A 72089-nucleotide genomic window follows, 5' to 3' on the forward strand; every position below is an offset into this window, starting at 1 on the left:
ACGAGTATTGGCTTATTTAGTAAAAAATCATTCAAAAGTAAAGCACAATCATGTATAAACAGAAATTATTTAGATCGGAACAAGTAATCTTTCCTACATAAATCGATACTTTTTCAAAATATTATTATGGCTTGCACAAACACACATACGAATATCCAGTAGTCGTCTTTCTAATAACTTTACTACGCCTTTATACTATTATAAATAGCGAAATTACTTTGTTTTTTATGATAAAATATTCGACAATCTTTAGAACGCTATCTTAAATATTTTTTAAACGTTAAATAGAAATAGGTAATTTATAAAATAACAATTCAAAATTTGTATATACATGAAAGATAACGTGATAATTTAATAACTTATTTTAAAACGAATTGATGTTTAAATACTTATAAATTATATGAAATTATATAAAATTATATTAAAATAATATTGAATGTTATCTTGTGTAAATAAATCCGGTACCATTCTGTATTTGTTGAAATCCTATGTGTATATGCGTGTGTGTGTGTGTGTGTGTATATATATATGTATATATATAGTTTTAGAAATGCATTATAATAAATATGTTATATAATATAATTAAGAATTCAGTTGGAATAATTTTCATCATTCATACATTTATATAATTTATGATAAATATATTTTTAAATAAAATACTTAAATAGAAAACGGAATAAAACTTATGGTTTTATTCATTTTTAAATACAATTAGTAATTAAATAAAAATTAGAAAACAAATGTTATAAAAATCAATTTCATAATTCAATTCACATAATATTAATATTACACCTATTGTGTAAAATATGTACTACTTTCACATAAATTATCGATTTAAAATTATTGAATTTCAATTGAAATTTCAAACATTTTTTATGACATTAATGACGTTTTCACGTAATCATAATTCCTTAATTTCCAAAATAACATATCCGCTATATTTAGTTTATTATCCAAACATTTGTTTTATTGCTTTCCATATTCAAAAGATATTCTATAAAAAAGAAAAAAACATGAGAGAGAGAGAGAGAGAGAGAGAGAAAAGGAAATGTTCAATTACGTAAATTACGAGTACGACATGGGAATATTTAAAAAAAATGAAAAATCAGAAGAGGAAGAAGCCATGAATGAAGTCTGGTCCATTAGCCGATATGATATACGCAGCACTGTTTTATCAAAGCCCTTCAAATCTATAGATCTAAAAAAAGAAATTCTCAACGTATGTAAATACACCTCTGTCTAAAACTATATACTTGTTAGTATTATTATTATATATTTGTCGTAGATAAACTATGCATTTGTCTGTGTATATATTAATTAAATGCATCATTACCCTCAAATGTACCAATAATAAAAATGAGCCAGAATGATCTACGAGTCAGGAAAGCAAATTCAGCGCCCCTTAGCGATTGAAGGTTATAATCCTTCTAACAATAATCAAAACGAAAATACAAAAAAATAACAAAGAATTATAAATAGTCATGCCACTGTCGACAACTTGTGAGTGAAGACTTTTACAATTATTGAACAGCATATTAATGGTAATTAATTTGGAATTCTTGTTTTTAAAAATAATAAAAGAGTTAACGCGATAGATTTTCATGTATGGTGTGATTATTATAAAGATATCGGTTGTATTCTGTTATCAGTTAATACAGAAAGAAAGAGTAAGACATAATTCCGAAAGTCATGCGTCAACTAATTGTACTTTATAAAATGAAATACTCAGGAGAGATTAATAAATCCAACCAATGGATATCTTTAACCGCTTGTCATATTTATCAATGTTCACTATTTTACTCATCCACTTCGCAAACTAAGCGTCCGTTGTTTAATTTTGATAATAGCAAGTAAATATAATTTAAAGTTATAATTAAAAGATAATAATGAAACTTTAATACAATTATCGTATTGTATTTCCATTAAATTTTAATAACAGTTATCAAGATTTTTAGAATTTTTATTTTAACCGGCTTATTCGTGTAATTTAAAACTTTATTATAATTAAGAATTTCTTATACACTTTATGGTTATTATATCTTCAATATTTTTTTAGGCCCTTTTTAAAAAGAGAATAGTCGCTTCAGTTTATTATAATTTATCAATTTCATAAATGAAACATATTAGAATTTTTAAATAAATACATTTCTTTATTTTGATAATCAAATTACCTCCGTTTAATCGATTGAAAATATTTTGACGTAGAACAATTTTATATTTATTATGGATAGACAGAATATATTTCATTAATTTATTTTTTCAACAAGTTATTCAAGATTTAGCACATAAATATTAATACGTACATTTGTTAAAATATGCAATATATTATGCTTATATTTTGTAATTGTACTTCTCAATATATAGGATGTCAGATTTTTGTATTTATTTTTTTTTATTACACTATCATTATCTTGCCAAGCTATTTCATAAACTTATAAAACACATTTTGATATATTTAAGCACTTGTTATTCTATACACGTATATTCGTTCTATTTTTGATACATTTATTGTTAAATGTAATTTTCTTTTGTAGCCAGTAGAAAATGTATTTATTGATTCAATTTAAATAATTAAAATGAATTGATAAAGAACAAATTAAATTGGCATATAAATTTATCAAATATTAGAGTAAAATATAATTCATTATTACTATAATTTATCACCAATACTTTACTTTTGTGCCATAAACATTTTTCTTGCTGATCTCTATACAGCGACAATGATATTATTTTTCTTTCATTCAACATTCAATATACTTAAAAGCTATTAATTTCATAAAACTGATTTTTACGTCCTTTTATATATAATTGTCTTATTTTTATTTTTATGAAGAACACAGAAAAAAGACAGAATACAGTTTTGATAAAATTCATTAATTTTAAAACCTAGCTTTAAAAATTATCTTTAATAATCTGCTTACATATTTTCAAGAAATTTACAAAAGTAGATTTAATAGAAACCGTTTTTATATATGAATCAAAAGTGATATATCCATAAATAATATTTTTAAACAAACAAAAGTAGCTTTATATACACACGCACACGCGCATATTTAATCAATCGATAATTATCCCAGCAGATTGGAAAATCTATGACGTTTTAAAGTGTACAACTATAAAATTTAAAGTTAAATAAATTAACTGCCAATATATGCCTATTTACGTACAGCATTCATAATATATTGCGATTCTTATTCTTTTTCTTATATTCAATATTATATATACATTTTTTATGAAATAAAAAAAATTACACTTTTTTCATTATTTCTTATCTTCATAAATTTCAAAAACTTTTTAGCTCACAATTTCATTATTTTTAAATTGACTTCAATAAATATTTTATTCTAAATATCTAATTTCTAATATTTTGGTATCATGTTAATAAATACTAAAACTAAATTATCGTTTAATGTTGATAGAATTCTGCCAAATACAAATATTAAAAACGTAATTTCCTTTTTAATTATAATAATATGTTCTCAGTTTCAAATAGCAAATATTTTTTAATTCATTATCTATATAGGATTATTTTTTCTTTGTAGAAACTAAAAAAATTTACGATTCATACAATGACGGAAATTTGAAAACAAGTAGAATTGTAAAATATTAGGAATTATTGTAAGTATATCATCGATATATTACATGAATATATATAAATTAAACAATAAAATTGATTTAAGATATATTAGTTAAAAATAATGCATTAAAATAATTTAGTTTCATGCACTAGTAAAAAAGATAATAATTTTATTCAGATATTCGATACTCGTAATAGAATCCTTATTGATTTTCTGTATCTAATTCTACCGCCATCCTTTTTCATTTTCAGTACTTACAATTCTGTTCATACTCATAGTGCTCTATTTAATAATAACTTACGTTATTTTTACATTCAATCTAATTTAATTCACAAAATTTAAATAAATATACAATTTTCTTAATGTATTCAAGAACTACTCCATTAAAATGTTTTATAATGTTTAATTTTTTCTTTTAACCAGTTTCTTTTTGGAAGACAATTAGCTTCATTTATTAATAACTTTATCCCTAAAGCCCAATAATGCTTATCTCTTATTTAATTTCTTAAATTCATATATATATTTTTGAAAATAAACTATTTTTCCAAAAAGTTTCAATTACTTACCAACCTTCTTTTATTTATTATTCGTTTCTTTATTTGTACTACTTCCTTATCCACAAAGTAGCTTTATTTTGAATAATTTAATTTTTCTTTTAAATTCACACTTTTTTAGATTTAACTAGAACTATTAATCCAAAAATATATTATTATAATCATGTTTTACCTTTAATTTCACCTCTACACACACACCCACACACACACACACACACACAAATTTCCTCATAGCCTACAACCATAAATAGAAATAAACAGTAGACTTGGAAATATACATATTTAACTACTATTAACACAAATATTTTTTGTTTACTTTGCAAATGTTCATTACAAATTGTCAATTATATAATACAGAATATTATTTATTATTTTAGGAAAATATTCTATACATATTTTCCATATCATTTCATTGTATTTAAAAATATAACTTCCCTAGAATGATATTACAACTTTATAATATTAACGAATATAAATTACTACACTTCTTTAAATATTAGCAATAGAATTTCTTTATTGATGCAAACAAGGATATTAAATACTTACCTTATGACAGAAATTTAATAAAAATCGATTCATCTATGATTTGGCAGAGTATACTACAAGTTGTTGCTTGCTTCAAATAACTATTATATTATATATAAAGATATATAATACATATATACGTAAGTTAAAAATTATTACATTACTTATTAATTTACTGAAAAAAAATTTTAATTTTACAATTTTTTAAATAATTTGAAATTATATGTTCAACTAGATTTATTGGGTACGATAAATGTATCTTACTGAAATTTAATTATTTAGTGTACTTATTTATTAAATCAAAATTTTATATCTGTATTATTGTATGATTATGAAACATATTATTTGTATTTGATATAAAGTATAATGTGATACTGACATGGACTAGTTAATCGAATTATTCTTTTTTTTTTTTTTATTTTTTTTTTTTATTTTTATTTTTATTTCAAGGACAACGATGAATATTGGATATAAAACTATACAATTATTTTATTAAAGCTAAATGTTCAATGTATTCAGTCAATATAAAATACTTATTTTACATTGTCAAATATACACTGGATTGTAAGACTAAGTTTTCAATGAAAAATTTATTTATTTTCAACGAAAAAATGATTATAAAAAGTGACGAACGAATAAAATATTTTAATTGTGCATATATAAAGAAATAAAAGAAATTTATTAAAATACTATTAATACAAAATTTACATTTCAAATTGAATTATAATAATCATAAAATTATTATCAAACAGAATTGTAAGTTCGTAACATTTTTTCATTATTATAAGACTATTTGTTTATGGTAAACAGTAAGAGAACAAAGCAAATGAGCATGTACCATACTTACCAAGAGTATATAATTCTCGATTCTTCCACAGATGGCGCTTTGGGTTTTGTTTGAAAAATAGGAATGTATATCAGAGAAAAGTAGAGGATTACAATCAAATCTATTTGTTGCTTCGCTAACAAAGTTGTACAGACGAACGGGACGTTTAAGGAAAACTGTGGGTGATACGTTTTACAGTGACGCTATGGTACATATTATTACATGTTTTAATAAAATATTTTGTAGCAATTGTACAATTGTTAATGCTTATTTTAAGCGGGTGAATAAATGAATAAGAATAAGCATTTATTAAGATGGCATCGACTTATAGTTCTAATGTTTTATATTTCATTACATGATTAAATAATTTTCAAATTAAAATGTAGTTTATTAGATAGGTTTGTTAAATGTTGAAATAAGGTTGGCGAATATCATACTTATATCTGTGAATTTATTTTTAATAAAATATTTTTAAAAATAAATTAAAAAATTGATAATATTAATAATATTGATCGCTATTATATATTTGTTCTCGATTAAGTTGGTAATTCCAGTCCTACAATATTTAATTTATAGTTTTTTTTGTTTTTGAAAAGTTAAAATAGTTTAAATTTATTTGCATTAATTTAAAAGTTTGATACATGGCGGTATAAACGTATTATTAAAATTTAAAAAATTACATCAAATTCAAAATTAAACTTTTAGACAATTAAATTAATAGTAATAATCTCAAGTCTTTCACGCTGATACATGACGAATTTTATTAAAAACTATGAGCATTAAACAATTTTAATTTTATTATACATTCTCTTAAAATTATATTTAAAAATTTATTACATACAATATTAATTGGAATAATAAAGTAATTATATTATGCCAGCTCACAAGGTATATAAGATAATCAAGATGCCATTTCAACTTTTTTAAGTGACAACAACGCGTTTGTTATAAGATATTAGGATTCTTTTCTTATCAATATTTCAAATATATACCAACGTTTCAACAAATTTCTTTGAAAATACATATAAATTTTTCATTAATATACTCGACTAATGAGCAGCTACACGTTTGTCTTTATATGCTATGAATATCACTAGAAAATCGAAATAAATTATTGATAGTTTTAAGTCTTGCAAATATATTAGACATATATTTTACTAGGTTTATATACGTTATATCGTTCTATTGTTTGCATTATAAATGTGATATACCTACGTAGCTACCACTTATGCACAACCAGTCTTCTACTAGTAGGTATGTGTAGGTACACGTGTACGACATCACGTATAATGTACTGAATACATTATCTTAATTACATTTCCCATATACATTGTTGAATTTTGTAGTTACCAGTAATTTTAATAAATTAATAGAATATGAATAACATCATATAACAAAAAAATAATATTACATTATTAATAGTTTTATAAAGTTTTATATTGCACATTATAATCTAAATTAAAATGAAATTTGCGTAGACACGGATGAAATGCATTTCATCGAAGTAAATTCATAAGATATAAAGTTATACAAATTCATTGATAATACTTTATGATAATACAGTATTTAAAATACTGGAAAATATTAATATTTATAATACAAATTGTTAATAGAATATTTATTTAAAAATAAATATGATTTTTCGACTTTTTAAGCACAAGTTAGTTGTCAATGTTTCAAACATTTAAAATAATTATGAATTTTCCGTAATTTATTATTATAAATTAAGTATTAAATTGCAGTTGAGCTTATTACAGAATTTATCTTTTAAATGTTATCGATAATTTTTAAACTAACCTTGATACCAATGCTTTGTTGATATTAATATGACTAATAAATTATACATATTATACTGAACAAATAGGTAATTCATTATTAGTTATTCACTCGCTGTGACATTTCGTAAAAAAAAAAAACAACAGCCTTACAGAAGAATTGAAATTTAAAATCTTTTTAGAATAATTTATAAAATACAATTTGTAGGTCGGATTTTGCTATGAAAATTAAAAATAAATCTGTAATTACAACTAATTTAATTTGTCGATTATAACGTATTTTCCATTAGTGATACGGAAAAAGGAAAAATAATAAATTAAAACTCATTTTAATATAAGAAAAATTTTTTCTTTTTAATTTATAGACGTGACTCACTGACCGCCAATGGCATCAATAGAGAACACGTTGTTTAAAAATATGCAAATCATTCAAAAAATGTCCTAGACGATATTGGAAACAATAGTTATTCACGCGACTGTTAATAAAATGCATAAGTTCTGATTTTCCGTAGTTACATGGTAAACATCAATTTACTCGGTTCCATATTAAATCAACATGTGATCGAAAACAGCATTTGCCAATGATTTACATCTAATGAACTTTAAGTTGGCTATTTTTAAATTTGAAGTATGATTATTTTTGTATTTTATAAAAATCTTAATCAAAGTTATGGCTTTGCTGGAATAAATAAAGAATGTTGCATTTATTTAATGGCTATGGACTGAGAATGACATGATAATTTATATTAACCAATGGAAGATCAACAGCACATAGTGGTACAGATTTGAAAATTTTATTTGAAACTTTTGCATTAAGATGTATTGACTTTACCGAGCGCACTCCCACATATCTAGCCAATAAGATTGCATTGCTATGTATGTATGTATGTATGGGCGTTAGCGCTATCTGTCGTGACTTATATCAATTAAGAGATTACTCACGCACGTACACGTACGCAGTTATATATATGCCTGATCACTCGTTTTCAAAAAGTCTTGCATGATCCAAATGCGATTTTCTAAAACTTATTAATTTATGCTAATAAAAATGGCTTACCTTGACATATAAATGTCACCGATTATAATAGAACGTCGTCTATTTTCAATTAATAATAACGCTATTGCTGCACAAAATTTGTCAATACAAAAAAAATCGAGTATTTCATAATTTCGTATTGCTTGTCCACAACTCAAATGAATTGATCAAATATACATTTGGACGCGTGTAATTAGCCTTCAATTTGGTTTTATTAAATGGATAAATCGAAAAAAAAAAAAAAGAAGAACCATGCACGTAAAATAATATTTATTTTAATTTTCATTAGCCTTGAAGAAGTTAATTTACGCATAGGATCCTTGTTAGAAGTAGGCCAAACATAAATTTTTGCTCATACTCTGATCAGTATTGAAATTAATTTATTAAAAATTTTAAATATCACTTAACATTGAATATCGACCATCAGAATCAATATTTTTGCAAAACAATCGTTCGTTCGAATAAAACGCTGAACGTATTAATTCGGTATACCTTAAAAATGAATCGATTAATTTTATATTAAACCTATTCTAGAATGAATGTAATATAGAGGCACAATCAAAATGAAATATACCAAAGTATAAAGGCATATATTTTAGAAAATGTTAATTTTCTTATTACACTATTTTAATACCAAATAATAATTAACTCTTTACCAATAATATAAGAAGATTTAATTATTTTTATAATAATCACAAATATAAATATAATTTTCTATATAAATATTAATAATCTTCATAAGATTGTTTGCATACATTTAACAAAGATATTTTCTGTAAAAGTAGAACGCTTTTTTATCATAATACTAGACTAGCACACTCATTTCAATTATATATCTATATCTAAAAACCGCTCGTACCAGTAAAAGAGAGAGAGAGAGTGAGAAAGAGAGAGAGAGCGCGGGGTGGTTGCGCGGCGCGGCGCGGCGCGGGGGGGGGGGGGGGGGGAGGGAGAACGCTTTCACTATACAAACATAACTAACTATACGAAAGAAGCCGTTGGACAAAATTAGATTCTTTTACTTTTATGTATATGAATGTAAATGAAGGTCTTGTTCTAAAAGAAATATATTAATGTGTTGCTTGATTACAAATCAATTTAAAAAAAAAATGGTTTTAATAAAAACAGAAAATTAAAAATATAATGTTAGAATGCTAAATTATCGAATTATAATGTTAAATGAACAGCTAAAGTAAGTATTATATTGATGATAAAAAAAAAAAAAAACCATTTAAAAATTTATTTAAAATGTATGTTATTTTATTTATTTATGTTATTATATTTATTTATGTAAAATGTATGTTATTTAAAAATTTTAAAAAATTAATAGGTATCAGGATAATTGTTTAAAAAGAAATTGTTTCGATACATTTACGATATAGTGTAGTTCGTTGTTACACTGTAAAAATGTATTATTATTATAAACTTATTGTTTCGTTGCTCGAAACACGAAAAAATATAGCATCTTGTAAGTAAATCGTCAAAAAGGATTTCTTTCAATTTTCACGTGAAAATGGATAGCATTCCAACTATGAAGTGCGCTCCGTAAATTTTTGCAATCGCAGATTCTTATCTCTTTCCTCATAAGTATTTTATATTAAAAAATTTTATTTAAGTTATCTTTTCATATTAACATTTTATAATTGCATGAGAGAACAACCCTCTCTTTTTAATGTAAAAAAATTTTTTTCCCTTTTGGATTAATAATAGGTAACATTTTTGGCGCATTAAAGAAATATATTATCTAAATGTAGTATTTGAGCATTATAATATTATGTGTGGAAATAACTTTTTAAAATAGTTTAACGACTTTGATATTCTATTAGATATTTTTAATATTTACATTAAAAACTTTTGTTGCAAATTGATAATGACATATTCTACTCGAATGGAAAATGTGTATTAATAATAAGCTAGTAGTAGAAAAATTATATCTCGATTAATAACGTTTCATTATTCTGATATGCTTAATAATTTAGCATATAATTAATGAAAATGTACGAGGAAAAGTACAGTCATATAATATATTTATATTACCTATTTTATTACATATGGTTAAGTGAGTATGTGAAAAAAATTGTCGTTCATTTAAATTCCATTGGGATTCATAAAACTTGATGTCCAACGAGATTATGTATCATTCAATTTAGAAAAATAAGGCAAAAAAAGGTGCATTATCGGCTATAAACTAAATTAATCCAAAATACAGAAGAGGAAGAGTCATTGTAAGAAATCATCGATTGGCTTATTAAAAATCATTATCTGAGCAATTTCGAAGTAGCACTTGACAATAAAATAGAGACGCGTATGTGTCATAGAGAGAGGTTTGGTTTAGCCTCGCGCATAGACGAGATTCGACTTTGTGCGTGCGTGCGTGCGTGAATGCGTGAATGCGTGAATGCGTGAATGCGTGAATGCGTGAATGCGTGAATGCGCAAGTGACGGATATCGAATGAAAAAAGTTCGAGCTGCCGCTCGTCTCACTTGCACCCGCGCACCGCACCGACTCGCGAACTGCATCACAGCAGTAAGTTATGTGTGCGCGCGCGCATAGGTGACGTTTCCCCCGTCGAGCGGCGGCACAATCCTAACCTAACCTCGCGAGCGGCGCCGCCGTCACTGAGCGGCCGTCTCTCGGATCCCTTCGCCGTCCCTCGGCCCGGCTCGGCTCACGGCTCCCCATGGTGGGGGCCAGCCTCGCGCACTGTATCCCCCGTGACGTCACATAATTAGAGTAAATACAAAGTAGTCTTGATGGGACAGCGGCGTGCGTCGCACCGCTCTGAGAGTCGAGCTGCGTCTCCGCGCGCTCCTCACGCTCCTCCTGCTGCCGCTCCTCCTGTTACCGTCGTTGACGCCGTTGACGTTGCTGCTCTTGCTGCTGCCGCTGCCTCAGCCTCAGCCTCAGCCTCCGCCTTCGCCTCCGCCTCCGTCGGCGCCGCCGCCGCCGCCGCCGCCGCCGCCGCCACCGCCACCGCCACCGCCACCGCCGCCGCCACCGCAGCCGCAGCCGCAGCCGCCGTCGTCGTCGTTGTTGTTACTACTCCCGCGTTGTGCGCTCGCTCTATGTACGCGCGGACATAGATCTTCTCTCTATCTCTCTCACACTCTATCACTCTCTCTATTCTCTCTCTTTCTTTGTTCTCTCTGTGTCCGCCTGTGTGTGCCCGCGTGTGTGTTTACACACAAATATACGTACATGTACGTGTAGTAGGCATGTGTGATATTATTTATATTGATGCATAAATACGTACATAGCATACATACATAAATACATAAGTACGTGGATACGTATGACATGTATTATTGCCACTGTCCTTCGCCCGCACGACGTCGCCGCCTCCTCGTACAGCATATTTGCCAATAATACAAGTGTAATCGGTAAACACGCACGCACGCGCACCCACACATGTAAGCCAATGCGCACGTGCTAACGGTAACCAAATAGTTATGTACGCGAGCACATATATGCATGTGCGTGCCGGTGTGTCGTTTATTAATAATATTGTGCGTGTGTTATTATTATCATCATCAGTGTGTATACGTTCGCCGGCGTACCTGTGTGTTTGTTGTTGTTGTTGCAACGGTGCGCGAGTGTAAGCACGGGGATGATTGCCGCTGGCCAACGCGATCGTTGAGTTTTTTCGAAAAACGCGCGCACGCGCGCGCACCACATCGACGGCGACGACGACAACGACTACGAGATGACGAGGGCGGCGATTCGAATTTAAACACCAAGCCGCCGGCCGCGCAGCTCTCACATACTTGAGTCGCCGACCAAATGGATACGAGATAATGCAACGTCCCAAGTGCCACGGCGCGTCCCCCCGAATTCTAGGAAGATATTGAGGAACCGCGACATCAGTGTTTGTTTCTTTTTCTAAATTCCCTGATATTCTTTATCTTAACGTTCGTTCGTTCGTTCGTTCGTTCGTTCGTTCGTTCGTTCGGTTATTGTTGTGGTGGTGCTCTTTTCTCTCTTCCGCTCTACCTCTCCTTCTCATTCCTCCCCCTGTCGTTCGTTCGTTCGTTCGTTCGTTCGTTCGTTCGTTCGTTCTGTTATTGTTGTCTATTTATTGTTATTGTTGTGGTGGTGCTCTTTTCTCTCTTCCGCTCTACCTCTCCTTCTCATTCCTCCCCCTCCCCTCGCTATTTAACTCTGTCTTATCTATCTGTCTATATCTATTTCTATCTCGGTCACTATCACTATCTCTACCTCTATCTCTATATATCTCTCAGTGGTGGCTGTGCGTGTGACCGAGGATATCTCCTAGATGAACGTGGCAGCATCGTCAGTGCGTGACAATCGGACGCCGAGAAATGGATAAGATCGAGGTAAGCCAACGCACACTCGCGATGCACGCGCACACACATATACACATACACGTACATCACTACACTTGGCGCTTTCCTTTGCCAATGTATGTATAACCCTAACTCGCGCGCGGCGACACGATATTCTGTGCGGCCAGTCCTCCTCCTCCTCCCTCTCATCCCAACCCACTCCCTTCCCATTTCCCTTTACACTCCGTAGCCGTCCAGAGCATCGCGCGCCTCGTCCCCTCGGCCTCCACCCCGCATCACTACCACCGCCTCCCGGTGTCCCGTCGGCAGCAGTGCCGCTGCCGATTCCCCCACCCCGAACCTCCTCATCTCATTCTACCCCACTGCAACCATCGCCGACGAGAAGCAGCCGCGCTCTCGCGTCTTCCCCCACTCACAGACCTTTTGCTCCCACTACGCGGCCTCGACGTCGAACTTGTGTATATGTTGCCACTATAAGCTAGTTTGCCTTCCTCCACGAATTTTTTTCTTCCCGCTCACTCTTTCGCTGCTTCCTTTTTTTATTACCTCGCTTATAATACCGACGTATTTATTTGTTGTTTTATCTACTTCTTCTTCTTCTTCTCTTTCTTCTTCTCCATCTTCTTCTCTATTTTCTTCTTCATCTTCATCTTCTTCTTCATCTTCTTCTTCATCATCATCTTCTTCTTCTTCTTCTTCTTCTTCTTCTTCATCTTCTTCTTCATCATCTTCTTCTTCATCATCATCATCATCATCATCATCATCATCATCATCATCATCATCATCATCATCATCATCATCATCATCATCATCATCATCATCATCATCATCATCTTCTTCTTCTTCTTCTTCTTCTTCTTCTTCTTCTTCTTCTTCTTCTTCTTCTTCTTCTAGTCTTCATCTCCTTTTCATTTTCTAATTTTCCTCTTTTAAACGTTATTGGGGCGACAAATTTTTTACCGAGTTTCCATATTACATCTAGATATTTGGGGAAAGACATTTCAAAGGCTTCAATAGCACCGGAGATCATATCGCACACTATGGACTTTTCGTTTTTAAAAGCGCGTTTGGAATTTTCCAATTAGTTTGTACATTTGCTCCGACTACAGCTCGAATTTCCAATGATTGAGCGAAAAGTATATTTCGATAACGAGTGTTTCGAAACATTTATATGAATGTACTGTAATTTTCCAATGTCATGGAAATAAATTTTAATAACCGAAATTCCTTATTTTTATCTTTGAAGTGTAGCCTTTCCAACCCTCCATAACTTGTCAATGCTTTTTTTTTTTAATCTCAAATTTTTATACATCAAGTATAAATCATCAATAAAATAAATTTCTTTAACTCACTTTTATAAATTGCAATGTTTAACTATAGTAGAATATCTAATTTTATAAAATTTATGTTAAGTATAATATAAACTTATTCAAGTATTGAGGAACGAACTATTTTTATTTCTCCTTCCACGAATATTAAAATTATTTACGGAATATAAAATCTACGGCGGTAACTCTTCCATTTCTATTTATATTATAGTTTACCTTTTAAATTATTTTCCATATTTTCTTTTCATGTAATTACTCTACTTAAAGAAAAATAATAGTAACATTTATAAATATCAAAAATACGTAAAATTATTATTTCACTAAATGTAATGTGAAGTCATAACTGTTTAAAGAGCACCAAACATTGTCTTTTCGCAACTATTTTACGAAAATAAAAATGGCTTATCGGTTTGAAGCAATGTAGTCATTTTTAATTTGAATGAAATGTTTTCGTTCTTTAATAAAAAAAATAGCCTTTAATTAAATCGCGTAATGATTTTGATTGAAATAATTCAAAAATATAATAAAATTGAATTTATGAATCAATTTTAAATGTATTAATTATTGATTTATTTCTCATTCTATCGAATTTTATTTTAATGTATTTTAAAATAGAATAATAGTTTCTCGTTTGGGCTCATAAATTTTTCATTCGTTAATTAAATTAATTGAAGTTAATTTGTTTTAAACTTTTTTGAAATTTGTACGCCAATAAAGACGTAAATGATAATAGTTTATCAATTTTTAATATCTCTCTTTACTCTTTTTTATTTATTAGGATTTTCTTTGACAAGAAGATATTTGGCTTAGAATAATCATTAAATATTCAAATCTTTCGATTAAAATTTTCAACGTTTAATTCTCCATTAAATACAATTAAAATTTGTTGAATAATTTGGAATTTGAAACAATCAAATTTAATATTAGAATTTCCATTCTTCTAGGGCTTATGCTCTTATTAAGTAAATTTTTATAAAAGTAGCGGACCTTATACCATTATCACGTTAAGTATTAGCCAAATCTCTTATTAAACTATTTGCCATTATGGTGGTAAAATAAAAATTCAAATATTAATATTAACGATATAACATATATATTTGTGTGAATCAATACTCTTTATATTCAATGAAATATAATCCTTTGTCTTCGTTATTGACGTTACTAATTATTTCACTATTACGTTTATATTTAATTAGACATCGACCCACGTCTTCCTATATTAGATAGATTTTCACAATATTAGGAATACCAAATTGTCTATTAAAGATAGCTCGAAAAAAATAAACGAAATAAATTATTTAATTAAAATAAAGGAAAAATGAAAGAAAGAAACGAGCATATGCGAGAATATAATCGCGCTAATATTCTAATTCTAAAATAAATTACGAGTCAAAACGGAAAAGGAACGAAAAGCTCGGAAAGAAAATAATATACTTTCATGATTAAATCAAGCCCGAACTGTGTATGTAGTGCGCTAGTATCACTGTCTTTGTTTTGCCAATGGCATCGGTCTCTGACTCTCTTACTCCTCGTATTTCCCCTTCCCCGCATGGCCACCGTTCGCCCCGCCGTCCCGCCACTACCCCCGAGCCCCGCCACACCTCGCCCCATCCCACCACACCAAGCCTCTCTCGGCGCGCGTTCGTGTATATCTGGAATTACATTGGAAAGGATATATACGTGCTTTTCTTTATTGCCGTAATATTTTCGCAAACATTATCTGTTTTATACAAATATACACACGCGTCTGCAATTATACATTTTAAGAGAATGATACCATACAACATATTTATTATTTTTTTCCTTTGCATTTATTTATCTATCTATTTACTTATTTATTTATTTATTTATTTATTTATTTATTTATTCGTTTATTTATTTAGGAGACGTGATGTAATTGCATAAATAGATAAGATTACATTTCTACCTAAATTTTAGCTTTTTGACAATAAGAAATTTCTGTTATTATTTCTAAAAATAGAAATTATTCAATTCAATTATCATACAGGTCTGTTTAGTTTCTGGGAAACTAGACAGAAGCGAATAGCAAAAAACTTTATTTACTACAATACTGCAATACTGCAATACTTGTATAAACTATTAATTTTCCTTAGATTTTACGATAAACAAAAATTATTATATTATTATATTTTAATGCTGATTCTTATCCTTGTTTTTATTAGTTTCTTTATTATTAATAATATTATTATTGAATATATGTCGAATACTCGAGTGTATTTATAAATATATTTTGTTAAACCAAATTTATCGCTAATTCCGGCTGTTTTAAATAAAAAACATTTATCGATTCTCGAAAGAAATAAAATGAATAAGAATTACTGTTTCAATGTTTGTACAAGTGTCTGTATAATATCTCGACCTCTTCTACCTAAACATTTGATAATTTAAATTGTTGAATTATATTATAATATACCATTTTACAATTTTTTCTTGTCTCTTTCTTTTGTGAAAATGAATAGATAATAAAAAAAAATTTCTATAGATATTTGACATTAATTTATTTTTAATTGTTTGTAATATATAACTCACATATATTTCATAATATTCTTATATTTGAACAGCTCACGATACTGCAGTTAGAAATATAAATCATCGATTTTTTTTTTTTTTTTTTTTTTTTTTTTTTTTTTTTTAATAAGCTTTTAAGGTACAACAATTTTCCTCTTGCCGTTTAAACCGGACATTGTACAAAGTATTCAATAAATGTATTATTATAATGACTAACAAATTACGGTATAACTCTCAAAATTTTATATAATTATTTCTTCAGTGACTGTTTTTTTTTTTATTTTATTTTATCTATTAAATGCAAATTAAGTACAAACAATTGTATTAGATTACGATTATATTATTAATATATTAATAATAAATAATATCTACGAATTGCAATAGTATGAACTTCCTCAACTTATTATATAAATGAAATTTAGAATTCATTATAAAATAAGGATACTCGAGGCTCCAAAATTTTTGTAAAAATCAGTGCTACGTTACTTTGATAATTGAAAATGGTTTTCATAAGCCTGCATTTAAATATTAAATAATTATAATAAATAATTATAAATTTATTATAAACTGGATCCAATATAATTATGATAAAGATAGTTGGGACGATTTTCGTGTTCCATGAAAGTCGAACATTCTCTTCGATTCTTAAAAGAAAATTCAAAATGCTCAAACGTCCGTCGGTCTCTTATCTTTTGCGTGTACGTCAAATACGCATCATTATCTACAATATGTACTTGCATTCTCGTTGAAAATGAAAGTTAAAAATAAAGAAAAGAAGAAAATATCAAAACAAAGATAAAAAGTAAGTGGAAGTACTCTTTTGTTTCTCAGAAAATGGGAGAATTTAATCAGTGCGCTTTTCTGCTTCTTCTCTCTTCCTTGTTTTGCCTCCTCTACACTACTCATGCCCCCGCTGCCCCTTACATTTAACTCCCGCGACGCTCGCTGCTTGCTTCTCCCCCCTCCTCCTCCCCTCCCCCTCCCCCTCCCACCACCATCGCTCTAAGAAAGCGTTCACGTACACCGTCTCCTTGAGCTCGCCGCAAATACAAAAGTGACAGCGTGTGGTAAAGGATTGTGAGGTGATGAAGACTCCGGGAGTGGGAGAAATTCGGCGCGCGGAGTAGGGAACCGCGGCTGCGGGTGGGAACGCGAGTTTCATGGACAGGGGGTTGGTGGGATGTGACGGCGAAGAGGGAAGGGGTGTACGATCGCGCAGTCAAGCATCTGGCTACGAAAGAGCGAATGTGTGCTTGTATATACACGTTAATCTCTCTCTCTCTCTCTCTCTCTCTCTCTCTCTCTAACACGCACACACAATATGGTGTGCGTGCTCTCGCGCGCTCGTGTGTGGGTGTGTGTATATGCGGATGCGCGCGCGCATGTGTTTGTACATGTGAACGAGTGTATTCGAGACAAGCAATGCCATTAAATACTGGCGGTAGTATTTTATCGATATCTGTCTTAAGCTTCGTCTGTCTCTGTTTTTCTATTTAATTCAATTATATCGCTTTGATTGCATGGATTTTCTTCGTGTTTTTTTCTGCGTTAAGCAAATCATTTTCAATATTCAGCCAAGAATATTGTTATGTTTATCAATTATGTTCTACTTCTCGTTCTTTAACACATTTTTCATACAAAACCGATTAATAATTATGTATCTTTCATTTCTATTCGGGGCTATTATTTTAACCTATTTAAACAGTATTCGTGGACAATTTCAAGGATTCTAAAATTAGCATTTTTAATATGATCGAATATGAATCTTACGATTTTGCATTATTTTAAATTTAAATAATAATAATAACAATTGTAATATGAACATATTGTTTTTAACCTGCTTTATTGGATATAATACAATGGCAGTGGCAGTGCATAGAGAAAATAATTGCTTGGTACATTATATTATTTTGAAAATAATTAAATAGTAAATACAATTATCGAAATTTATTTTATTAAAAATAATAATAAAAAATCATAATAACGTAATGTGTATAATTGTAACGATTAGTAAGCAGTTAATAATAAATATGGATTATCTTTTTTTATATTATTAGTGGTTTTATATAATTTTCTCATTATTTCACATGTTTCTGAAATATTAATATTATATTTTCGAGATATTTTAATACAAATATTCTTAATACTAACTATTACTCACTCATCTGATGCATACATTTAAAATTACTCGTTCGATTATGTAATCGTTTAAGAAATACATGTATAGATAAAATAAAGACTTATATTTCGTTCATTTTTTTTAATGCAAAAGACATTTTAGATCGCATTTACATTAGTCACTTAAATAAATTTAAATCGAGGTGTTCTTTTTATTAATTTTATAAATAACATTTTTTATAAAATTATATTGATTATGGTTTATCAACGAAACGTTTATCTTTTTTCATTTCTTTTTTTTTTCTTTTAAATATATAGTAATTTATTTTTAAATATTTTCCTTTTTAAACGATTTTTTAAATTCACTCATGTAATCGTATTACTACACTTTTTCATTTACATTTCATTTGATATTTTATGGTTCGACCGTTTTTCTTTCTCGTAACACACCTTTATTCCAATTTCAGTTTAAAATATTTTGTATTCTTATTGAACAAATTTTCATCTACTCGACATTAAGTTATTCACAAATTAACGCAATTAGATCAGCGTTTTATTTTATTTCATTTTTTTTTATATATTTATAATCATTAAATCTTTTGTTTTGAGTATTTAAAGATGTTACTTTAAAATTCTTCCTGAGTTTTTTAGTTGAATTTAAACTTACGTTTTTATTTTTGTCGCTCGAGTTGTGATGTTGAATTTCTTCTTTTTCTTACTTGTACGCATACATACTTAACATGTACATACGCATATCTACGCACGCGCGCACACACAGATGCCTCTTCAAGTTTTCTTTTGAATTTAACTTTCTTTTTCATATTTTAAACTTAACTTTATCCTTCAAATTAAGATTATCTTCTTTTTTTGTATTTTATTTTATTAATATTTAACCATTATTGATATATTATAATATCTCTAATTACTTTAACTCTAAATTAAGCATTTTAATATGTAGCAAACATGCGTAAAAACAGATTTATCGTTTTTAATTCTGAATAAATCTTGCCGTACATTTTAATTTAAATCATATAGCCGATTTTTTTTTTTATACTTTTAAGCTAAATTAACAATATTATAAATTATTATCATATATTATTTCTTATTTTTCTTTCTATTTTATTTGCACATTTTTATACAGAATTCTTATCGATTGGAATAAATATTACTTTTTAATTTTAAATTTATAGTTTTTATTAAGCATAATACACGTTTCCATTTATAATATTGCGACAAAATTAAAAAAGCTAATATAACTATGCTCGGTATTTAGTTATTTTATAATAGTAATTATTAATAGGAATATGATTTTGTTTAATTTGATACATTTCATTTAATAAAACAATTATTTTTCTAAAAACTACATTCATAATTATTCCAATTTAGAATGATGTTTTTTTATTGTTATTGTTAGTATCGTCGTCGTCATTATTCTCTTCTACTTTTTCTCGAATTTTTTGTATAGCCGAATGAGCTTTTGTACTCCCATAACATTTTTGTTTCTCTCGCTCACTTACTCACTCACGCAATGCATATAGAATTCCCTTCTCTGTTTCTCTAACTCGCAATGCCTGCCTATGTCTTTCTCACTCTTCATCACTTAACGTCTCTTTACCTTTACTGTATCCGTCTCATTCCCTCGAGCAGCGGTGGCGGTGGCAAGTTACCCCCTCCGATTTCTTCTCCTTCCTCTCCCACTACGACTTCCCTACTCCTTCCTTTATCTGTACATCGTTCTCTCTTCCTCCTGCTCCCTCCCTTGGGCCTGCTCGTATACAAGTCGTGTCTATCTCTTACACTGTATATGTAGGTGGTATTCTCTCTCTCTTTCTCTCTCTCTCTCTCACTCTATCTATCTATCTATCTCATGTGTATGTTATGCTGCTCCATGCTATAGGAGCGGATTAAAGAAGGGGGGAGGCTTAACCAAACTCACTATAAAATTATCGAGTGCTCCGATGTTTAACACAAAGTGATTCCTTTCTTTTTTTATAATTTAAAATTTTTATGAGCATTATACTTTTCAACAAAGTAATGAATATTAAAGTAATGCTAATACTTTATGAAAGATATTGTTTTCTACAATTTATTTGTAGTATGTATTATTCATTTTATTAATATTTTATTATTACAGATGTCATTTAAAATATTAAGTTTAAATAAATTTTATCTTTAGTGGAATAGTATTATATTGCGCATTATAAGTTTTCTATCTCAGAGAGAGAGAGAGAGAGAGAGAGAGAGAGAGAGAGAAAGTGAAAAAAGATACTATTATATTTTAAAATAAAATTTTATTTTATAAATTCTTGAATTATTTATCATAAAATTATATTATTGGGTATATAATTTAATACGGTTATATATACGTATATTTTATTTTTGATGATATTATATATATGTATATATATAATAAGTTATAAAAAATATTTCATGTGGATTTATTTTCAAAATTAAGATTATTATATTTTAATTTTAAACAAGGTATGTAATATTAAATACTAAAATATTTTATTAAGATGTATTTTTTAAAAAATATAATAATATTGAAATTTATATTTATATTTATATAAATAATAGTTTAAAAATTTTACATTAATTTTTTTACTACTCCAGGGAAAACTTATTTTTACTATTTTCTTTTATGTATTAATAGTACGAAGTACTAATATGAAAGATATATTATAAAAATATGGATTATATAAATTTTGCTTATAATGACTGTGCTATAAGAAAAATGCATTTAAGAAAAAAAAACAGTTATACACAGGAGAAACACTGCGATCCGAATATTTAAATCTTGATTTCTTGCCATATCATACATCCTCCACATTCTCAACATTTTACTTCTGACAATTCTCAATCCACCACTATTCCACTCGATCTCGACTCTGTATCCGTTTCTCTGTGTATCTTTCTCCCACCCGCAACCTCCTTCTCTCTCTCTCTCTCTCTCTCTCTCTCTCTCTCTGTCCCCTTTGAGTCTGTCTCTCTGTATCTCATTGGTATGCTTGCTTATTCTGTCTTTCCATTTGGGATAAGCTGTCTTCTTCGCCAGAATGTTCGTTGCCGGTCAGTGGTCGTTAGGTAAATTACACAGCGTGTAATAGAACGTTACCAATAGTGTAAAATACATCGTTTTACTTTCTTGAAATACAATGTTGTAATGTACGTGATACGTGACAGCTGCTGATCATAATAAATTTTAACGGAAAAAGTAGTAGCAGGAAATAGTATAAAAGTAATTATGTAAGGAAAATATTTTATCGATTTGTAGTTTAATCACTTTACCACCGTGTTCTATTACTTTAATATATCAAATGCATTTAATAATTATTAAGATATTTTCAACGAATATATAAATTATAAGAAATATAAAATTCCAAGTAATTTTAATATTTTTCTATAATTTATAAGTTATCACAAGTACATTTCAAAATAATATAAATTACTGTATATAACTACAAAAATGCACATAATATTCACATAAATAAATTATTATAATAATTTGTTAATTTTTAATCTTTAAATAATATAAGAATAAATAATAGCCTGTAATATGAATCTATTATTTGAAAATTATAAAAATACAAATTTTAAATAATTTTATAACACCGAAATGTAATAAAAATATTTATTATACAATATTATTAAAATAAAGTTAAAAATAAAACGTTAGTAAATAAAATAATTGTTCATAATATATGCTGTCAAATAAAAATATTAATATTTTCATTAAATTAGACCTATTGATAAACAAAGTGTAAGCTTCTGTTTCGAGTAAATAGTAACTTGAATCATTTAGGCATTTATGATTTTTGATCGATAAAATATTTATTATTAATAAATAATTGCCTCCTTCAGATTAATTATTATTTTCAAATTATTATGCTTTTGATGATATGTTTTATTGTTAAAACATTTGCTACAAATGATTCAGCAATCTGTTCACATTTTCGCGAATGAATTTTTATTTACAAAACAAACTATTAAGGCATAATTGAATTCTTTGTTCAATTTCGATCATTTGACGCAATTTTTTTGCTTCATTAAAACATCGTCGTTCAAAATACTTAACATTTTTTTTCTATATTTCATAAGATCTATACATAATAAAGGCTATGTTTAACAATTAATTGTACAATAACTTCACCGCTATCATTACAGTTAGCACAGCGACTCTCTTTCATTTCTATAATGTCGATTAGGTAATATTAGCTGGGATTTAATAAAACATCGTATTATATTATTATCTATATTGAGTATAAAAGAAAAAAAGTTATTTCGGTCATTAACATACGCATATATTTGGTTGGTTAGAAAGATATAAGAAATAAGTGTTATCATATTCATTTTTACATCTGTTATTTATTAATTCACGTTATCCAGCTACACAATCAACATTACATACATAAGCAGTCTTTTTCATAACTTAAAGCACTGTAGTGTCGCCGTCACATTGGGTTTGCCGCTCTGCCTGTATGAGTACCTATACGTGTACCTTCTCGCTTCTGTATTTATAGACGTGCCTTAAACCGATTTAACGTGAATACATCTGCCCCCCTCTCCCAGCCCTACCGACGACCACGCCACTTCGATGCCCTTCGCAACACTTGGGCATAAGTGAGAGTTGGATCGCCTTGCACTGCATGCGAAATAGAGGGAAATTAGAGAAAAAAAATTTTCTTTCACCTCAACCAACTGTCATGGGAGTGATGTTGTAGGCGTTTCTCAGTCTCGAAGGAAAATTTTACCCATTTCTAGCGTGTGTTTAGCATTGTAAAGATAATCTTAACGAAAATCTACAACTTGGAAATGGAGGTGGAAAGAATCGACCGATTCTGCGCTTTGTCTCTTTTCCGTTTTTCCATTTCCATTAAATATCAAAGCATTTGTCTTACTTATCAAATATTATTCTATGTTACTAAAGATTAATTATTATTATTGGCTAGTCGAATGTCAATTTTATTCGATCAATTTATTTATTATAGGACTTATCAATTTTTGTGATTTTATCGTTAAAATGTATTTACGAAGAGACAAAATTATTGTAGTGAATGTCCAAATCTGTCGTACTTAAGTAAGTAATATCATACTTAAGATAAAACACAGAGTTATTAGAGGTAGTACATAATAAAGTTTTGCTTGGGAATAATTAACACGCAAGCAGCCATTCGCTTGAGCATATAATTTAACTTGAGAACTACATTCTACATTCTTACAATTTACCGTTGTCTGCTTATACCGGGGGATAAGTCAGTGAAATAATAATAATGAATGGTAAATCAGAAATATTGTGCAGGGTAATAAAGGAATGCTTTATAAAGTAAATTATTTTAAAGAAATTTTATTTTAGGGACCATAATAATGATGTGACACTTTCAAATTGACCCAATATTGATTTATTCCAATAGTAAGTGCATAAAATACAGTAACTTCGTATTCGTCTTCCACAATAAAACAGTCGTATAAAATCGAGATATTGTGCTTGCATTTCAAAAAATATCGTATACTTACATGAAAGACAAAAATGTTTCCATATAATAATAACGATACTGACACAAGCACCGCTCGCTTTTATAATTTTCCGCTTGCGGGACGGGGACGCCTGGGAAGAGGGAGAGAGAGAGAGAGAGAGAGAGAGAGAGAGAGAGAGAGAGAGAGAGCGAAGGAGGGAAGAAAGGAGAAACAAAATGTGAGAGCCTCGCCGTACGGCTGCTGGTCGGTGTGTCATGGCATTGCTATACCATAGTCTGTTATACATCTGTGCAATGCACAAGAGCATGTAAGTGTGCGTGTAGATTTGCCTGAGTATGTGAATCGATAAGCGTGAAGTACTTTTGAGGTTTTTCTCCCTTTTTCTTTTACTTTCTCTGTTTGCCCCCCCCCCTCTCGCTCTTAGCCGGCAACTGTGAAAAGATGGATTTTTTCGCTTTTCCTTTTCAATTTGTTGCTCGTTTCAAATAGGGCATTTTGATACTCTCTCGGATTATCTTTATATATGTTTCACAGGAATTCTCTACATATTTATTTTTGTTTGTTTGTCTATATTAGTTTATTTATGGAGATATCTGCTATTGGATATAAGGCTGCCCTATCTCTGAAATGCAAGTGGATCAGATACCTTTGAATTTTTAAATAATTAATTCAGATGATTGTTTTATCTTTTCACTGAGAATTTGAAATTAATTAAAATTTTTAATTAAATTTAACTCCTCAGCATTTTATATTATTTTCGTACTATATATATATAGTTAGTCAATTTAAGGCACTGCAATAATTTCAATTAATACATTGTTTGTACTTCTTACGTAACAGGTACTTTGAAAATTTACATAAAGTCGAAATTTGTCGTACAGTAATATCTGTAAAATATATAAATATACTGTAAGTAATACATTACTGAAATAAAATAGCACATTCAAACTATTTATAAATTACCATAAACTATCTTTTTTTTTTTTTTTATTTAACTAAAAATTATACCATAGTAATGTACTCTATTTCTCGCGTTTCTAGTGATATCAGTTTGTTTTAAGATATCTAAAACAAATTAGATATAATTTCACATGAATTACATTATATATATATATATATATATATATATATATATAAGCAGGAATAAACTACAGGAAAGTACCGAACTACTTTCTAATTATTGAAATTGAAAATTTCTCCACTTAAATAATAAATACAAGATTTACTATAATTTCATAAAATTCACTTTATTATAATATTAAATTCACTGAAATATTTACATTATCTTCAAACATTTATTTCGATTAAAATTAACATTAAAAGGTCAAATATTACTATTTCAATATTACGATATCATGAGAGAATTTAACCAATAAAACAATAATTAAAAATTATTTCTAAATACATTTGTTAAAATAATAATAGACAACTATGTAATTTTAGATTGAATCAAAGTGCACATAATAAAGAAAGGGGTACACTTTTCATTCTTGGCTCACAAATGTCGCATTTTTCCTAAGATTCGAAGGGTAAAACAACACGCGAAACGATAACAAAAGTGTCGATATTAATAATTTACTGATAGCAAAGTTCGTAGGCCGCATGTAATGCACTTTCAAATCGCCGGCGCTAAAACGTCAATGTATCCGGTTTGTAAGAGAGCGGAGCGGCACAAATTGAAAATATACATTTTAAAGACAAGATCGATAGTGACGCTCACTACGACTTCATAGCTGATGAGTCATACCAATGATTCTGTCTATCCTATTTTCTTCTCGCTCTCTCTCTCTATATTTCTCTCTCTCTCTCTCTCTCTCTCTCTCTCTCTTTATCTGCTTTTTCCTTATTTTTAAATGTAAATCGATAATTTTTTATTACATATAAATACCAGTGCTTTACCGTTGTTTTCATTTAAAAATAATGATAATAAAAATATAAAATTTTATAGAAACACAATACTTATGTTATTATATAAATCTGCGCATTTTTCTACCGTTTCAAATAATGATCTTTAATGTGCTTCTAAATGATTTTGAGGTCAGATATCAAGAATTTAAAATTAAAATTTTAATAGTAAAAGTAGTTTATTTAATGTAACAAAGCCAAATATATACAGCTGATTTTTCAAGTTATTTAAAAATTCTTTAATGAATATTTAAAGTAACATTGTTATTCACATTAAACTTTTTAAAGATATTTATTTTAAGAATAGGTTTTTCAATATTTATTATTAATATTATATATATATATATATATATATATATATATTCGTTTATATTTATTATACAAAAAAGCTGATATTAATTCATCTTTGACATATGCTGATGATACTACACGAGGTATTGTATTTCATTAATTTTTATATTTATACCAAAATTACATCAGTATGTGAATAATTTACAAAATATTTGTCCTATTCTATAATAAAAGTAAAATATTTCTAATATGCCCATATATAACATTTATTATTCTTCATTACTAATATTAATGTGATCTTTGCGATATATCATATAAAAAAATAGAAAAAATAAATTTTAGAAATTATTAAAGAATTTCATAAAATTTTTTTTTTCACTATTAATATTGCTGAACATATTTCCACTCAGTGATTAATCTGAATCTCTCTTTTTTTACAATATTTTGATATTGCATATAAGCTATTCAAAGTCATGCTTCATTAAAATATTCTTTTTAATATAATAAGCAAAATTTATCTTAAAAATTTATTTTATAAATATTATTGTTTTTAAGCTTTAGCGTATATTCATTTATATTTGTACAATTAGTCTACATGTTTCGTTATTTTAATCTTTAATTATCTTTTCTTATACACATGCATAATAGAGACTACGCTACTTAATCATAAAGTAATACTTCGAATGTAGCGAAAACTATAATATGATATAATTGGTAATTTTATTTCAATTTTATATAAAGAATATATTGTGATTACTAAACGTCGAAAATTATATTTTTATTTTAAAAACGTATGTGATAAGTAAAATAGTGTAAGAACATGAATTATGTGATTTTTACGTTATCTCGGTTTTTTCTTATCATTGAATGACAATAATTATGCTGAGATAAGACATACGTTTTTTCATTTTATGTATTTACAACAGTTTAAAAAATATATATGTATATATATATATAAAATTTTCAGTTATTATAAATAAATAATTTAGAAAAATTAATGAAAGTGATACATTTATAGAATAAAATACCGTTGTACGATTAAAAATAGAAAATTAATTATTTTGAGCTGAGTTATCTCGAAGAAATAAGCATAATCGTAAAGTCAGTGAGCCAAGAATTTAAACTGCTTGACCTCTTTATAGTGAATTTAATTAGTGCTGTAAATTATTAAAAATTCTTAAATTAATAAACGCAGGTGACTCATAATAAAGTAACATAATTACAAGTTTTAGGCAAAGGCGTATACTTCGAAACGAAGTAGCAAACATCTTGTTATCGTGTAAATCTTTTTAATTTAAAAGTAAACGAATAATCGAACATCTACTGATTGCTTAGAAATTCTAAGAGCGCATCATATACTCTTTCCTTATTCAGATTGCAACAATTTTTCCAATACGCAAAAATTCTAAAAATAGTATTGCCTAAACGCCCAATAGAATGGCGCAATTTTGGACAAGTAAGAGACCAGTGGATAAAACGGCAGATGAGAGATATTATAAAGAAATAAAAAGTGAATCCTTCTCACGGACGTAAAAATATTTTGCCAGTAAAAGAAGAAAAGCGAATACCATCTCTTTCATTTCGCAGGCTTGTGTCCGTAATTATAATCTAAAGCCGAAGGCTCGTGTCTCGAAATGTACCTACGTACACGCACATGTAAGCGCACGTTTATGGCTTTTCCATAGGTGTGCGAAGCGCTGCAGGAAGTTGCACGTGCACAGAAGGAAGAGAGACGAAGAAGCAACGGACACGCACACGGACGCAAATGGCCCGGGGGTACTCGCCAAGTCTCCCCCCCCCCCCCATTCTTATACACAACACACGAACGGAACTGCTACGCTTGCGCGCGTGTATCATAGTTCCACTGCTTGCTCGCTCTCGCTCCTCTTGAAAACTCGTTTCTTCCTCCTCTTCTTATGTCTTTTTCACTTATTTTTTCACGCAATTTGTTTCACGTTCTGTGGATTATTTTAATGTTCGAAGAGAACTTTCTAAAAAATTTTTTTAAGACATTACATTTTACTATTGTACTGTGGATAAAATACATGCTCTCAATGATATTTTAAATTTCTGGTTGTCATTTGAAAATGTAGTTATATATAAAAATGTATATATATATATATATATATATATATATATATACATATATATATATATATATATATATATATATATATATAAATATTTGATAGAACTACTACTTATCTCTAATGCTTATTATTATTTTTTTTATCTACCCCCTCCCCCTCCCCCTCCACTCTTTTTATTATTAATAATTTCATATTTATTTTTTGTGAAATTCTTTAAAAACTTTTTATTAACTTCTAAACGTTTTACTAAAATTTTATTCATTTATTATTATTTACTCCTCACCAATGTACACCTGTTATAAATAAATAAAACTAGTCTTTATCAATAGGTATATTTTATTACGTACTTAAATCACAACGATATTATATTTACTTTACAAACATTTTATTTACTAAAAAACAGAACTATGATATTTTATATCTATAATACTTTATTTCTATAATTTTGTGCTTCTCGTTTTATTTTACAATCTACTTCCATCATCAATCAATAAATAAAATAGTGAACTATTACATTTTTTGCATTCTGAAACTGATTAGTATCTCCGTATTTAATTTGTACGTATTTTATAATTATTGCATTAGAAAATCAAATGTATAAAAGAAAATATTTAAAAGAACAATTATTAATCTGTTTTCAAATTATATATTTAAATGTTATTTTTGCTTTATATTCTACATTTTGCTTATGTATAATTTTCATAAGTATTTTCTCTATATTGTGTTGTAAACTTTTAAATGCCGTAAACGGAAATAAAAAAAAAATGTAATTACCCATCTCTATACAATGACTAGCTTAAAAACTTGTTTCTTTATCAATTTCGTATTCAAGTTTGTTTTCCGCTTTATGTATTAAGACGATTATAAAATATTTATAAATGTTAATGTTTAATGTATATTAATTGATAAATATAATATAATATATTTCATTTATATAAAATATAATTACGCCATTATTATATAAATTATAAATTATTATAATTGTATATGTTTTGATTTATGTGTTAAAATACTAATATCAATAAGTCATCTTCCCCTACCCTCTTTCCAAACAGTTAGTAATTTTTATGAAAATGTTATGAAGTTACTCGATATTTTAAATATAAAATTGAGTTTATCTCTTCATTATATTTAAATTATACTTACTTTTCCAATAATTTACTTAATTATTTTAAATAATTAATTTTAAATAATTATTGTGCAGAATTGTACTAATTTTCATTTAATATGTAAAAGAATTTTTAAAAGATTTTTTATTACTTTAAGATACGAGGTTGTATGTAATTAAAATCACTTTCTATATTCTGAAAAGAATACACGAGAGAGGAATGTTTAAGATAGAATGTATGAATACAGTAAAAACAGATACGATAAAATAAATTTTCATTTTTGTTTATTAATTTATATCTACGGTTCTAGCAATATGTATTTGAATAATATTTAAACATACGTTGATAAAGACCGGACATAGCAATGTAAGTCATGATGATTATATAAGCATGAAGAATGAACTTCATATGTACGAGTTTTATATCTTTTACTTTTTCATACTCAAAACATTAATATATTTCTCAATTTTACTATATATTAGATATATATATATATATATATATATATACAAAAGAGATTATACGAATAAAATGAAAATATATATTAGCGAGTGCCATACAAAATTGCATTCGATTAAGCTTAACTTTATATTTAAAATGTTCTTATAAAATTAATGCTATTAAAAAGAATTTGAGACTCTTATTTCACAATTATAGCTTTACTCGTTTTAAAAGAATCGAGGAAATAATAAATAACAAATATTATGAATTGTTCATATTTTGCTTACGTGGTTCGAAATATTGGATATAAATATTTATTATCATTACAAATATAAGTATTTACAAAGCAAAGAATAAAAAACAATTAATTAATATTTTAAAAATATTTTTAGCTTCTACTTAATCACGGTTTACTTGATATAGGATAAGAGCGACAGTAACTGCATCTGTGCCAGTTCACTGTGCTCTGGATATTTCGCTTTAAAAGTATATAAAATTGTAATTAATAATGTAAACTAGGTATGTATTAATTTATTTTATACTTATATTGTGTTCCTATGGGCTAGCGAAGCAGCACCAGAATATAATAGCATGCTTTCTTGCTCTAATTATTTATCGAGCAACTGATTAGGAATTGGCTTCAGTATTATATTTTACAAATAAAGTATTAAGGTTTCCAATATATATATATATATATATATATATATATATATATATATATATATTAAATACTTTTATGGTAAATTTGATTTTATTGTATTTTAATAAAGATGTTATTTTAATTTTTTTTTTGTTTTTGTTTTGAGAGAATCACAAGTTTTCAAATTTAATTATTTTTGAAATAAATTATATTCAATACTAGGTGAAACAAATAGAATTAAAATTATGCAAATGACTTAATTAAATTGATACAAGCATTTGACCCGATTATTATTATAAAACATAATTTATAAAGTATCATTTTGAAATCTTATTGGATTGTTTTGAAACGAGAGCAGGCATTTTATTTTAAAACGCATAACCTCTATTTTTCAAACGTGCTAAGAATCTAAAACACTGTCATTTATATTTTTATCATTATAACATTCAAATTGATTACATATCTCCTAATGAATTCTCACAATAGATTATAACTACTATTTCATTATATTTTATGCAGGAGACTAACGTTGCCTTTCACAATATTTTTGATTTAATAGCTTTTATTTATTTTATGATGCATTTTCCATATTTCTAAATTGAGTATAAAATAAATATATAAGATAAAAATAATTTTACTATAGTAAGGTACAATAAAAATTTAATTTTCAATTAATAATTATTTAATCGAATGAGAATAATGACACCAGTGTCTGCATGATTTAAGACAATTGAAAATTACTTACAATATATAATTAATTTTTTCAACGAACACTCATCTATTCTTTATCTGAAATCATCCATTTAATCAAATGGTAGATATCTTTAAATGCCAAACGATATATCAAAAAGAAAATATAGAGAAAAGAATCACGTATACATAGCGTAAACTTAAAAGTCAATTTAGTTGACAAAAATCGTCTCCTTCCTTCCTCAACTCGGCAAAATTAAACAAGCGCCATTCATAAGTTTATCCAAGCACAAAACAAGCATTCGCGCGCGTGCAATTTCACGAAAGTAAAGCGCGTTCTCTGTCTTCTTTCTCTCTCTCTCTCTCTCTCTCTCTCTCTCTCTCTCTCTCTCACTCCCTCTTTTGCCTCTTTTTCCCTTTCTTCTCTTTCTCCCTCCTTTTCTTATTCTCACGCGTGCGCGCTCTCTCTCTCTCTCTCTCTCTCTCTATCTCTCTTTCGCGTTCCCGCATGCTCTTTCGAATAGACAGGAGTGAGAATGAAAGGGAGATAGAGAGAGCTTAAAATATTTTCGTTCCTTCGCCCGACGTCTGTAAAGCAAAGCGTCGCAAATACATGTACTTGGCTCCGTGTATTGGTAGAAACATGCATTTACACGGACAGCACATAACGGACTTTTTCTTTTCTTCGGCTTATCCAATAATTTGCTCCTTGAGCTAGTATCAGTGAGTATGTATTTATGCACTCGTGCGCGCATAAAGGCTAACGCCATGGTAATGCCTGTGTGTTAGGCTTCTTCTACAATTACTTTAAGATATATTTACCATTATTTATCAATAGTTTATTCTCTATCGTATCATTGAAATAATGCATATTATTAGAAATTATTGTATAAAAGTAATTTATCGCTTATCTTCGAGATATAATTATTACGATACCTAATAATAATTACAAATGTTTTGTAATATATAACTAATAATTATTCTATGTAAAAATTTGAAAGCTGATGAAATAAAGAAATGCAATGTTTATTTATATCAACCGAGTTCCTTACTACGTTTTATTATTATTACAAAATGGATTGTTTGTCCCATAGCATTAAGAACAGTAACGATAAAAAAAAAAAAAAAAAAAAGAAAACAAAAAAACAAATATAATTGTTCTTAATATGTCATAAATTCAATATTATTGTAGAATGGTCTTTACAGTTTATGTATTCAATCGCGTGTTCTCTCAACATTTTGAACTCACGCGACACTTGGCCGCATGCGTAGCTGTATATAATACGATGGACGAATAGTTATCGGGAAGTCTCTCATCGTTTTCTTTTTTTTCCTGCTTTTATCGTCGACGATTCTAAAAATGCATTTAAAATTAATGGACTTTTTACTTTTAAAATATCTCGACATTCGTGTTATTTTACGTATGTTAATTCTAATTTCAAACGATTTCATATTTTTAACTATAAAATTGATGGCGTAACTTGTGAATTATGTTATTATTTTCATCATTATTCGAGATATGAACTTTATGTAAATATTATATACATAAATTATATATATATATTGACACTGAAACATTAATAAAAATTGTATATCTTTATATCGTTGTTCGTATTTGATATACATAAAACAATTATTATTATTATTATTATTATTGTTTTTCTTTCTAAATCAATTAATTAATCTAATGCATAAAGAATTTTTCGCCCTTTTTTTTTTTTTTTTTTTTTTTTATAATTATTTAACATTAAATTTATAATGTTATAAATTCTCTTACAGCCGAAAGCTAATAGCAATTATGTTTAAAAATGTAATTCATTTTATAAAATATTTAAATAATATTTAAAACTTGCAAGATATCATTTCCTTACATTGTAGCGTTATCAATTTATATAATGACAAAATCACTCATTTAGATAAAATATTTCTATCGCTGCAATAGTTGCGGAATCTATTGTTACACGGCCGACTGATTGCCCATGTTAACCGGCGATAGGTGCATCATTGTTTGGATCGATGACGGCCTAGATGGATAATCATGTAGGGCTCCATTAACAGAACTTATTATGTAGAAAGGTAGAGTTGAATAAAATTTAAGTTTTTGCAGACTGTGGATTATTTTAATAAAATTATCGATTCGTATAAACGATAATGTGCATATAAACGAAAGATTATGTTATGGTTAATAGCATTACACATAATATTTTAACGAATATTTTAATCGTGAAAGTCTGGAGCAATTGCTAGACTGATGAAATATTTTAGATGAGAAGTGTAACCCATATATATATGAAAGCAGTATTCTAAAACTTATTCGTGTAATCGATAATAATTTTTGTATATACTATTTAGATGTTTTTACATTAAAGCAATTATAAAATAAAAATAAAAAAATCATATAAGCGTGTAAAAATATTTAAAAGTATTCATAAATATTTGTTTAATATATATATATATATAATTATATATTGCACACGCTTCAGCAATGATAAATATACTTGTAATAGTAAATTTACATTGATATTTATCTATGCTTAAATTTAATTTGATGAACAAAAATTTTGTATACATCGAATACCCTATTTGAAATCGTGTATAAACGAATGGCTCAGTAAGTAAACAGGATTTTACCTAATCAAATAGAATAAGCACGGTCTTAAAAAACCACATATATGCTATAGCTCTATTCAAGCCACACCCACTTACATTCATATGCGCATGCTTGTGTTCGTAACTGTCTATGCATGCGTTTACATGGGCGCGCGCGCCAGAAAATATATTCTAGCATTTTAAATCATTTAAATTGAAATGAAATAAATATTATGAAGATTTCAATAAAATTGAATAAAATTTATAAACCTTTGTAAAGCAGACATATTTAAATATACAAAATTCAATTAAATTATTATTTAAAATATCATTCTTCATTTGCTTAAACATTTTTGACAAATGCTACATTGTAAACTTCAACGTCTCTTTGAAATTGAAATACTAATTATACAATTGTATGTTTATTTATTTTATACGATGTAAAATAATAGTATAAAAATACATTAATAATATCAATTTCACGATACAAATTCTGTAATTGGAAAAACGACATTATTTTGTTTATATATACTAAGAATTAATCTATAAGCTAAAAAGGTAATTAAAAATTTTTACTAAACATAGCGATATAATAATAATTTTGTTACTATGTAGCATAAATTATTTCCTTTCTTATTTTAAATATATAATTTCAATTTAAAATCAGAATATTCTTTACAACATAATATGTATTACACATCGAGTTGCCTATTCATTTAAGCAATAATCTAAATATATTTACACGTTTTATATTTGATATCAAAAACGAATTTTAAATTGTACACTTAAGAGTTTAACGTAAAACAGTTTGTAAACATGTAAATAATAAATTTGATATATTTTAGTTATTGTAAATAAAATGTAGAATGATAGCATAAAGAAATCATAATTTATTTTAATATACTGTTTGTTAATTTTTGTTTGCTTTACAAATACATCACAATTTTTTTTTTTTTTATTTTAATACAAAGAACACGATATTCTTGTTATTAATAGTTCCGTGGATAAATAATTTTTTTACAAAATAAATAATAATAATCAGACCAACATAAATAAATAAATAATATTAATAACAATAGTAATAACAAGTGTAATAATATTAATGAATAATAATAAGAAAATAATAAAGTTAAATGTATTAATTATCCTTTGCTGCTCTCAGTACTTCATAGTATCTAATAGAATTTACTTCTGTAGTTTCTCCCTCCAAGCTTTTGTCATTCTTCCTCCACACACTTTTCAGTAAATTGCATCGTGAGAAAGCGTGGAAGGGAAAGAAAAGACAGCGAAGCAATGAGAGAGAGAGAGAGAGAGAGAGAGAGAGAGTGAGAGAGTGAGTGAAAGAGGGTGAGAGCGAGAGGGGGAGCGAGAAAGGGTGGGACAGTGGCGTTAGGGTGAAAGGAGAGAGAGAGAGAGAGAGAGAGAGAGAGAGAGAGAGAGAGAGGAAAACAAGTGTCATTCTACAGAACCGTACTACACATCTATATATTTCGAAGTTAAGCAGGATGAAAAGGAAGAAGCAAATGCAAGAAGAATACGATACGGGAAGCTAGTACAGTTGTAGAAGCTGTAAGGGGAAGAAGAAAGCATGATAATGCACAAGTGTGTGTAGGTGTTGTATCCGTCCGTGATGTGTAGCATAATATGCGCATGCGTGTAACACGATAATAACTGATAAATAGTTGGTTATTATTTCTATTTATGATGGCCGAGACTTGATTAGGTTACTTTTTATTTTTTGATGAATACATTAGTTAGAATGTGACTTTATTTCTAATATATTTCTTGAGTTTGTTTTATAATTAGTAATTAATATCTAATTTGACTTATGTATAAATAAGCTTCAGAAAGATGAAGCCAGAACATAATATATATTTACTTTTTAATTATGTCTAAGTTAGTATATTATAAAATAAAAGAACAAATAGATAATACGATTATATCATATTTTGTCTTTATATCAAACTTAGTAAACCTATTCTTATATAGATATATATATATATATATATTTTTTTTTTATTTTTATTTTAGAATATTAAATGATTATTTAAAATTTATAGTATACATATATATATATAATTGATATATATATATATATAGTATATGAGTATGTATATATTTTTACGTACTAAAATGAATAGGTTAAAAATTATTTTTAGCGCCTTTGTGGCGCTGGAGTAAAATGAAATCGAATTATTTAAAATTCAAACGGAAATATTTAAATTTGTGTAATATAAGCTTCAATATCATATTATTGATAATTATTGTGATAAATCTATGTAGAAATTAATTATTAGATATTTTAAGAAGCATTTTAAGTTAATAACATAAATTATTTTTCTTGGTTATTTAAAAATCTTTTTCTATTGAAAATAAAAACAATTATTGAAAATTAATAAACTATTTAAAATTGGCATAACAAGTTTTATAGTTAATTAATTTTTAAGAAAATTTCGAAACTATAATGCTTCTTATTTTTTAAAATTTATTTTCTGAATTTAAAGGAATTCACGTTTTACTTTTAAAAATGATTTGGAAAACATTCAGACATATAAGGGCACGATACATTATTCTTGATTTTTCAAATAAGAATTTCAGTACATCTTTGGTAACTGAGATTTTTTTTTTTACAAAAACGGTTCCTGAGATATAACGTCTTTTTTTTCAAATAAAATAAACATAATATGGTTTCTTTGTCTTTAATTAACAGTTTTTGTTTAAAATAATTTTTATAATTTTATTACTCGCATTTCTACACTTAATACTAATTGACTAAATAACTGATAAACGACTCGATTTATTAATTATTGTATAACCCAAGAGAAAGTGGGCATTGTGGGCATTAGCCTGTGTCTTTACGCGAATTTAATCATTTATTTAAGCTGACACTTAATCTATCGGCAAACTGTACACGTCATAATGTAAATCTGACTGAAACAAAAAAGATAAAAAATGTCATTATAGCTGTGTATAAATTTCACAAAGGATTTCAAAGCCACTGCATTAGTTTGTATGCAGTAATACTAATACTAATCATTACAATGTAATGTAAGTGAGGTTTAGTGTTTGTGCTATCTATGATTACGGGAAGACTACGCGCACGCTCCGATAAATTTAAAAAGGAAATTTTGAAACCTGCAGGTGGAGGAGTACGATTCATATGTTCGATCGGGGTCAGACAGGTGAAGCGGACGTCAATCTACGAAGGTCCCTGATGGCTGCGAGTGACTTTGCCCGATGCGCCTTTGCGACGAGGTTGGAAAGAGAAAGTAAAGTGGGGTGTGGGGTGAAGCGATAACTTATGGCCGAAGGGGTGGGGTTTAAAGAAAATAACTATCCGTGACTTTCGCGCCTGACTGTACACGTACGAGCACCCGCCTTACGCATTAGTGCTGCGCTGAAATTCTAATCGGGAGAATTAGTCGGGAGCGAATACAGTCGTCGACAAAAGTCGCCCTGACCGCGTTTTCAACCGAGCCGCACGTCCAAGTTATGAAATCAATCGTTTTGATCGTAGCTCGGCCTTTTATCTTTTCTTTTCCCTTTTTCCATGCGGAGGGTTTTTTGCTGGCCCACTATAATACAGCGGCTGCCCCTTCTCTCCTCTCCCCCCCCCCCCCCCCCCCCCATATTCAGTCCAACCTACCCCACCCCACCCCTCCCCAAATCACATTTTAGTCATCGCTCGTGACCAATTCATCGTTGTAATTTTATTTTCCTAACGGATCTTTAAGGAAATTATATGATCAATGAATTTTATGAATTATTCTACTTGCTTATTTACCTTTTACGGTATGCCGTAGATCGTAAATTGTGCAACATTTATAATTTTAATTTTTTTTTTTCTCCTTCTTCCTCCTTTCGTTTCTTTCGTTTCTTTCTTTCATTCTTTCATTCTTTCATCTCTTCTCTCTCTCTCTCTCTCTTCTTTTTAAAGCGTATTAAAAAGGAACAAAGGAGTTACGATGTGTATGCTATAGTAAGAAAATAATTATCTCGGTGTAAATTTCCCAGTATTGTATAAACAAGATACCTCGTTTCGGTGACTGAAAAAAACAGTACTTCAACTGTTTAACGTTTTTCCTCGACAATTCAATGCGCATTTGAACGGACATAATTTTACAATTACTCATCGTGTAATTCAATTCAATTCCATTAGCTTCCAAATAAGGAGAGTCGCCAATTTACATGCACTTTTAAAATTAAAATTATTAATAATAATTAGTAATCTTCGCATCGTAAGATGTTATACAAGCCTTTAAATGCCTTCTTAGACTGTTCTATTTATTTATACATAATCATGAAGGCACTGAAATAACAGCAATGGCACCTAAAATGTTGTATGAATTTAACGAGGAGCTGAATTATACTATTTCGTATCAATGCATACGTAAAGGCTCAATTCGAAATATGAATATCTAATAACTACTAACTACTAACTTTTTCTTTCTCATTAAATCTCTCTTATTTTATATTATCTTTTTTCTTTTCTCGAAATTCAAACGTTAAACGAGCAGCTGAAAATATTGGCAACCGAGTAATTTTTCAAGTTTACTACGTAAGCAATTACGTAAGAAGAATTGACACGACTAGTTATACATGCCGTATAACTTAGCAAAAGTACACACGATAAATTAAATAAACAAAACTAAAATAGAACAAAAAATTGGAAGAAGTTTAGAATTTAAGTAAGCGCCATTCTGTTGCCATTGAGAATGATACTTTTTTTTTTTAACAAGTGCAATGGAGAAGAGAAGAAACGACAACTGCTGAAAAAAATAGACGAAAAGAAGGAAACAGAATAAAATGAATGAGATCGCAACAGCGCCGGATGAATGAAAATATCGATATCAATGAATATCTGACTGTACATAAATCGGAAACAAACTAGGAAAACAATAGTTGGATAACTAAATAGGAACAAGAGAAAGAGACACTGAAATGAAGAAGTGTATAGTGTATTCATCGGAGTATTAGACAATTTTGTATATTGAGATACAACGTAAATATTCTGGAAAAGAATTCTGTCAATAAAGGCGTATTCATGAACGAATGAAAGTGAATGCTAGATTTATATTTATTTTACACTTCCTATATTTTAACATTTGTTTATATTATTAATTAATAAATGTAATGCTTCTTTTATTAAAAAGCTTCTTATCATCTAGTGTTTATACTTGACGGAAGTGTGATATTATTCTACTTTGAATTAGCAACATTCGATATGCGAATATAAAAGCCTCAAAATTAAATTGAAACTTTGAAGAAAAATATTTATTGTTTAATTTTTTTTATTTTAGATGTACATTGCTAATATTATAACAAAAAAATGTAATTATTTTCAAATAGATTATACAGTTGCTATATAAACAGCTAATCAAATAATCGGTCTTAAATATATTTCTCAAGAGATTGTTGACGATCAATTTTAAAAACATATTAATTTTGTTTTCTAATTTAAGTTTAATATACATACATACATACATACATATATATGTATATATTACATATACTAATTAGTTATTTATAACTTTAACGTAAAATTACTAAAATACATATTTAAAAGAATTTTTTAATTAAAAGTCTAGTATTATTTATATGTACATAAGCTTTGAAGGTCTCTTCACAAAATAAGTAGTATAAAAAGAAATACGGAAAAAATTTATGACAAAAATATGGTGTGCATGAATTTTTATCAAAAATTATTACAAAATTATTATTACATATTATTTCATATTTCAATAATCATTAATTATAATGTTAAATAATAAATTATGATTATTTAATTACTTTATGAATACTTTGAATTAAGAAAATTTATACTAGTAGTTGATTCAAATGCAAATAAGAAAAGAAAATATGAGATTGATAAAATGTTAAAACAGTCATGTCATAGTGTATATAAATATACTTATATAGATACTTAGTCAGGTTGAAAATTATACTAAGTAGAATATTAACTACTTAATCTTGTATATTTAATGTTTTTTTTTTTTTTTTTTTTTTTTTTTTTTTTTTTATTCATATAAGGTATGAGTAAAATATTTTCTTTAAATAGCCACAAGTATCAAGGCAGAAAAACTTTTTGGATATTCACACACATGCATAAGCTAGTTACGCAGACAGCACCGTAACTTCTATTTTTGCTATATTATCTATGCACTGAGTACATACAAAAAAAAAAATAAATAAAATAATAAACGAAGTAGAAAAAAGCATTTATTAAACTGAATGTCAAAACTTCAGATTAAATTTTAATATTATAATTATAATACAATATAAATTTATGAATCATTTAAAAAGTATATATATTTATTAATAAAAATTCATGCCTATTATAAACGTTATTGAAAACAGACATCCAAATAGAAAATAATTACAATCAATAACAATCTTTTATATTATAAATGAATATTATTTGTCATTGCTGACAAATTAATTACGTTATCTAAAAACACATTTATTTTATATTAATTAAAAATACTATACAATAAATTGAATTAATAATAAGTTTTATGAGGTAATGATTGCATTAAAAACATTATTGTGAATTTAAAAAATAATATAACTGACATTAAAGGAGTTGCAATATAAAATGCGGAATGATTTGTATTTACAAGCAAACATATATTTATTAAAAATTGACTGTGTAATATGTGGAATAAAAATATGGAAAAATAATTAGCATAATATATGTACTCAAGTATGAAAATATAGATAAGACAATTTGAAAAAATTTTCTTACGTTTAACAATGATAATGAGATTACGAAATTTTTATCCTAATACATAACCCTCAAGTTAAGAATTTATAAATAAATTTCTTATATATTTAAACATTAATATTAGGGGGTTAGTATATGTAGATAATAAGAGAATAATTTATGTTGATGTTACTCGAAATAATGTCATTAATAAAAATTTCCAGATACTTTAATTTCTGTCATATTATAAGGTAATTACGATTGTGGTAAAATTTTCTTTTCTAAATAGCGATTAGACAAATTCAATCTAATCTATTTCTACTACTAATAATAATAATAGTAATAATTATTATTATTATAATAGGCTTGTAACGTATAAAATACATAAAGTAAAAAAGTTAAATATTTTTTATATTTAAATTGTCTGTGTGCAATATAATGAAAGATAAGAAAACTTGATTTTTAATAGATTAATGAATGTACATATAGTGTACGCATAAATACGCACACCCACACACGAGCGTACACATGCATATACATTCATATATATATATATATATATATATATATATATATGCATGTATGAGTGTATACTTATATACATATATATATATATATATATATATATATATATATATGCGTTCGTGCGTTTGAGCACGCACATGTATTATGCTAATTATTCTATATTTTTGATTCCACAAATTACATAATCAATTTTGTAATAAATATATTATGTTTGCTTGCAAATACAAATCATTATAAATTTTATATTACAACTCCTTTAATGCAAATTATATAATTCTTTTATTTCCCAATAACATTTTTAATGTATTACTTGATATAACATATTCTTTTATTTCATTGTGCAGTATTTTTAATTAATACACAAAAAATATTTTTTTAAATAATGTAATCGTCAGCAAGTGATAAATAATATTTATTTATAATATAAATGATTGTTATTATTATTGATTGTAACTATTTTCAATTTTGATATCTTTTATCAATAAGGTTTATAATAGAAATGAATTTTTTGCAGCTAGAAAACTGCAAATAAATATTTGTATACGAATAAAATAAGTTTTTATATAACTTTATCGTATTTATATTTGAAAAATGTTATAAAAAGATATTTGTTAGAATGAATAAACGTAATGAAGTAAATTAAATACTTTAATAAAATAAAAATAAAAATTGAATATTCTTATATCCTATACTATTTATTCTATAGTATTTTTCTTGTTAGAAGTGTATACGTAATTAACTCAAATGGTGGAAAAAACTTTTAAAATTCAATATTTTATTTAACAGCAGTATTCAACTGAAGTTTACATAAATTCTTGTATAAATTGATTAATTAATTAATTTTTTATTTTAATCAAATGAATTGATTATATTCTAATTTAACTTCTTTATTTCCATATAAAATATCTTATCATAAAATGCAACATTTTATTTATGGCTATTAAATTATTACTTATGTCTGCTAAATTGTAACATATTTTTAATGTTATTTAAATAAATAATTAAAACTAATATTGATATGTAAAATTAAAATTAATATAAATTATTGAATATTAAATATTTATGTTTTTTAATGCCTTCAAAATATTACGAACACTTGAATTTATGTCTATTTTGTACGTGCGAGCAGAGAATGGTAATTAAAATTAATCGTATAGATGATCTTGTAGCAACGTAACCAATAATATTATAAACATAATTTTCATTCGTTACGTAAGAAATATATATATATATATATATATATAAACGTGTAATTATAAAATCATTTATTTGTAAAATGAAAAATAAAAGAGTATTTATATGAGACAATCTATTTTAAATATTAAATAGTTTTATTAAAATTTATTAAAATTCATATTATGAGACCTTAAAACAAACTCATTGTATTAATTTTTATTTTTATTTTTTTTTTACTTAATTAATTATATTTGAATTAATAATTATTTTTCCACTATCGTATTCATCATTCTGATCTTAGTATAAAATAATCATAAAGTATTTAATTAAAAAAAAATAATGTATTAATAAGTATATCAATTAAATCTTAAAAATTTTTAATGTAATACACTGTTAGAATTACATTAATGATAAAATTTTGTAGAATATTTCATAATATAATATTCTTCCATTATTATGTATCATTGAATTTGATATAGTGAATGTCACATAGTGAATAAATTTTGTTTTTAAAGTCGATTATTAATGAACAATTAATATGATAGAATGCATAGGTAATAATAGTAATTATCGTATATTCATTGAAAACGATAAAATTCGTAATTACTTGATTTTATCGTCTTGCAAGTACTTATTTTGTATGAATAACGACGTTGAAATAACAATTATTATAAAACAATACTTTCTTAATAATAATTTCCAATGTTTTAAATAGTTTTAAACGAGACGAATGACAGCATTGATACTTGAACCCAGTGTGTACACATGTGTAAATTGCGTTTGGAATTACCGATGATTTCTTATTTTCTTTGTCTTTGAATAACTTCAAGCCTGAGCGGTCGAAAACACAAAACATACGAGTGTCAAAGAAAAATCATAAATAGGAAGAAAGCGATATCAATGTCGAAGCAGCACTGGCTTACATTTCGAGTAAAATTTTCAGAGTTGCTGTGGCTAGCCAAAGTTGATCGGAGGCCTGCGAGAGTGTAGATATCGCGAGTACATCAATATATATAAGTGTAACTCGAGCCATATAACCGCTTGGTAATGGATGACTAACCACAGCATCAGCGGCAGCAGATGCTTCATGCTCTTTCTCTTCCTCTTTCTCTCCTCGCCGGAGTGAAGGGGGCTTCACCGCTCTCCTATATATATATATATATTTATATTTATTTTTTTCTTTCTTCCTTTCTTTCGTTCTTTCGTTCTTTCTTTCTTTCTTTCTTTCTTTCTTTCTTTCTTTCTCTATCTCCTGCATTATGCTAAATCGTTTATACGCGAGCTACGAGCGATTTATCGCCAGACCGGAAGGATGATGATTACCACTCTGTTTTCTTTCTTTCTTTTATTATCTCCTTTTTCTTTTTCAATCTTGTGAAAGAGTGCGTATGTATTGTTTGCGCGTTGAGTCAATCAGTGCGAGTTCGCCGCAAACCTCATACATTTCGTTGGCGAACCTTAATTTTTCTGGCTGTGAAAATAATGATGGCGATACTGTATGTGCGTTAGTTACGTAGTTACGTAGGTAAGGTCGTGGGAGATTATTATTGGTTGCTTGACTTTGTGGCATAGGAATAGAAAAATTTGATAATTGAATAGTAGATAAGATCGACATTATTTTAAAAATCATTCGTATAATAGGAAAATGTACGTGCTGTTTGTTTATTCGCATCAAAATTTGTTTTATTCATAAGATCAGACGTTTCCAAAAAAAAAAAACAAAAAAAAAAAAAATACGTTTAAAATGTACTTTATATGTAAAATATTAAACTTTCCTTCTTAATAGACGTATCGATGTACTGAAATATATTTGACTATTATTAAAAAAAAAAAACTTCAATTAATGTAAATTTTTATAAAATGTTATAAGAAATATTTTATAGATATTAAATTAAAAATTCAACAAATCAAAAACTGTCGTGGTACATTATTCGACATGTGATGAAAATAATCTATACTTGCCACTGTCTCGTATACTGTCTTTATTATGTTTTTCATATCGTACTTAATATCATAAATTTATTATATTATATGTCAATTTCCATTATACGTGCTTTATAACATTTAAATAGACAATAATCGAATGGATAATATTAGCAAACAATGTGGATCTGAAATTGTTGACTGTTTAGGTTGAGCATTTAAGTATTAAATTAAAATATAATTTAATCAATTAATTTTTATGTACGTTTTAATGTCGCATACTAGAAAATAAGCTTGGATCTAATTATTTATAGTATTCGAGAAATTGCGAAATCAAGTTGACCCGAATTGAAACATAAATTTCTCGTAAGCATTTATTTTAAATAAGATATCAAACTTTAATACATTATATCGAAATGTCTTTAAAAGGTATTAAAAAATGCATATTCAATTTACAAGTATGATGATTCCTTTTACAATGGACAATTAATTATTATCAAAGTGACTAATTTAAAAAAATTGTGAAACAAATAAAGTGTGAATCGAATCATTTATTTAAAGTTAGAATGAGGTCCGAAGCCTGATATTACATCCATGTAGATGGTTGATGTCATGCCTGTGTAATGACGTGATCTACTGTAGACGTTATTCACTTTTGTCAAGATATTTAGATGACAACCTAGGAAGCAAGCAATATTACTTTCCTTTATATATTTCTCGAGTATCGACAATTATTTAAAATAAAATTTATTTTAAGATTATTTTAACGTCATATTATTTGCTTAAACTTATAACAAAAATATAATAAAAGAAAATAAATATAAGCATTAAATTAAATTAAATTAAAGTAAATTATAATTATGATTTAATATTATATATATATATATATATATATATATATACATGTATGTATATTTGAAATTATTGCTTCATATATATTAAGATTATTATTTAAGATTACCATAGATTAATTGTAAGTTTATACGATGTAGAAACGAGTGAATATCATTAAATTTACTTATTCAATTATTCAACAACAATTACGAAAAATGAACTAGTAAGTAAAAATTGAAAATTATGCACTTATTTTTCATATTAATGTATCTCAGTCTTAATATAAATAATCAACAATATCAATATCCAAATATAAATTTTCTTCTTAAAATAATGTTTTAAAGCGTGAAAATGAATTTTCAATTGGTTTTAACACGAAAAGACGAGTTTAATGTTGATTATGATATATCATTTTACCAAGTATTTTGCATTTAAGAGCTATGGACGCTAAAATAATTTCAATGTCTTTTCTGTACAGTAATTTTTAAAAGCCATTTAATAATAGTAGAGACTTCAATAATTTTGGACTGCTTGCTTGAATTTTCGACAATATCTATAAAACTAATTTTTCATATACAGTGCATACAAATATATGATTCATAAATTATTTAAATATTTGTTATATATTTCATTTATAAAAAATTAATTTTCTTTACAAATTGTTCACTATACTTTAAAAAATAAATATTTTTTCAGTATCCATATAAGTTGGCATATTTTCTGTAAAGAATGAAGATTATTTTATCCTAATATTAATAGACAGTGATTTATACTGATAGCTGATGTATTAAAAGACGTTATCATACTCCAGCTGCTATTTCGAAGAAAAATTAAAATTAAGATATTAAAAAAAATAATGCCTAATAATTACATTTTACATGAAGTTTATTTCATTTTATTTTGTTCTCTCTTAATTCTAAGCGTTCACATTATTTTCGAAGCTTTAAATTACATTAGCTCCTTATAAAATGAAATATGATAACAAGATAAAAAAAATCTTATTTAATATAGTATTTTTATTAAAAATATAATTAATAGAAATTTAAATTTAAATTTTCTAATTAAAATTGTCCTCCATTTTTCTTTAAACACGAAACGAGCATTTTATAATAATAACAAAAAATTAATATTACATATTAAGAATCGCGACAGTTTGCAATAATATATTAGTAGGAAATTTAATCATTATTAACAAATAGTTAAAATTTCTAGTGCTATGTATTTATATTTTAAAACGTTCGATCTATTAAAATTTTTAGCTATTAAAAAAAAAAAAAAAAAAAAAAAAAAAAAAATGAATTAGCATTTATTTGACAAAAACTTTTATCTTTTATCGTGCAAGGTAAACTTAACAATTAAAACAAAATAAAAATAATAATAATATTAAAGCACAAAATTTTAAGTTTAAGATAACTGTCGTAAAAATAAAACAAGAAATATAATTTTTATGGCGCTATCGTTATTTTAAGCTATTTAGTTTAGTTCGATCGTATAATCATAAATATCATCGGAATATAAATTGTCATTTGTGGATGATAAAAGAAAAGAATAGAGAAAACGTACATTGTATTATCTAGGGAAAGCATAAACAATGTTTTAACTAATCTTAACTGTGTACACTCGAATGCTGTATTATTGTCAGTAGAACTAGTGCCAAAATCTATAGCGGCAACAACGGCGGCCGTGTATTAGTTTGACTTGTCTCCAAGAGTAAAAAAATCGCAAAAATGGACTTGAGTCATCTAAGCAATTCAGCAATCGAGACACATCACATTGAAGCTCGTGCAGTAATATTTATAATTAGAGTACGTACATTTTCAGTTATGATTCCGATCATCGATCATTCCGATCAGTATTTTCAAGCGAGCCATGCGAATAGACATTTTTTATGACGTCAAAATTATTTGCGAGGCTGAGGCAAATAAAACAATCTTATTGTTAGTTCTGACATTTAGATGTAGATTTTTTGTAATCACACGTAGGGTATTTAAATTTTTAAACTTACAAAATTTCGCAATTAGTCGGCACCAACCATGGGCGCTTGTTTTATAAAATAGATATTTTCATTTTTGCTTCGATAGCAAGTGAGATTTATATCGACCACGCGCTACTCAAACAATTTGTTTAACATTCTTTGTTGGATGGAAGATTGTTTGATGAAAGGGGAAGCGAAACATTTCTGACTCATATTTAATTTGTTCTATGTATAGGAAAAAAAGGTTTAATATTTAAAACAATCTATTGGCTGGGTTTAAAGAATCTGTCAGCTGACGATGTGTGATTTAAATTGCGCTAACCTCTAATTAACAGCAATCCAGGCAATTATACTGCTATACTTTACAATTACATATTTTTAATTATAAATCTAAAAAATAGTAATTTTATTTATTAATGCTCTTTCGTTTTACAGTTGAGCTAAAACATTTGATATTTCATTTAATTTAAAATATAATTGTTGAGCTACGGAGAATAGATGTTTTGTGTTTTGTTAAATTATGTTATTCGTTATTTATATATATATATATATATATATATATATATATATATATATATATATATATATATAGTATATTTTTCATAGGGCGCGATATATTGCATATTTTTCATAGGATGCTAGATTAAAAATAACTTTAAATAAATTTGTTTATCTTGAGAAAAGGAATTTATTTCATTGTAAAAGGAAGTAAAAGGGACTTAAGAATATTTTGTATATATGAATCATACGTATAGTATTTATGAGTAAAATATGACTCACTTTGAATATATCATTATATATTCATTACATTTCAAGTATAATTTAAATTCTATAATATAAGACAATAAACGAAATTTTTACCACTTAAATAAATAATAACGGACTTTTCGAGTCGTCAAATAGAGAATAGGTTTTGTAATAATTAATTTGATTCCATTATCTATAAAAACAAAAAAAAAACAACAAAAAAAAAACAAAAAAAAAATGAATAACCAGAAAGAGTTTAGTTATATCGTACATAAAAATCTAAATGATGACTATAAAAAGTGTACAACTGTCTTTTTCGATGCGCGTGTGTGTGCGTTTGCGCGTGCGTGTGTATGCGATGTATGTATTCTTACTTTCTTAAAAACACTATAGTTTTAAAACATAAGATATTAATAATATTGAATTTGAAAGTAGAAACTTTGTTTGAAAAGAATAACTTATTCCTTTTTAACGTTTGCCTGGTGCGAATAAATTTGTCTGCAACGAACTATAATAATTAACTAAATTTCTTGACAAAATTTACCAGTAATATTGCAAGGTGGTGTCTTGTCCACTTAATATTGCCCAAGTACAGTCCATCATCCGTCCGCTTCTCCCATCTAATAGAAACATGTTATTCGAAAAATATTTAAAGCATAAATAAAGAAGAGAAAAAAACATTAGTATTGTGATAAATGCCGATAAATGTGCGAATCCGTGAATTTGCCAAAAATAATGTTAACGAGAAGAGAATTAATTTGAAAAATATACGGAATTATGAACTGATTTTTTTTTTTTTTTTTTTTTTTTGTCATTTGATTCATGCCTCGTTAAATTAACTTTAGGAAGAAGGCGTTGAAAAAACAAAGATACAAGTGAGAGCCTAACGATCGCGAGTGCTGTTAACGATCGGTAATATAAATACGAGATCGCAACTATGATCAATAAAATGGTCTCTCGCATTAACCGAAAATGGCGCGGACATTCTGAATCAAGTATAACAAGCTCGTTAGTCTTGCGTCTCGCTCCCCTCTTTTCCAGACCTGCCATTTCTGTTTCTTTCGTTCACTCGATTTTCGCCTTTTTCATTTCGAGCGCACCTATTCCTCTTTGACACTTGGTTCCTCTTTTTCTTCCAGTTAACTCGCGTGACTCCCTTATTTTTTTTCGTACATCAATCGATCGATTTATTTACTTAATCGTTAATGCCATTTTTTCTTAATACGATGTTTCACGATACTACGATTCATATTTTGTATTTAATTAGTAAAATATCTTTTCTTGTCATTTGAAATTAGATAATTGGCCTAATTATTAAAAATCAAATAACTAACAAATATATTCAGCTGTAAAAAAATTTCATTTACATATACAATTTATTTTACCCCCACAATTCACATGAAATCTGAATTTCTCACGAATGATTTGTTAAAAAAATATGATATTTTGTCAGTTAAATGAATATTTTTAAAATTATTTGATATTCGATACTGCCTTTCGGTGCTCGTATGCCACTCTAAATAAATATTTTCAAAGCCTTTTGCCTTTAAATAATCAATCGTTACAAATTAAAATAATCTAATTTCTGTTTTATTTTAATCGCAATAAAGAAAAAGAGTCATCTGCTACATAAGCACAGTACAAAATTTTCTAGACAATATCTAGACAAAAATAGTAAGATATGGAAGTGCCATTGTTTAGCTTATCTACGGCTTCTCCTACGCCAAGTCGGATATTTAAAAAAAATTATTAATTTATCTTAATAAAAAAATCCTTGGAAATATAACTGGAAGACGGCGAGTTTATGACTAAATATGTGACCATATCGCTCCATTTACAACGTTGTGCACATTAAACGTTTGAGCCTTTCATTTTCTTAATCCAAGTCTAACTTTTTTTGGCTCTTCGTTTCCGCTGGTCACTCCTTTTTTCATACCTGTTTATCTTACTTTCCTGTTTTATTCTTCTTCTTGCATTACTTTCCATTGTTTTGTTATTCACTTTTTCTTCGCTGTAGGTTGTTTAATAAGATCAGAATTAAAGTCTATATCACCTTGGTAGTCTGTAAAGTACAAGTAGTTATTTTTCTAAATCTTCTAAAGCAATTATACATGAATGGAGAAAAACGAATGAACATTGTGAATATATTAAGTTTTAATAATATTAAACATGGAGTCAATGTTAAATGAAAAAGTTACTCGGATGTATCTAATTAATATTAATTATTGTATGTAATTGATTGGATAATTAATTAACATCGTGGCTTTCTCATTTAATATTTACGATTAATAGAATAAATTTTCACTCTAGTTTTAATTAGTTAATATATAAATAATAAATTCTATAAATATATTTAATCGTAATGGAATAAATCCACAATAACATTTTATTCATACGAAATATTATATTCCTGATCATTAAATATAATTGTATTCACTATAGGATGAAATGAAAAATAATAAGCAATACGATATTGTAATAAAGCTTTAATATTAATTTACAATATCCGAAGAAATAAAAGAAATCAATTTTCATCGGAGGAAAATGAATTAAGCTTCGTGAATAAAGATGCATTAATCGGAACTTTAACCTCGAAACATAAATTACTTTCACACTTTAATACTAGAGAGTGTCTTACAATAACATAACCTGAATTATTATTATAAAAATTTTAAATCTAATTTAAAAAGTCAGAGAGTTGTTTCATAACCATTATTCCTCTTTTTCTCTCCTTTATAGTCACCTCTCCCTCTAACTTAAACAAAAAAATCATCCAACCAGATGCTTTTCAGGCATTTATACACGTTATCCTCTCAGCAGTGGCTTGGGTCTGTTTTGCTTTTTTCTCTTTCAAAGAAGCATCGACTCATCGACTCTTCAGCTCTCTCACTCACTTTTTTCCCTTTTTTTCCTTCTTTTGCCCCACACACGTTCTAGAACGAGCGACGCATATTAATCCGACTATTAATCGACCAAACGAAGTTATAAACTCACTTATGTGTATTTGAATGAAAAAATATTTATGTATGTGTATCTGCGAATAGAATAAATGTGTATGTGTATCCCCATACAATAATGACAAGCGGATGCAAAAAAGTTTTTTCTCTATTAAGTTGGCTTGTCAATTACCATTTTATTGTCTCAATAACGATAAATTATAACTTAAGAAGTAATTTTATTTAGTTTTTTGTTTTGTTTTGTTTTTTTGTTTTTTTTTTTTTGGTTTTTTTTGCTTTTGTTTTATTTTTTTAAAGCATTAATACAACGATTTCGAAATATTTGAATTCCATTTTTACCCCAGTGAGTGGTTTTTTATTTTAAAGCTGTTCTTGCTTATTAATCATATTTAATTACTCGCCAATATCGATATTAAAAAAGCGCAATTTTAATATGTAAAACAAAACAAAAATTACTTTTTATGATTTTGTTTAGGGTTATATAAAGAAAGAAGAGAAAATTTATTACCCTCGATTATTTGTTTAATTATTGTTTTATAGTTTTTTCTCAAACGTACTTTATAGAAAACTTACTAAATAACAATGAAGCAAAATTAAAATCCAGCTTCAAATAATTTTTAGAGCTGAATGTAATTGCGTAAAACTATATGTAAAATTTCATTAATTTACATACTTTTAAAAATATGTTTATATTTACATTCATCAAGATTAAGCTTATAACACGATTAAAACAGATATCCTTAATATTACGAATAATATTTAATAAATTTAAAATAATATAAAATTTCCGTAAGACTTGATGTAAAAAATAAACTGATAATTATTATATTCTAACTATAAATATATATAGTTATTAATCGACTTGTTATCATGAAACAATATTTAACCCTCCAGATTTTTTTTTTTTTTTCTTTTGATTGTTAATTTGTTTATATATTAAATATATATATATATATATATATATATATGTATTTGATCAACAGTACCGTACAATTATAGACAATATTGTGTATTAGATTTACAATTTTAATGTGTTTTTACAAATGCAGTAGGGCATTGGAAATTTTGTTGGGTCGGATTTTGTTGAATTATACTATTCAATATTTAATAATAATTAAATCATATAATTATAATAAGATAAATGTAATTCTAAAGCAGTTGTAAATTTGTAAATATTGTCGAAAATTGGCCTATCCACGCATTTGCAAAATTCTAAATCTGAAACTTTAGTGTAAAGTTAGTGTAAAGGAAAAAAAAATCCGATTTCATTTTCAACTTCAAGTTCACTTATGGATCTTTTGTAAAACGCGTTTTATTAAGAAAATAGTTGTGGTCATTGGTAAGGAATGAAAGGAGGGGATAGAATTCTGGGGGTCCTATTTGTAATAGACATAAAAAGCCTGGACTAGCTTGGAAGAGCAAAGAAAAAGACCCGAAGGTGCGATTGACTGTCCCAACGTGTATTCTTCCTACCTGCTCCGGTCTGGTTATTAACGTTTTTCTATTTATCCATGTTCCTCGAAGAGCAACCTAGTGACCTTTTCGTTATGGCTGGATGCGTAGAATATTTTCCAGTTTCCTGAGACATTTATCCAACTTCTCAGGCACACTTGGCTTTGAATGTTTGCTCGTAAAGGCAGTTGCGATGCAGTTGTTTCAGACACTCGTAAAGTGTGTTTTAAGGATTTTTTTCTTTTTTTTTTTTTCATTTTCTTTCTTTTTCCTTTTTTTTTTTTAACTAGGAACAATTGAATAAAAATTGGCTTTAAAGTGATTTTTTTCAACTGTCCTGGAACGACCGAAGAAAATGTGTCGCAGTTGGCCAAGTAATTTACCTCAACTTCTCGAGTGACTTGCTGTTTGCGCTTCTTTAAAAATGCCGAGGCCTTAGTTTGAAAATAATTGCCTTTCTGCCAAGTGTTTTTTGCTTTAAACAAAACTTCACGAGAGTCTGTTTATTGGTGTAACTATTAAATTACTCTCAATTCTCGTGTATTTTCTTCCTTATAAGTAAAAATTGATTAAATTAGCTATTTTTTATTAAAATTATTGAGATAAGAGCATTTCGGAGAGAATTGAATTAAACGTTATTATATATTATACATAAAATCTCTAACGCCTATTATTATTATTATTATTATTATTATTATTACTATTAACTAACGTTTATTCGTGAGTTTAAAGGCATAAAAAATATAAAAACTTGACTGTAAAAATGTATTTAAAAAAAAAAAAAAAAAAAAAAAAAAAAAAAAAACAAATATACAAATAAGTTATAGTATTTAAGATTTTATGTTTGCTAAGAAACAGCAAAGAAAAGAGTCAAAGAGCACAGTTAGCCCAGGATAGACGTAATTTTATTTATGAGCAATTTATGGTTACATTTACCCAACTTGCCCAATACAGTAATAATATTAGTAATAATGACGATAATAATAGTGGGTAATGATATTAATGATATGATAATGGCGTTATTTATAACAGTAACAATGGCTTCCATGTTAATTAATAATCATAGCAGCGATAAAAATCACATTCAAATAATAATACTATTATTAATTATAAAAATAATGACGTTCGTGCATTTGATGATATATCTCTTAATATCGTAGAAAATCATTAACATTATATTTATTATTAATCAACGATAAAACAGCATCAAGATTCTAATACAATATATTATAAATATAGGGAAGAAAAATAGATTATAAATACAAATATTAATGGCGCAGATTATTACGGCTTTAAAAGAAGTACTTAATTCTGTTGTGCAAGTGGACCGTTTCTTATTTAATTTTTAATTAAAATACCGAGGAGCATTTTTTCTTTTGATTTTAAATTGTTCTCACTTTCCTATTGTTGCATTTATGACGGGCACAATCATAACTATAAATCATACTTTATGAATATTGAGTGGTAGCGATTTTCTCACTATTCCATCATTTTCATGTCCGATATTAATACTTAAATACCGTGGCTCTCTTCCAATTGATCTTCCAAATTCTTTCGAACGTGCAACTCATTATAATTCACTTCCCCTTTTCCTTTCCATTTTCCAAGTAGAATTTCCAAGTATATTTTTAGTTGAAGTACGGAACAAAATGCTCATCAGAAAAACTTAGAAAGTGAAAATATTGGTTATAATGATATGAAAATACTGGCCGGCGTTGCATTGCGATTTTCAACAAAAAGAAAATCGTAATTTCACAAATTTACATTCATGCTCGCTCGCATATGACCATGTGAAAAAGTTTTTGAAGAAAGGGAGGAGAGGCACGGCACGCACAGAACGCCTCTTTCCCCGATCGATCCGCGAACTTTTCTCACATCTTGCGCTTCGAGTTTCTAGGTAGGTACATTAGCTCTTACGCGTACGTGAGATGATGTATTCGTCTGGGAGATGGAAGGGGGTACTGCATTGCTTCCATAGTACGACGCGAGTTGCTATTTATAATATGTACCTCTCTATACCTGTTTTTCGAACTAATATTCCATTTAATATTATGATTACCTATTATGTTTTGATATTAAAGAAATTTATTCTCTCTTTCCAAATTTATTCTCTTTTCTTTAACTATTTTTATTTATTTATTTATGTTATTTATGTTATTTATGTTATTTATGTTATTTATCTTATTTATCTTATTTGTATTATTTATTTATGTTTTTTTTTTTTTTTTTTTCATTTGGATTTAATCACTAATAATAAGCCTAATAATTAATTACTGTATCTTTCTATAATTTGCAACTTTTGTCCACATTTCTATTTTTAAATATTATCCTAAAACTTGTAATGCTACATTGAGTTCGCCTAATCATCTGAGTTTGAAAGGTATAATTTGTTATGCTCTATCTTTGAATATGCAAACAATTTCATACAATTTGTTGTTTTCTTTTTTTTTTCTTCTTTACTTTTACAGATTACAATTCTACCATCGAAACTCTATATAATTTATTGTCAATTCATATCAAAACAAGGATTAATCTATTCGCTGAGCGACTATATTTGCTGAACGAAAAACTGCTTTAAAAATATAAGTAGTCGTAAAGAAAAATTTGTTCTTTTAAAAGTTTTATAATTTTTCAATTATTATGTAGGACTAGAGACAATGTGCGATGGATCATCTTAAAATTCACCGTACTTAAATATTAACATAATCGAAGAGTAACTGAAGAATCGGCAACAACTGCCATAAAAATGTTTAAATAACAAAAATGTACAAAAAATTTTCACGCGAAGTAAGTATCAATAATTTGATCTTGATTTTAGTTGAGTTTAAGAACTCTCAGAACGATCGAATGAGGAGAAATTCTTAACTCTCTATATGAAAAATTAATAGAAATACATTGTATCAGAATTTCATTATAAATATACCGTATTAACATTGTCAAAAATAGTATGCAATATATGAATTAATTATTTTCATTCTAATTAATTTAGAAGTATGCTGTACTCTACATTTATCATTATTCTAACGTCATCTTATCATATAAAGAATATAAAAGTAATTGGCTACCGAGGCGTTTGACAAAGAAAGAAAGGAAATAAGGCAAACAGACACTAGTCGGCTGGGAATCGAAGCTGGGACCTTTCGTTTTCATTACCGTTCTTACCTACCTATTGCTTCCTTCTACTCGTCTCAATATCATAATTATAACATGAAATCGGATACCTGCACTACGTGACATTTATGACACTCTAAAGAGAAATTAAAGCAAATATCATCTTAATTTAAAACATAATGATTATTTGCTCTTATAATGGTTGACAGAAATTTATATAAAAATAGCTGCAATCGAGAGAGGTAAATATTTATATAAAATTTTGTTATAAAATCATGTTGATTTTATAATGATTTAACTGATCAAATATTAATCTTAAATTATGCTTGTATTCTTCAAATAGAGTGCAACAAAAGTATCAACGTGTATTTTCCTTGATAAAAAAGAAAAAAAAATTTTTTTTTTTTGGTACAATGTATATAATTAATCCGATGTATTTTTGTTTTAATATTAATCTTATTTATAGTCGGTAATGCGCGCGCACACGCATGCACGCACACGCGCCTACATAATTATATGTATACGCCCCTAACGCATATACAGAATGTATTTTATTTATTTATTAGTTATATATATATATATATATATATATATATAGTAACACAAGGAATAATGTCCAACTACGATAAATTAAATATGTAACTCATACGGACACTTATCATCTAACATTTAAGCCTACGTAAAACTAATTTACATAACAAATGTTTTATAAAACAAATGGATAAGAAATTTTACCTAATATCGGATAAATTTTACTGCTCTGTGCGATAAAATGTACTGAATCATCAGTAATATATCTCGATTACACAACATACCTCGTTTACTATTCGTACTGTAATTGTTACTGTGAATTTAATCCCGATTTCTTTCAAACAATGTTCTTACCATAAATTCACAAAAACTGTATAAGTATACATATATTTTCTTAAATATAAAGGCATCATTTGACATAATCATAATAAACAATAATATGTTTATTCAGCTTTCCTAAATCCTATTACATATATATATATATATATATATATATATATATATATATTAAATAAGCTTTATATTTCCATTATGAGTGTTAAATTATTAAACAAGGTAATTTCTTTTAACATTATTTACATTTATTTTATTTTATTATTTAAATAATCATTGTTTCAACGAATACGTATAATGTTATTATCGAGTTAATTCATTTCTAATTTACAATATTTATAAACTTCATTTTATTAATTGTGTAATTATCAATGAGGTTTTTATAGTATGGTTATATTCAGAAAAAAAATCGCCGAGTAGCTATTGCGAAATTTCAGTTACGAATAAAATTTTCATACTTCGTAATGTTAATGTTGAAACTGTAATATTCTGCACATTCCGTTTGGAACCAGAGCGACAGTCTGATCCCTATAAAATTGTTAATTTACGCAATTAAAAGAATAACGTGAATAAAACATTTTTGTGTTCATTTATTATACATTCCACTTTACAGTCGTATGATCGTCGTCGTTCCTTTGTTACAGCGGATACTTTATAATGATTAATTGTTTATAGTTTATTTATTTGAATGTAGGCGAAGTTCTCGATTTAAGACTTATATTTCGGACTGATGTGAATATGAGCCTTTAAATTATTGATACGAACGTGCAATGGATTATTTAAGTAAGGCAAACCCAAAAACGAAGCGAAAATTTTCTCGTAACGTACACTTCCAATTAATTTTTTTTTTACTTTTTACTTTTTTGAAATATTGAATAAAATGTAAAAATAACGAAAATAATACAACGATACATGGAGTTCGAACGAGGAGGGATGTGCACAAATTGATTGAATACGATTTTAGAAAATAAATAATCTTCCCACAAATGTATAATATTATTTATTAAATTTTTGCACTGTAACATTATAATTTGATAGTTATATCATTGGCAGGATACCAGAATATGTGCTCAATATAATGGAGCCTTCGCGTTAAAAAGAAATTAATTTCGTTTAATGGTTTATTTTATAATTTAGCCCGTTTACGTTTAAAATAAAAAATAACTTAATAAAGGTATGATAAATCTTAATATTATTTATTTTAAATAATTAATTCTTAATTTATTTTATATTTACTTAAATGAAATTTAAATAAAAGATATATTGAGAGAGTAAGACGAGTAATAAGTAAGAAAATTAAATTAAAAAAAAAAATGAAAATTATTTTTGAAAAAATAAATATTTTATATGAATGATTATTAGGAAAAAGTGATTTTTTTTTTCTTTTTATTAAAAAATGTATCAATAATTACTTTTAAATGTTTTTAGTATTCTTGTAGAAGAATACAAGATAACTTTGATACAGTGTCCCCTGTACTTAATTATATATAATTCTGCATTTACATTGATTATCAAGAATTAGTAGTTTAAAAATTAATATTTATTTTCCCATTCGATATTTTATTACATTAAACACGCTAATTTATTATCTGTTCATTAATAATTTCAATTAAGATATTTTAGAACTTGCTTTGAAATTCTTTTACGAGCATTGAATTGAAATCCAATCGTGAATATCTTAAAATACGGTTATGCTAAGAACGCCCTCATTATTTAAAATTGTCACTAATAATGCGCCGATAAAATAGGATTCTGTTTCGCAAGACTGAATTTACACGTAACCTTATTTCATAAAATAAGATCACTATCTTTCAACAATAAATATAAATTGAAAATTTGAATGTGATGAAATTGATAAAGACATTAAACTAATTAAACGCTTGAACGATGTAATGTAATTTTTTATTTATAATTTCTAATTCCTTGTTTAATTGTTATAACAATACGGTACGATCGATATAATTATTGTAAATAATCTCATTTTTCAGATTTTCGTACAATTAAAAAATTAAAGCATGACATATTAATTAAAACGTATTATTTTTGTGTGATACTCGAAAATTAATTTATGTATATATATATATATATATATATATATATATATACTAGTCGCTTATTAATGCTTATAAATACAATATTAGACGAAATAAAGATATAATAAGCGTATTGAAAGTTATATTGTTATAAACATAGTATTTCTATTGGATTAAATAACAGCTTCACCCATACAACGTTTGTAATTTATGTGAAAAACTAATAATAATTGATAAAATATCGATTGTTTAAAATTTTTTTAAAAATTGTTGATTATATATTATTATCCATTAAAATTAATTATTACAAATAAGGACTAGTAATTAAACGGATGGCATTGAATGCAATAAATTGATTTTACACAACGGTGATTGCTACAAGAGTAGACATGTTTTTTCTTTTTTACAAATAAAGATTATTACTATGTCGTATTTATTAAAACGTATTTCTACTAATTAACTTCAAATGGCTCGATTTTTATATAAAATTACAATTATTTTAAGCATTAAAAGTTAACCCGAGTTAATTAGAGTATAGATATAGATTATGGTGGGAGAGGAGGAGGAGGAGGAGGAGGAGGAGGAGGGTGGGAAGAAATATGTTATCTATTTTGGCTGTTAAATAAAATTCTGCAATTAAAATTCATGAAACGTTTCAAGTGAGTAGTGATGGTAGTAACAATGGTAGTAATAGTATCAGTGGTAGTTTCAGTAGTGATAGTGGTAGTAGCGTTGGTAGCAGCAACATTAGAAGCCACAGCCTGCAGCAACGGCAAATCGAACCATCAAAGTTCGTTCGTAAATCAAAAAAAAAAAAAGAAATGAAAAAACAGCTTTCTTATTTGTCCTGCGGATCACTACGGTCTCACTCTCTATATGTATTTATATGTGTTTATATATATATATATATATATATATATATATGTATCGGGCTAGAGCTCTTCGATCAGAAGCAAAAATGCGTGCGAAATTCATGTTAACATGGCGTCACTGAAACAAGAAAACTAATTTCGAATAAATGCATATGAACCAGCAACATTGTAAACCGAAGGGATCGACTAATTTTTTAATGAGCTTGCCAAACGAAAAAATGAGGTTGGAAATCGCGAGCTCCTTAGGAATGTACTCCACATCCATTGACATGTAATATAAAAGTGAAAACAAAAAATTATATGAAAAATTAAATGCCGACGGTGAGCGTCAGCGTCAAGTTCACCATAAGGCCATCATAACCTCCTCCTCTCTCGCACCCCCCTCCGTCCACCGAACTCCCCCCGACCCCCTGCCACCCGCCCAACCCCCTTCCGTGCTCGCTCGCTCGCTCACACACACGCGCGCACACTCGTACAACTCTCTTTAGTCTTTCTCGCTTCTTCTCTTTCTCATTCGCTCATTTGTTCTCGCTCTTAGAATTTTTCGAAATTCTCACAGACTTCATGTAGATGTACTTGGCCGTAGATGTATATGGCAGCAAGGTCGCGTCTTTCATCTTGTCCTATGAGAGTATATAGTTAGCGGTGGCGGGGCAGGGGGGTTGAGGAGGTGGGTAGTGGCCGGGGGGGGAGAAAGGAGGAGACAGGCCTGTTATGGCCGTCGACAAGGATATTTGAGTCCGAATCGAGTAGAGAGAGGGACGTCTGGTTATGTAGTATATAGAAGGGAGACAAGAGTTTGTGTTTCTGGAATGAAGGAGAGAGGCATGTAGTGGGAAAAAAGGTTGCGGAAGTGGTGGGGCAAGATAAATAAGTATCTCTACTGTTACATTGCTTGTCCAATGAATTATTTATTAATTTTTAAATATTCCGTAACATAACTTTTATTATTGTCTTACAATGTAGAAGCATGTATTTTTGAAATATTTATATCTTAAGATGTATGGGATATAATTTAATTATCATAAAATATTTTATTTTAGCCTTCAACTAACTTACAATTTATGATCAATTTTCCCAAGTTTTCCAATATTTTAACGTCCTCCTTTCTATTGATCTTTCAATATACTTTTCCCCTTCTATCTTTGGGTTTGTACATCTTCCTCTTACTCTCGCTTCTTTCACATTCCTCCGTATACTTTGAATCTCCCCTCTCTCGTCCCCCCCCCCATTCCCTCACTCGCTCGCTCACTCACTCTCTCTCTCTCTCTCTCTCTCCTCCATATATATATATATATATATATATATATATATATATATATATATATATGTATATATGTGAATGCATATGCATAGTATTTATTTCTGTCTCTCCCTCGCTACTCTAGTAGTTACTCTTTCACTTAATACAACTAGACGACGAAAATAAAATAAAATTAAATTCAATAAATGTTTTAATTTATTGGTTAATACGACGGAATTAATAATATTACTCATCGCCAAGGCAATGAATGCATAACCGCTCAATAATTTAATCAACGATTACTAAGAAAAACGCATATCTTAGCAATGGAAAATATATTGCTGTAAAGTATTGCAAGATAAAATATATAAATATGAAAGTGAATCATTAGATACTATATTGGTATATGGTAATTAAAATTATATTTAAAGGTATTGGATCGATAAACGGCATTTGTCGTGCAATTTTTTGAATTCGAACATTATATGCTCTCGAGAAATACATACAAATACATAAATTCTTCGTAAATTTAATTATGCAGTAGGATGGATTCGAAGCAGTCGACGTCGTTTCCAACATTATGATACATAAAAAAAAAAAGACATATATAAAGAAGATTTCAAGTTTAATTTTCTCAACTAGCTAGATCATTTAACTTGACCTTCGCGCTTTAAGAGAGACAAAATGTTTTCAAACCTGGGGCTCTTCGGTTGAATTTAACTTTTTCATTCGTTGGAAACCTTATGCTGCTTTCATATACTTCCGTGTTACTACTACACGTTGCCACACCCCCATCTCCTTTTCAACGATGTCACGAGCGCAAGAAACTCATCGATTTTCATTAGCGATCTTTCTTCTTGATGGTTATTCACCTTCGCTAGTGCTTTTATTCAACAATATGTCTTGAATTCATTTTCACGTTATGATTTTGGAATTTTCATTTGTCAATAAATCCATTTTATATTTTATTATCGATATATATATATATATATATATATATATATATATATAGTTACGAAGTAAAAAAATTAAAGTATGTTGAAAATATAAGTAAATATCAAACCGACTAACATTATAATCAAACAATGAATTTGATTCTTCCTAGTAATATACAATGTTAATTTTTCAAAATTTTTATATCTTCTACAATTTCATAAAATTCATCGTTTTATCCGCATATCGTCAAAATTTTCGTCAACTTATTACTTTGAACAATATTTTAAATATAATATAAAGAAGGTAAGATTGCAAATAAAAAAGTTTTAAAACTGCCAAATCACGTGGCAATGCAATAGCCATCCGTCCTACAAATATTATTAAGCTAATTGAATCAAGCGAGTTAAAAATTATCTATTATATACGGCAATAATAATAATAATAATTATTATTATAATAATAATAATAATAATAATAATAATAATAATAATAATAATAATAATAGGGATTCTAATGAGAAAATCGAAGAGCATAATAAGTCACTCTTATGTACAAAGACGAAGGCACAAACTAAACTGTACATAAAACTAGCGTACATGGAAAAACATGACATTGAAGCGCTTATAAGATAAGAGCTTTTCGAGTTTCCGATACTCATTGAAAACAAGCGTATTTTACTTTATATCTTATTACTCTGTTTTAATAATGGATTAGCAACGTGTAGGTGAACTCAACTCCATTGTATCTTATTAATTCAAAACGTATTCTCCGTTAAAATATAGCAATTAGTTTTAGCGCAGACATACTAGAGTTTATAAAATCCAAATTGCGTCGCGGACGTAAGGGGCTTAATTAAAGGACAATAGTCCAAGAGGAGGAGCTTTAAGACAGCACACGTGCGAGTATTCCTCTAGTGAATCGCCCATACGTGTTCTCGCGTGCAAAAGTGCTGAAATAATTAAGAATTCAAAACGGCGAATCTCGTTTCTTCATTGAAACTTGATACGAAATTACAATAGATATAACGCGAGGAGAAAGAGGGACTGTACGGGAAGGGCAGATAGAAAGCGAGAGAGGACATGGCAAGTGCAAATTAATGCAAAATTTAGCCTCTCGGGCCGAGTTAAGGCGGAACTTTGTAACGCTCCCAGGATCTCGACAAGCAGTTGCTGCCGCTGGAATTCATGGTAAAATTTTATGTTTTGGTGTGGGTGACCGTGGACGTGTCACTGTATTAAAGAGACTATGCATATAAGGCAGGTAAAAAAAAAAAAAAAAGAAAAAGAAAAAAAAAAGAAAGAAAGAAAGAAAAAAAATTGATCTCCGTCCTTCAGCCTAACGAATTCACGAAAAGCGAAATCACTGATTTATTATGGATGTAAAATTTTCACTTACTCCTCGACTCCAATTGCTCCCCAATTATTTACTCAGCCAGTTTCCGTCACAATTTGTTCATTAATTCCATTGTTAATTTTCTTATGCTACTGGTCAATTGTCTATGCTTTTAATAATGTTGGTATTGGCGATTTTCAATAGTGCAATAATATCAAATGACTCAATAGAGTCTACGAGTGCGCATATCATTATTTCAAACATGTTCGAATAATCGTTTTAATAATACATTCGACCGTACATTATTATGATTATTATATAATTGCTTAGTGAATTTAATGTAAATTTCGTTAGTAAAGTATTTATTCATGTAAATTCACTTACATCGAGGCATTTTTCGTAATTCCATTAATTCATAAGTTATTAATATATAAGAAAATAAATGATATAATGTTTAATTTTGCAAATGAGACATTTTTACCTACATTTATAAAAACATTTTTCTTGAAAAATTAAACGCTTTAATGTTTAATGCGTTAGATAGAATTTGAGCGAAATAATGTAATTTGTCGCACAGTCGTATTATTTTTATTGCCGAGTAGTATTTCTGTTAATATTAGCGAAGTATTTCTATTTAATTTTTCATTGAAACGTATTTTTAAATGTTTTTCTTATCTCGAAATAGACACCTAATGGCTATCGCTTTTCTTCATCATCATCATCTTCTTCTTCTTCTTTTTTTTCATACTTTCTTTTTCTTTTTCTTTTTCTTTTTCTTTTTCTTCTTTTTCTGTGTTTTCTGTTTGCTTCGCATACATTTAAAGTTTGCTCGAAATAGTTATCGACTCGAATATTCACTTGTTTAAGGCATAATTAATTCATATAATTAGCATGGCCTCTCTATTATTAGCTCAATTGAAATGGTATGGCGTGGAGAAAGGCTCGGCAGCAATTTTTCGATCGTTGAGCGTCGCATTTATAAGTTTTCACGCGTCGAGCGAGAAATACAAATCGTTATCGCGTAATTACTTTTCCATTGATTTGAAAAGATAAGATAATTACATCTGCAAAGACACGACTCATCATTGATAAACAAAATAAAGAAGGAGAATAAGAAAAAACGACGCGAAATGTGTAAAAGGATGAAGTTTGCTCAACAGAGTCTATTTGGTAGTTGAACGCGTGTGGGTTGCTAATGCACGCGTTCGGCATTCGTTGACTTAGGTGCTGCTCGCGCCTACACTTCATACAAGGTATTAGCTCAAGGAAAATAATAGATAAGTGGAGCCTGATATCTCGGACGTATCATGTGTGCGTGCCCCGTCTGTGTTTATATCGCGGCGAGCGCCATCGCGAGTACGGCCGAGGCACTAAAATCGCATGTCGAGGGTTAAAGGGGACTTTAACGTATCACTGACTTTGGACGGCCGTGCGTTTTTCTTCCGCTCCATCTCTCTCTCTCTCTCTCACACACACACACACACACACACACACACACCATCCCACCCCTCTCATTATTATTCTCTCTACTCTTTCTTCGCGCACGCGAATAACGTGATTTACTTGCAATCGGAAGACAATATATTTCCTCTAGTCCCGTTGTTTATGCTCTTTAAGGAGCTCGTCGGGTTTAAAGGTCCTGAAATGATTGTTTGGGAGTGCAAAATTTTTTTTTTCTTTCCTTTTTTTTTCTTTCTATTTGTTCGTTGCGAAATTAGTCGAAAACTGTAGAGTTCTCTGGATGATTATTGAAATTAAATTCTAATCTATTGGCACATTGGCAATAACGATAGGGTCCGATACATACATAGTCTCGTTATCTATGTATTAAAAAACCGAGAGTAAAGCATATGGATAAATAATGAAAACTTTCGTTTCATCAGGATTCTTGCATCAGTTGTACGATAAAAATTATTTAATAACGCCTTTCCTTTTATTAAATTTTTCCAATTAATTTGAGATACTTGTTAATATTGGCAATGAAATATCGCTCCAGACAATTAGTTCATTTTTTTTTCTATCTTTCTTTTTTATCTTCTTTAGATTGCTTTTACTAATTAGGAAATATCGTAAAATTAGAATTTCCAAAAAAAAAAAGCATAATAAATTGTTAGTTTTTAAACGAGTACTCTCTTTTACTTTAAACTACACTTGGAAAGTTTAACTACCGATTCAAATAAAGAGATAGAAATTAATTTTTTTTTTTTGTAGCTCTAAACCAACAAACTCTTTTAAAGTCGGCATGAGCTTGAAGTTCATCGAATGAAAAACAATTACGGCTACGGCAATTCGTAATTAATATAGTAGAACCTGAATTATGATAATCTCTCAATAATCAGTTCAATGCATTTTAAATTAATAATGTATTTAGATACTTATTGTTAAAAATTTTTCATTTAATCAAACAAATAATATTTATATTAAAGAAAGTAGTGACAGAAGATTGTCCTTAATTAGTAACCAAATATTAATTATGTACAATTTTCATAATATAAGGACAATAATTTATATATATAAGAAAGTATTATTGATATTTACTATATCCAATTTGAAGTTGTAGTTTAAGAAAACCGATGTTTCATCTTCATTCATTTTTCTTTAGACAAACGCGCAAAGAAATATATATATATATATATATAATCTATTTACGCTTCGATAATTCATAGTCTTATAGACTGATGTCAATATAAGTAAATTGAGAAATTATCGAGCTATATAATTGCAAGTTTTATTTGCACATTAAATATGCTCAATAATAGAATATATCGAACGGTTTCTCATGCAATTTTATAACTGCATAATATGATATTAAAGGATAATTTCACTAAGAATGTGGTAATTATTACAAAATTTATATAATATTAATTGTTAAAGTATCGATTCACTTCAATTCATTTTAATCATCAATTTGACATTCGAGCAATGAAATATATGAAATAATATTATTATACAGTGAAGTGAAAATAATTTTACCGTACAATGTTTAATATTTTATATGCATCAATTAAATATTCTATTGGTTATTTTATATTATTACATATTCTACAATATTGGAAGAAAGAAATATCAATTGTATCATTAAAATTATTATTATATATTATTGTTTTATTTTCTGAAATAGATGTAAAAAATAATTTTGTTTAAACGATATAGAGTATTTATATTTACACTACAATCAAGCAATTTATATGTAATAGATACTATTTACGCTATTGTGATAAATTTGCGAAATAAATTACTTTAATTTTACTATATTCTCCACAAAGTTATCGATTTTTTTTTAATAGCAGTAAGATATATCATTATTTTATAGCTGCTTTATTGTCTATTTAAATGATAATTTTTTTTTTCTTTTTCTTTTTTTTCCCCTGAAATATCAGCTATGCAGTAGTGCATCATGGAAGATTAAAGTAAGTAATAGTCTATTATATTGTTACGTTACTCGTATATGAAAGGTATGATAATTAATTGTAACCTATTTTCTCAATAATAATACTAAATTATATCAAATAATAATAAATAAGAATAAAAGTGTGATATAAGTCGATAACTTTAATTCGTCAACATTCCAAATAACATTGACAATTGATGAAACAATTATATGATAAAGATATTTCTATTGAAGACGAAATAATAAGAGAGAAATGAAAAGTTAAAATTGAAGTAAAACTTTCTTTTCCGTTTTTAATGTCCCTTGTTTATGCAAATAATAGGCGAATAAAGTTTGATGCGTAAATGAACAAGAAAAAGTCAAGTGACATACGTTTACGAATGCCACATTTCATATATTTATAATACGGACTATTGTCCTCTCAACATTCGGCGTTAAAGCCAGTAATTTATCATTTCAATTATATCAGTGATTGTAATGGAATAGCTGACTGATTAGATGCGTAGAATACGCGTTTAATCGCATACCGTAATAATAGCGAAACATCGTAGGCTGAAATCTATCGGCTCCTTTTTCTCGCCGAACGACGAGAAAAGCAACAAAAGCGCGTAATTATAATGGGAACAGCAGCGATCGGTAAGTCAGGCATTGCAAAGAGGCGCAAGAAAGTCTGCTCGCCCTCGGTGCGATCAATTATCAATTACGAACTTATGAATTGAAGCAGCAGTGGCGCGACGGCGCGACGTCAGTCATATTACACGGAATGCAACGAACGAGCGCCACTTTCGCTCTCCCCTGGCATTGTGCGCGGCTTGTCTCTCTCTCTCTCTCTCTCTCTCTCTCTCTCTCTCTCTCTCTCTCTCTCTTCCTTTTTCCAGCCTGTCGATTCTATGCGCTTGACAAAACCGGCCGTGGACTAATACAGCCCCACGTGTGCGCTTGCGTGCCCGACGTTAAATTCGCGTAACCGGGTCACCTATAAAGGAGTCAAGCCGCCAACGTTATATCCCCGAGCATTTTGAGATTGAAACTCGCGGTACGCGAATTCTTCGCTTCTTTCTGTTTAACCGATACCTTATTTTCGACCTTGGGCCGGCTAGCGAAACTTATTGTTGGATCGCTGGCCTTTATCTTCGAAGGCTGTGCGCTAATTGCACCCGATCATTAGAAAGCCGACTGTCTGCCCAATGCAATACCTCGCGTACCTCTCGAAAGACGTTTGTAGTAGTTACGGATGATGACCATGCGAGCTTATGACAATGTTCGCGATTATTAATGCGCGCCTTTAGCGAAACCCGGACCATTTAGGATAACTCGTCATGATGCTCGATTATTTATTATAAACATTGAATCATAATTTTTTCTATCGAGCCTATAACTTTCATTCTTTATATGCTTACGCTTAAGGTATGAGCTAATAAGCGACGCTTCTTTGTTTGAGAAAACGCTGATACAGCGGAAATATTTATGATCGTGTAAAAACATTTATTTACAAAAATAAAGTCATAGTAGCTCGTTAGCCGACATGAGTTGTAATTTAAATTACCTTTGTGTACGTGAGAGTATTCCCTTTCGAAAGATAATAAGCGTCTATAGGTAGATATCCTTGTTGTTCCCAGTATATCTCGCTCTAATGAAAATATACATTTCCATTGCATTATGTTTCTTAATGTAATTAAAGATGATGTAATTTAAACAAAATATTATCTACATATAATTCAGGTATTAAGAATGTGAATTTTTTAAATTCCTGTATGTTTTATTTACACAAACATAATTGTATATGTATTTCGTTATAAATGTATACTTCATTTATATTCAAAATTACGAATTGTCCCACTAAAAGTAAATGTATATTTATTATTTAATATTTAAATACCGTATTTAGAATATTTTACATCATACGAGTAAAAGAATTTTTTTCAAATTTAAATAGAGAAGCTAATATAATGCATAAAAGTTATGATATAAGTAATTTTTTATACAAATTTGCATGAAAATAAATTTTCTCCGTACAATTTTAACTCACACTTTCAATGTAAAGCTTATGTTGCCGATGCAATATATTCGTTGTCAATGTAAAACAGAAATTTTATACCTTTTCGAGTGTTCTGCCTTTCAGTTGCTATTGTGATTGTAAAATAAATAAACAATATAGTTATAAGAAATTAAAATTTTATTTATATTAAATATACGATTTACGTACTGTTATTAAAAAAAAAAAAAAAAAAAAAAAAATTTAACTGCAAGGTTGTAATTTTAAAGAATTGTATTTATTTATTTTTTTGTTGTAAGTGGGTCAAGATTTCATGTAACGCACTCTATGACAAATTATATATATATATATATTTGTAATCCGTAGCTTTATGATAAATTGTCATTATAAATGGCACTCTATTTTTCATTCACTTAGAAGTAACCACAATGAATATTATGATATTTTAGTTTAAAAATAAATTTTTTATTTTGTCATTACATTTGAAATATATTTGTAATGAAATTAAAACAATTATTATTTATTAACAGTGTCAATTAATTTGATATATATCTTCAATTAAACTTTTTCTATGTCAGGCGACATGAGTGATTAATTGTAAATTACTAAAAATGCTCCAATACGTGATTGTATGTAAATTTGTTTTGCGCTCTTTGCACTTATAAGCCTTTTTCCTAAAAAAAAAAAAAAAAAAAAAAAAAAAAAAAAAAAAATAAATAAATAAATAAATGCCCTACGACATCAATTACTATTACCATTCGTTGATTGATATAAAATAATCATGATTATTTCTATGGACAAATGCATGCTTTTGATTAAATTCTAGTTTATTTCAATTAAATATAATTGACTACACGGTCAAATCCAATGACAATATGCGTGTAAACCGTTAATATTTTTGCTGGGTAATTTACGAGGCAAGTGAAACATAATTTGACAGAATAGTACAACCATACAGAGACTAGTATTTAATCTACAAAAGATAAAAGCATCTTAAAATTTTAAACCATATTAGTTAATCCGCGAATTTATTATTATTATTATTATTATTATTATTATTATTAATTTTTTTTCTTTATTATTATTTTTTTTCCTTTTTCAAATTGTATACAAAAATTTTAAGTTATCTTTAAAATGGAACGCAATCCACAACTTACAAAAGTAGTTACCTGTCATGCTCCACCTTGTATTACGAAAATCATGTTCTATGGACTTATTCGAGTATTTTATAATGTTAATAAAGGATACGTAGATAGACAAATAAATGCATGAAAAATCACAGCTTCGAATATATAAATTTCACTAAAGCGATTAAATAAAAAATTTTCCATATATATGCATGATAATTCTCTTTTGCATATTTTCGTATATATGCAAATGATATAAAATTAATTTAAAACATAAGTACGCTGATATTATTTATCCATTTATTTATTTGTCACTATCTCTATCATATATTTTATTCTTAAAGAGGTTATAGTTATATATTATTTATTAATTTTTCATAATTTTCAATGCTTTTATCATTTAATTTAACAAAGATAAAAAAAATAAAACAAAAAATATGAACATATAATTTTAGTAATTTTTCTTATCCTTATTAAACAGTTTTTTTTTTCTCTTTTTTTCGATGTTATAAAAGATATTGATGTTGTTGAATTGTAATTCGACGCCAACATCCCGTTGCTGAACGCTTCATTCAACATACAAGAGTAATATTATTTGAAACAAAATTGAAAAATCAATAGAACAAACAATTTTTCAATAATGCATTTGCTAAGAATGAGGTTATTTTAAAGCAAACTTATTGTTACTGCATTACAATTTAATTAAAACTTTTGTATAGATGTAAATTTCTATTTGTTTCAAATTATTTATTTAAAATTCGTAGGCTATATTTGAAATAGCGTGAATTTTTGCCAAATTGAATAAATATTTTCCATAACAATAATGAAATTGTAAATTTATGATTGGCTTTGTTATGTATGGAAAGCAGGACAGTTTTTGTATTACAGATTTAATAATTTTTGAGGTAATAATTTATTAATAAACGAATTTGATAAAATTTTGTTGTATTGGTAGTTAAATATTAATTAAACATTATTTTGAATTAAATGAATTAAACGCACATGATTCATTAAGTTTCAAAATATTCTAATATTGAGTAACAAATTAATATTGCCATCTCTAACGTTTTCTTTTTTTTTTTTTTTTTTGTTACTATACATTTATGCTATTCGTTCAGCTTAATACTTTTTATAATAAATGCATTGCCGCTGTGTTTGACGATATTTTCAATACAAATTTTGTACACGACATTTTGAAAAACGACATTATCGAAATCTTGCATTATGTATATAACAAAGTTTGTTTGTTTGTTTTTCTTTTATTATTATTATTATTTTCACTTATTGTCAAGCATTAGATCGGTAAAGACTTGTCGATTTTCCAAATATAGACGAATTAAATACCAACACTTATGCACTTGGTATAAAAAAGCTATCGGATTCCGAAAAACCTCAATTATATATACGATCATAGTCTTGTAACGAATAGTACAATCAATGGGAAAGTAAAATAAATCATAGTGTTTGTTTCCTATACTTCGTGATTATTGTAATAGGTAAAAAGAAAATTACTTATTTGTGGACAATTCGACTAGGCTAAAGTTTTGATAACCGACAAAGATAATTTTCATTATCTCGGGACAGAGTAGTATAAGCAATACAAGTGGCTCAGCGATTCGAATTTGATTTTTCACCATTGCTTATCTGGCTGAATGTATACAGATGTCGGGTTGGCGCAGCTAGCATATTTATTTCCCTTTTAAATGTTATCGGTATGATCGACTTCTTAAGGGTCAAAAACGACCATAAAATAAAATAAAATAAAATCATTTTTATTGTTAAAACAAAAGCTTATCGAAGATTAAGCGGTCGTTCGCTTGCAAGATTCGCGCGGAAATAGAACATTTTAATTGATATCGTATTTTCAAGAACTTTTAAATATTATTTATAATATTTTTTACTCTTGTAAAATGTAGTTTTACTATCTTAATTGTTTTTAGTATACTTACCGATAGCGTATGTCACACTAATTGAATTTACTATTAATTACTAAACAGACTATTTATTAATCAAACATTAATTATCATTTATTCATTAATAAATTATTCTACATATTTTGTATTTATTATAAGAAAAAAGCCATTGTTATATATACAGGTGACATGAAATAATGAAATTATTTTAATGATTTTAATGAATTATTATTTTCAGAGTACAAACAATTTCTCTTATGTTTATTAATGTAATTATAAATTACGCATTAATGTGCCATTATAGAATATTCAATCTTCAATCCATTCACACAATTGTTATTTAATACTATTATAATTAATTGTAGTTATGATTTTTACTTAAGATTTTTCGTAAATAATATGGAGCCATAAGCAATATATAAAAACAGATATATTACGTGGAAAAAATTTTGCGATTTCTGGATTATGACTATTTGGGTTGTTTGAATTCAAGGAAATTTAAATCTTTTCATGTAAGCGCAGCTGTAAAAGATGGCTTCTGTAGTCATAATTTATAGGAGAATTTTCCTTGTTTCTCATTCGCTTGTTAACCTCTCCTCAGCCGCTATCATTTTCATTTCATAGTTTATTTTTTCTACGTAAAGTAAAAAATATGTTTATAAATTTTTGTTTTTGTTTTTGTTTTTGTTTTTGTTTTTGTTTTTGGTCCACCCCCCCCCCTCAAATTCTCAACAATATTATCAGCATTAATTTATTTTATATACCTAATGGGGATTGAGAATTTTTGCAGTTTAGCACTATCCCACCACAACCTCTTTCTCTTATATTCATGTTCTGTCTTTATAACTGATCCTTAACCTTGATTTCTCCTTCCTTTTATAACTCTTTTTCATTTTATTTTTTTATATTATTATCATTAGTTCTCTTTTGCCTTATTCTTACTTTACGTCTTTCTAATAATTTCTTTAATTCTGTTTTAGTACGAAAAACCTAATTAATTTTGTTAATTTAAACATTTATTTTCACGTTTATTTCAATATTTATAGAATCATAAGCAATCAGTTATTTAAAAATTTTATCTTTTGACTTGCAGTAGCACTTTTATATATGCTACTGTTCAGTATTAATTCACATTGCGATAAAAGCAAAATTTATATAAAACTTTAATTTGCAAA

At 27.7% G+C, this 72089-nt stretch overlaps 1 long non-coding RNA gene across 1 annotated transcript; it reads left to right on the plus strand.

Annotated features, from left to right (window-relative positions):
- Nucleotides 1-11274: 11274 nt before the first annotated feature.
- On the plus strand, nucleotides 11275-38835 carry LOC105359796 (uncharacterized). The gene is made up of 3 exons (XR_912785.1): nucleotides 11275-12160; nucleotides 12534-12629; nucleotides 38544-38835. It is a non-coding gene; the product is annotated as an uncharacterized LOC105359796 (long non-coding RNA).
- Nucleotides 38836-72089: the final 33254 nt, after the last annotated feature.

Source organism: Ceratosolen solmsi, unplaced genomic scaffold (assembly GCF_000503995.2).
Source record: "Ceratosolen solmsi marchali unplaced genomic scaffold, CerSol_1.0 scaffold29, whole genome shotgun sequence".
Classification (NCBI taxonomy): Eukaryota; Metazoa; Arthropoda; class Insecta; order Hymenoptera; family Agaonidae; genus Ceratosolen; species Ceratosolen solmsi.